The sequence below is a fragment of the Triticum urartu genome, chromosome 7, assembly GCF_003073215.2.
Source record: "Triticum urartu cultivar G1812 chromosome 7, Tu2.1, whole genome shotgun sequence".
Taxonomy (NCBI): domain Eukaryota; kingdom Viridiplantae; phylum Streptophyta; class Magnoliopsida; order Poales; family Poaceae; genus Triticum; species Triticum urartu.
The window spans coordinates 3,665,885-3,726,832 of NC_053028.1; the positions used below are offsets into that span (position 1 = coordinate 3,665,885).

Genomic DNA, 60,948 nt, shown 5'->3' on the forward strand with positions numbered 1-60,948 from the left:
GCCCATGAACCTATGCATAGGGGTTGGCACACGTTTTCGTCGTGATTCTCCGGTAGAAACATTGGCACTCTTTGAGGTTCTATGTGTTGGTTGAATAGATGAATCTAAGATTGTGTGATGCATATCGTATAATCATACCCACGGATACTTGAGGTGACATTGGAGTATCTAGGTGACATTAGGGTTTTGGTTGATTTGTGTCTTAATGTGTTATTCTAGTACGAACTCTAGGGCTGTTTGTGACACTTATAGGAATAGCCCAACGGATTGATTGGAAAGAATAACTTTGAGGTGGTTTCGTACCCTACCATAATCTCTTCGTTCGTTCTCCGCTATTAGTGACTTTGGAGTGACTCTTTGTTGCATGTTGAGGGATAGTTATGTGATCCAATTATGTTATTATTGTTGAGAGGACTTGCACTAGTGAAAGTATGAACCCTAGGCCTTGTTTCCTAGCATTGCAATACCGTTTACGCTCACTTTTATCATTCATTACCTTGCTGTTTTTATGTTTTCAGATTACAAAAACTATTATCTACCATCCATATACCACTTGTATCACCATCTCTTCACCGAACTAGTGCACCTATACAATTTACCATTGTATTGGGTGTGTTGGGGACACAAGAGACTCTTTGTTATTTGGTTGCACAGTTGTTTGAGAGAGACCATCTTCATCCTACGCCTCCTACGGATTGATAAACCTTAGGTCATCCACTTGAGGGAAATCTTCTGTTGTCCTACAAACCTCTGCACTTGGAGGCCCAACAACGTCTACAAGAAGAAGGTTGTGTAGTAGACATCAGACGGTGCTTCGGAGATGGAGATCACAAGCACAAGATGATGATGGCCATATCATATCACTTATATTGATCACATGTGACGTTTATCTTTTATGCATCTTATTTTGCTTAGATCGACGGTAGCATTATAAGATGATCTCTCACTAAATTTCAAGGTACAAGTGTTCTCCCTGAGTATGCACCCTTGTGAAAGTTCGTCGTGCCGAGACACAATGTGATGATCGGGTGTGATAAGCTCTACGTTCACATACAACGGTTGCAAGCCAGTTTGCACATGCATAATACTTGGGTTAAACTTGACGAGCCTAGCATATGCAGATATGGCCTCGGAACACTGGAGATCGAAAGGTCGAGCGTGAATCATATAGAAGATATGATCAACATAGTGATGTTCTCCATTGAAAACTACTCCATCTCACGTTTTGATCGGACATGGTTTAGTTGATATGGATCATGTGATCACTTAGATGATTAGAGGGATGTCTATCTAAGTGGGAGTTCTTTAATAATTTGATTAACTGAACTTTAATTTACCATGAACTTAGTACCTGATAGTATTTTGCGTGTTTATGTTATTGTAGATAGATGGCCCGTGTTGTTGGTCTGTTGAATTTTAATGCGTTTCTTGAGAAAGCAAAGTTAAAAGATGATGGTAGCAATTACACGGACTGGGTCCGTAACTTGAGGATTATCCTCATTGCTGCATAGAAGAATTACGTCCTGGAAGCACCGCTAGGTGCCAAACCTGCTGCAGGAGCAACACCAGATGTTATGAATGTCTGGCAGAGCAAAGCCGATGACTACTTGATAGTTCAGTGTGCCATGCTTTACGGCTTAGAACTGGGACTTCAACGACGTTTTGAACGTCATGGAGCATATGAGATGTTCCAGGAGTTGAAGTTAATATTTCAAGCAAATGCCCGGATTGAGAGATATGAAGTCTCCAATAAGTTCTACAGCTGCAAGATGGAGGAGAATAGTTTTGTCAGTGAACATATAGTCATATACTCAGAATGTCTGGGTACCATAACCACTTGACTCAACTAGGAGTTAGTCTTCCTGTTGATAGTGTCATTGACAGAGTTCTTCAATCACTTCCACCGAGCTACAAGAGCTTCGTGATGAACTATAACATGCAAGGGATGGATAAGACAATTCTCGAGCTCTTCGCAATGCTAGAGGCTGCGGAGGTAGAAATCAAGAAGGAGCATCAAGTGTTGATGGTTAACAAGACCACCAGTTTCAAGAAAAAAGGTAAAGGGAAGAAGAAAGGGAACTTCAAGAAGAACGACAAACAAGTTGCTGCTCAAGAGAAGAAACCCAAGTCTGGACATAAGCCTGAGACTAAGTTCTTCTACTGCAAACAGACTGGTTACTGGAAGCGGAACTGCCCCAAGTATTTGGCGGATAAGAAGGATGGCAAGGTGAACAAAGGTATATGTGATATACATGTTATTGATGTGTACCTTACTAATTCACGCAGTAGTGCCTGGGTATTTGATACTAGTTCTGTTGCTAATATTTGCAACTAGAAACAGGGACTACAGATTAAGCTAAGATTGGCAAAGGACAAGGTGACGATGCGCGTGGGAAATGGTTCCAAAGTCGATGTGATCGTAGTCGGCACGCTACCTCTACATCTACCTTCGAGATTAATATTAGACCTGAATAATTGTTATTTGGTGCCAGCGTTGATAATGAACATTATATCTGGATCTTGTTTGATGCGAGACGGTTATTCATTTAAATCAGAGAATAATGGTTATGCACCCTTAAAGAGTAGTCTATTCTTTTTGAATCTCGATAGTGGAGATACACATATTCATAGTATTGAAGCTAAAAGATGCAGAGTTGATAATGATAGTGCAACTTATTTGTGGCACTGCCGTTTAGGTCATATTGGTATAAAGCGCATGAAGAAACTCCATTCTGGTGGACTTCTGGAATCACTTGATCATGAATCACTTGGTACTTGCAAATCGTGCCTCATGGGCAAGATGACTAAAACGCCGTTCTCCGGAACTATGGAACGAGCAACAGAATTGTTGGAAATCATACAATATTACGGATGATTTGAGCAGATATGGGTATATCTACTTGATGAAACATAAGTCTGAAACATTTGAAAAGTTCAAAGAATTTCAGAGTGAAGTGGAAAATCATCGTAACAAGAAAATAAAGTTTCTACGATCTGATCGTGGAGGAGAATATTTGAGTTACAAGTTTAGTCTTCATTTGAAACAATGCGGAATAGTTTCGCAACTAACGCCACCCGGAACACCACAGCGTAATGGTGTGTCTGAATGTCGTAATCGTACTTTACTAGATATGGTGCGATCTATGATGTCTCTTACTGATTTACCGCTATCATTTTGGGGTTATGCTTTAGAGACGGTTGCATTCATGTTAAATAGGGCACCATCTAAATCCATTGAGACGACTCCTTATGAACTGTGGTTTGGCAAGAAACCAAAGTTGTCGTTTCTTAAAGTTTGGGGCTGCGACGCTTATGTGAAAAGGCTTCAACCCGATAAGCTCGAACCCAAATCGGAGAAATGTGTCTTCATAGGATACCCAAAAGAAACAGTTGGGTACACCTTCTATCTCAGATCCGAAGGCAAGACTTTTGTTGCTAAAAATGGATCCTTTCTAGAGGAGTTTCTCTCGAAAGAAGTGAGTGGGAGGAAAGTAGAACTTGATGAGGTAACGGTACCTGCTCCCTTATTGGAAAGTAGTTCATCACAGAAACCGGTTCCTGTGACACCTACACCAATTAGTGAGGAAGCTAATGATAATGATCATGAAACTTCAAATCGCAAACTGGATACGTGTTTATATTGAACGGTGGAGCTGTCAGTTGGAGCAGTTCTAAACAAAGCGTCGTGGCGGGATCTACGTGTGAAGCGGAGTACATTGCTGCTTCGGAAGCAGCAAATGAAGGAGTCTGGATGGAGTTCATATTCGATCTAGGTGTCATACCTAGTGCATTGGGTTCAATGAAAATCTTTTGTGAAAATACTGGTGCAATTGCTTTGGCAAAGGAATCCAGATTTCACAAGAGAACCAAGCACATCAAGAGACGCTTCAACTCCATCGTCCGGGATCAAGTCCAGGTGGGAGACATGAAGATTTGCAAGATACATACGGATCTGAATGTTGCAGACCCGTTAACTAAGCCTCTTCCACGAGCAAAACATGATCAGCACCAAGACTCCATGGGTGTTAGAATCATTACTGTGTAATCTAGATTATTGACTCTAGTGCAAGTGGGAGACTGAAGGGAATATGCCCTAGAGGCAATAATAAATTTATTATTTATTTCCTCATATCATGATAGATGTTTATTATTCATGCTAGAATTGTATTAACCGGAAACTTAGTACATGTGTGAATACATAGACAAATAGAGTGTCACTAGTATGCCTCTACTTGACTAGCTCGTTAATCAAAGATGGTTATGTTTCCTAACCATAGACATGAGTTGTCATTTGATTAATGGGATCACATCATTAGGAGAATGATGTGATTGACTTGACTCATTCCATTAGCTTAGCACTTGATCGTTTAGTTTTCTGCTATTGCTTTCTTCATGACTTATACATGTTCCTATGACTATGAGATTATGCAACTTCCGATTACCGGAGGAACACTTTGTGTGCTACCAAACGTCACAACATAATTGGGTGATTATAAAGGTGCTCTACAGGTGTCACTAGTAGAAAAAGGGCCATTTGTCCCGGTTCATAAGGCCCATCTGTCCTGGTTGGGGAACCAGGACTAAGGGGTCGTTACTAATGCCCTAGGCCTTTAGTCCCGGTTCTTATACCAACCGGGACAGATGGGCCTCCACGTGGCCGCTCCGGAAGCCCTGGCACGAGGGCCTTTGGTCCCGGTTGGTAGCACCAACCGGGACCAATAAGCTTCCACGCGTCAGCATTTCAGGGGCTAGTTTTTTTAAGGAGGTGGTTTATGGGTTTTGAGGGTTAAGTTAGGTTGGTATAGGTAGGTAATAGGATGTGTCCTCTCTTATCTCTGTTCTACTGCTACTGCTATGCCTAAACATGACTTAGATTGAAGTGATACAACATGTGGTGCATGTCGAAAGTAATACTAATCCTAACTTGATCAAGTTTGGATTGTACTACTTTTGACGTGCACCACATGCATGTTGCCTTCACTTCAATCCAATCCATGTTCATTTCACCCGCTGATATATAATAACTCTTCATGCTCGCATCATGCATCATCATATATAATAACAAGTCTACTAATCATCATCATACAACTTCTACTCGTTATTAATAACAAGTCATACGATCATCATCCTCATAGTCATCGAACCAACCCTGCTTAATTGTTCTTAGCACATGATCATCAGTATTAGGTAGGACCTAAATACCCTCTTTAAGGTAAAATGGCATAAAACAATATAGACCCTGACTCTCCATTATGGAGAATGGAGATCATCCTGTCTCCAATTCTTGTGCTTCGCTTCCTTTTGCTTCCAAGAACCTCCTTATGACTGTCCATACATTTTTTCCATCATTTGATTTGCATGTCTCCATTCCTTTTAGAAATCTGGTATGGACAGTTGAGATTCATAGGATGACCTGGCTGTATGTTCAAAACATGAAGGCTACCTTTCTGATACATCAAATGAGGCACACAATTCTCTGGGATTATCTGTTGAAAAACATAGTAATAACTTCATAGTTAGCAATGATGTACTAGTTTTACAAGTATGCAAAAGATGCACGGATGTCGTAATAGTAAAAAATCTTACCAGGATGTCTCCATGTTAGTTACCGTAGTTGAACACATGCACTAGTGGCACGTATTGACCATAATGTTGAGGAGTTTGATTGTAGATATTGTAATTCTCAATGTCATTACAAAATCTGACCAGATGATTTTTCTCCTTGTAAGTTAATTCGGAGCCATCGGTGTAGTGGCTTTTGTCTACCATCTCCCGCACATTCTTTGAAGAATGAAAATAAGCTGTCAATGGAAATAAGCTGTCAACTATTTTGAAATAAACAATATAAATTAGCTAATAATTATGTTTGAGAAACTAAACTCACATAGCGGTACAATTGGAGGCGTATCAACAAGGACCCAAATGTCCATATTGTCTTGCTTGATTTCAGGATCACCAAGATCCATGGTGACAAGCATACCCTCATCAAAATCATACATCTTGCAAAGTGCTTCCCATTTTTTTGCAACCAAAATGGGTTACGCTCTCAGAATTGTACAGCTTTACTTCAAAATCCACATCATGATGAGTCCTTAGGTGAATTTTCTTTGTTTCAAAACTTTCATGGTCTTCAAAACCCATCCTCTTCAAGACATAGCGCCTTGCATGGCATGGGATAAGCTACTCGAATTGCAAAAGATGAGAATTACACATTGAAATAGTTGTAGTCATGCTTAGTTACGAAAAAACACTTGTCGTCGTTGCGTACCGTTTCAACATCGAAGGTCTCCTCGAGCTTAATGCTGAAGCGCCGATCATCGTCCAGGTGAGGCATGTCGCACAGACCTCGATCGTCCTAGCACCAGCTACACTCCCCCGGGAGACTTTCGTCGTCTGATGACGACATTTCCTACGTTCATATATTCAAAGATTAAACTTGTACAATTAGATATATGTACTACAAAAACTAAATTAGATCATTATTATTCATCACGGGTTGACTATCGGTCTGTCGAGTCTTTTCTTGAAAACTCTCAGCTCACGTGGTGTATATATTCGACTCTCGGTGATGGTCTCTCCTCACTTTGTCCCCGAGTGCATTACACCAAGATGTCTAGCACACGGGAACGAAGGAGAAGCGACCCCCACGACAAGAGTCGGGATTCTTCGTCCTCTCATATATATATGGTGGAACTCTTCCTCACTGATTCCTCTCTGACATTTTCGACCGTCGGTGATGGTCGTTACTCCTTCTTCCCCTAGTGCATAACAAAGGTCTAGCACCCGGAGAAGAAGGAGAAACGACCCCCACGACAACAGTCGGGCTTCTTTGTCCTCTCATATATGGTGGAGACTCGACAGACTTAAAGTCAACCCGAAATATCGTTTAATTATCTTTCTCAAAAAGGATTTGGCTTGTCTCACCTTGAGGTCGGAGGGGGTCGGTGACGGGGACGATGGCGGGGATGATGGAGGGGGGCTCCTAGATTTCCTGAAAACAAAAACCCTATAAGCTATCAACTAATCATATGCATACGCCTTGCATAGTGCTCTCCAATTTTAGCATTCAAAGTAGGAGTGGTTGTCGGTGTCAAAACCGGCGGATCTCGGATAGGGGGTCCCGAACTGTGCGTGTAGGCCGGATGGTAACAGGAGGCAGGGAACACGATGTTTTACCCAGGTTCGGGCCCTCTTGATGGAGGTAAAACCCTACGTCCTGCTCGATTTATTCTTGATGATATGGGTATTACAAGAGTAGATCTACCATGAGATCAAGGAGGCTAAACCCTAGAAGCTAGCCTATGGTATGATTGTCTCCCTTTTCTATCGGCTAGCCTGGCCTCGGTTTATATAATGCACCAGAGGCCTAGGATAACAAGAGTCCTAGCCGAATACGCCGGTGGCGTGGAGTCCTTGTCTTGATCGCCAAGTCTTCTGGAATTTTCCTTGTATGCGGCAGCTGTCCGAACTGGCCCATGAGTATACGGCCACGGGGGTCCTCGGCCCAATCTAATAGATCGGGAGATGATGTGTTGAGTACCCCCTAGTCCATGACACCGTCAGTGGTTTTCCAATTTGAGCATTCAATAAGCAAAATCAAATCACAAAATCAAGTAGTATTAAAATTAGGATGCATTCAATTATAAGCAAAACTACATCATCTCTTGCATCCGTACATCGTCGAATATTATCACTAATACATCTCGAATACTATCATACATATAACATCGCTAGTACAGCTAGAACCGTAGCGCCCGACGGGTGTCGGCACGGGCGGTGGACACCCAAAGAGAAGGAACCATCACAGGATCGCTCCAGTGAGATCCCTGAAGAACCTGCCAGGTATTGTCGAACCTGCCCTCCAACGCAACCATGTAGCGACGGATGTGCTCGTCCTCCTCGCTGACACTGTGACGTACCACCTCCGCGGTGTCCGGAAGCCTCGACACCGTCACTGACCCACGCGACCGCCACCAAACAAGGATCGGGTCAACGACGGGCTGGCTCCTCACCAACCTACGCCCCCCGGAAGGTAGCACATCCCAAAACCATCCTGGCGGAGCCCAGTCCCGGACATGGCCCCTCTGATCAAGCCGGCCTCCTCCGCGGAGTCGACGACGAGGATGCGGGATAGGCATCGTCGACGTCGATGCGGGAATAATTGCTTTAACTAAAAAATAAACTAGTTCTATTAATTTTCTTGCTAAAAATAAACTACTTCTATATATAGTAAAATAAAGTAGTTTTCTTAAATAAACTAGTTCAACTACTACTAAGCACTTAATTACTATAAATAAAATAAAGTAGTACTTACTAAAAACAAACTATTTCTATATATAGTAAAATAAAGTAGTTTTATTAAATCAACTAGTTCAACTACTAATTAAGCACTTATTATAAATAAAATAAAGTAGTACTTACTAAAAATAAGAAGAGGAAGAAGAAGGAAAAGAAGAAAGAAAGAAAAAGAAGAAGAAGAAAAAATAGAAAATAGAATAATCTATTTTATTTTTTCTTCTTCTCCTCTATTCCTTCTTCTTCTCCTCTTTTTTTCCTTCTTTTTCCTCTTCTTTTTCCTCTTCATTTTCTTCTTCTTTTTCCTCTTCTTTTTCTTCTAAATATGAACATATATACATAAAAGACGTTGATCATACACAATTTTAATATGAGCTTTAACTTACTAAATTCTATGAACAAAAAAAAACTCCACAAACATCTCATCTCATCTCCACAAAACACATCTCATATCATATCATTTCATCCAAAAATAATTCTTTGAACATTCGTTGCATATGAACATACATACATTTACTTTTTTTTCTTAAATGTAATATATGAACATTTTCTTAAATGAGCATATGAACATACATATCACCAAAAAATAGACCTTTTTCTTTGCATATGTACATAAAAAAATCTATACACATCAATCCATCCATCCATATATATAAATACATCAATCCATCCATAACAATTAAAGAAAAAAAATCTATGAACCTAAAAAATTCTAGGAAACAGGGGCAAGGGTGGCGGCGGCAACGCGTAGGGGCAGGGGCGGTGGCGGCGGCAACTCGCAGGGCAGGGGCGGCGGCGGTGGTAGCACAGGGCAGGGGCGGCGGCAGTGGTAGCGCAGGGCAGGGGCGGCAGCGCGCAGCGGCGGCGCAGGGGGAAGGGGAGCGGAGCTCACTGGGGGCGGCGGCGGCAGCGCGCAGGGGCAGGGGCGGTGGCAGCGCAGGGTAGGGGCGGCGGCGTAGGGCAGGGGAGGAGGGGGCAGAGCTCACTGGGGGCGGCGGAGCTCACTGGGGGAGCGTGCAGGCTCGGGGAAGGGCGGCGCAACCTGGCGGCGTCGAGGAGGATCGGCGTCGTCGGGCGGCAACTGGCGATGAAATCTGAAAAAAAAATACTAAGTGCTGGCTTATATAGGAAAGGCTTTAGTCCCGGTTCGTGGCAACAACCAGGACCAAAGCCCCCCTTTTAGTCCTGGTTGGTGCCACCAACCGGGACCAAAGGCCTCTTTTCAGCAGCCCAAAGGGCGAGAAGCAGAGGCCTTTAGTCCCGGTTGGTGGCACCAACCGGGACTAAAGGGGGGCTTTGGTCCCGGTTCTACCAACCGGGACCAAAGGCCTGCGCCTGCCAAAGCCACGGTGCGGTGGGATGTTTAGTCCCACCTTGCTAGCCGAGGAGCGGCATGACCTGTTTATAAGCCCTGCCCCGCCATCTCTATTGAACTCTGAATTGCAGGCCTCTGGGCCTAAGGGCATCTCCAGCCGTTCGGCCCCCCAAGGCGCCTAAATAGAGCGGCCTGGGGGCGTGCTGGCACTAGTTCGGCCCCTGGGGGCGACCTAGCTCCCAGTCACGCCCCCAAGCGCCGGCCCCAGGATGCGGGAAATTTAAACTTGGTCGTTCCCGCTCTCAAAAGACGCCACAAATCCGGCGATCAGACATAGTCTGGCGTTACAAAAAACAGAGCGCCACACGCCGCAAGTTCACGTGCGCAATGATTCACTCGGCGGGGTCGGCTCCAGGCGTTGGTGGAGTCGGCGAGCGCGGGCTCGGCGGTGTCGGAGCTGCTTCATTGCTGGGCTGTGTCGGCGCGGCTTCGGCACTGCTGGGCGGCGATGTAGAGGCGTCGTTCGGGCTTGGCGTCCGTGTGGTCGTGGGCGCAGGAGCTTGCGTCGTCGGCGTTGCCGTCTGCATCTGGTTCAGGATGAGGCCGTGCTCCGCCATGTACCACGCCCTGAGCTGCTCGTCGTTGCTCTGGAGCATGTCCGCCCCGCCCATCAGAAAAGCCATGTCGGTGTTCCTCTTCTTCGCGGCGACGTTCATCTGGAGCAGGTCGAGCTCGATGGCGCTGTTCTTCATCAGTGATGACCACCGCGCCTCGGTCTTCTCTTCACGTAGGACGGCCCGGGCCTGGGCGTCGGTGAGGCAATGCTCGATGGACTCCTGCACTCGCGTGGTTGGCGCGCCGGCGTGTTTCCCCTTCTTTGCCAATTTGTGGCCGTCTGGCCGCCCCTCTGACGCGCCCGGAGTCATCGCGTCCGGCTTGTATGTCTCCTTGGCCTTGTCGAGGGCACGTCGGACTTCCGCCCACTTCTCGCACTTGTCAATGCGCTTGTAGACGTGGAGGTGCTTGAAGTCGGCGTCTTGGTTGTCGCGCCGATACATGGTGAACATACGCAGCAGCTGCGCGGAGGAAAAAACAGTTGGCGGGCGGCGGGTGTAGACGACGAAGAGATGCGGGCGAACAGCGTGCGTACCTGATCCTCAACGCTGGCGCCGCTCTCCGTGCGAGCCGCGACCTCCTCAACGATTCCATGCTATTTGTTGCACGCCAACTAGATACGCCCCCAATGGTTCGCCATCGCCTTGGAGCCACGCTGCATGTAGACGCCTTTGAAGTACGGGTCGACGAGCTTCCGCTCGTCGAACTCGGCCTTGATGCAGTCCCAGTACGTCTCCAAGCTCTGGTTCGCACCGGTGGTCGGGTCGAGGCAGACGACTTTCCATGCTTCGGCGCCCCTTCTCCTCTTTGGACGTCCACTTGATGCGCGGTTCGCCTGACCTAGCCGCCCGCTTCTTCTTCTTCTGGCGCCCCTTCGTCGGAACAGGAGCCGGCTCCTCCTCCCCCCCTCCTCCTCCTCGTCCTCCTCCTCCTTCTCGGGTTCCTGCACTTCGTGCGCGTCCTCGCCGTAGACGTAGCCGAGCTCAGCCTCCATGTCGCCGCTGAGGTCCACTACCTCGTCCTAGGTGGCGAACCCGGGTGACGCGGCGGCCGCGGTCGATCCTGTCGCGATGATGTCGTCCATGTCGGCTCCTGTGTCGTCGGTGTCACCGAGGTGCGAGAAGGGCAGCGGTCCACGGCGGAGATGGGGCGTCGGTGTGGACGCGTAGGCGGCGGGCGGCGAGTAGTTGTATGGAGGGTACTGCACGCCGACGAAGGCGGGCGAGGGTGTGCGCGTCGCGGGGTGGCCATGGGGGAAGGTCACATTTGTGTTGAATCCCCCGTGCGCGTCGCCGTCGGCGTAGCCGGGCGACGACGATCCCCATGGAGATCCGACGCCTTGCTGTCCCCAGGGCGCGTACTGGGCGTGGCTGACGACGGGTGGATTCATCATCCCCGCGTGGTCGGCCGATGAGGAAGACGCCGCCGCACGCGTCACGTTGTCGTGGGCCTTCTTGGCAATGGCCCTGTTCCGCCGGTCGGTGGTGACTGCGTCGCGTCGCTGAACTTCCACCCTCCACTCGGCGCTCGACATGCCCGGTGGCTTCGATGACGGCGCCCTCGGCTTCCTCTGCTTCGACTGGGCCACGGTTCCAGTCGTGGTTGCCACCGCGCGCGGCATGGCGTACTTCTTCAGTGGCATGGCGGCGACTGGAAGGCGAGCTGGAGGGGGTTTGGCGCGAGAAAGGGAGGGAATGGCGGGAGGAAGGCGAGCGAGCGGGAGATGCGAGGGAAAAGCGTCAAGAAGCGGCGGGAAAAGGCCCTCGGGTCGCCGCCAGGGCAGGCCCACGCGCCTTTTTCGCTTGTGCCGGCTCCCCAAGCGCCCCCCAGGGCGCCGGGTTCGGCCTGGGTCCGCCGGCACCAGTTTTCGCCCGAGCCGACGAAAAACAGGCTTCTGGGGGCGCGACTGGGCCGTTTTTTTGGCGCCGGTGCGGCAAAATCGCCTGGGGAGGGCCTGTCGGGGGCGCGGCTGGAGATGCCCTAATCTAGCACTGTTATGCCTGTGGGCCTGCTGGGCCTTTTGCAGGCCTGAATCCTGGCCCATGGATGGGTTTCTAGTCGTATTCAGTCTGTGGTGGCCCAGTAGGTGGCATTTTTTATTTTTCCCAGTTTATTTCTTTTCCTTTTTGCTTTATTTATTTTATTTTATTTCTACTTACAACAAAATACTTATTAATTTTATTTTGTTTCTAATTACTTATTTATTTTATTTTATGATAATTCTTTTTGCTATTAAAGTTTCTAACAAAAAAGTTCTTTATGAAAATTCTTTTTGCTTTTAATGATTTTGAACAAAAAACTTTGATAGTTTTACTTGCATCAATTTTATATAATTTTAGTTTCAATAATACTAGAGGTTGCTTATAATGTTTTGAACAGAAAATACGTTGATAATTTTAGTTTCATAAATTTTATATATGTTATTAAAGTTTATTTTATTTTATTTTATTTTATTCTACTTATATATTTTATTAAAGTTTTTTTATTCTGTTTCTAATTACTTATTTATTTTATTTTATGATATTTGTTATTTTACTGATTATTTTGAGCTATAAGACCCTGAAATTGAAAAGCACTACAAATGAACTCTGAAAAGGTTGAAAGTTGGCGTGGTATCATCATTTCACCCACATAGCATGTGCAAGAAAGTAGAGAGGGTTACGGCAAAAACTGGATGCACTTCGTGTACAAAACGGACAATCTCTTTCGAAGTATCAGGATTTCATACGGAAACTCATCTGTTACAACATGCATTTCAAATGAACTACGAAAAGGTTGAAAGTTGGCATGGTATCATCATAATAGTTGTGGAGAGAAAGTCTTCACTTTTTCCGCTTGTGTGCTTTGCTTATTGCGCTGTAACCATGGATAATCTTCATTGTTTATCAGGATGCTTGGGTCAGCCTTGACTTTGAAGGGAGGAATTTCATGAAACTTTTCATAATCTTCAGACATGTCTGTCTTGCCCTCCACTCCCACGATGTCCTTTTTTCCTGAAAGAACTATGTGGCGCTTTGGCTCATCGTATGATGTATTCGCTTCCTTATCTTTTCTTTTTCTCGGTTTGGTAGACATGTCCTTCACATAGATAACATGTGCCACATCATTGGCTAGGACGAACGGTTCGTCAGTGTACCCAAGATTGTTTAGATCCACTGTTGTCATTCTATACTATGGGTCTACCTGTACCCCGCCACCTGACAGATTGACCCATTTGCACTTAAACAAAGGGACCTTAAAATCATGTCTGTAGTCAAGTTCCCATATATATGTCCATTATGTAACCATAATATGTGTCCTTTCCCCTCTCGGTTGTTGCATCAAACCAGACACCGCTGTTTTGGTTGGTGCTCTTTTGATCTTGGGCGATCATGTAAAATGTATTCCCATTTATCTCGTATCCTTTGTAAGTCAATACAGTCGAAGATGGTCCCCTGGACAACGAGTACAGCTCATCACAAACAGTGTTGTCACCTCTGAGACGTGTTTCCAACCAACTGCTGAAAGTCATGATGTGTTCACATGTAATCCAGTCGTCAACACTGCTCCGGGTGTTTGGAGCGCAGACTGTTCTTGTGTTCATCGACATACGGGTCACCAAGGTAGAGTTCTGTAGAACTGTGTAGTGTGCTTGAGACCAAGAATGCCCGTCCCTGCATATTATTGAGTTTGCTCCGAGCGTGCCTTTTCCAGTCAGTCTTCCATCATACCGCGATTTAGGGAGACCTATCTTCTTAAGGCCAGGAATGAAGTCAACACAAAACCCAATGACATCCTCTGTTTGATGGCCCATGGAGATGCTTCCTTCTGGCCTAGCACGGTTACGGACATATTTCTTTAGGACTCCCATGAACCTCTCAAAGGGGAACATATTGTGTAGAAATACGGGACCCAGAATGACAATCTCGTCGACTGGATGAACTAGGACGTGCGTCATGATATTAAAGAAGGATGGTGGGAACACCAGCTTGAAACTGACAAGACATTGCGCCACATCACTCCTTAGCCTTAGTATGATTTCTGGATCGATCACCTTCTGAGAGATTGCATTGAGGAATGCACATAGCTTCACAATGGCTAATCGGGCGTTTTCCAGTAGAAGCCCCCTCAATGCAACCAGGAGCAGTTGTGTCATAATCATGTGGCAGTCATGAGACTTTAGGTTCTGGAACTTTTTCTCTGGAATATTTATTATTCCCTTTATATTCGACGAGAAGCCAGTCGGGACCTTCATACTGAGCAGGCATTCAAAAAAGATTTCCTTCTCTTCTTTGGTAAGAGCGTAGCTGGCAGGACCTTCATACTGCTTTGAAGGCATGCCGTCTTTTTCGTGCAAACGTTGCAGGTCCTCCCGTGCCTCAGGTGTATCTTTTGTCTTCCCATACACGCCCAAGAAGCCTAACAGGTTCACGCAAAGGTTCTTCGTCACGTGCATCACGTCGATTGAAGAGCGTACCTCTAGCTCTTTCCAGTAGGGTAGGTCCCAAAATATAGATTTCTTCTTCCACATGGGTGCGCGTCCCTCAGCGTCATTCGGAACAGCTAGTCCGCCGGGACCTTTTCCAAATATTACGTGTAAATGAGAGACCATAGCAAGTACGTGATCACCGGTACGCATGGCGGGCTTCTTTCGGTGATCTGCCTCGCCTTTGAAATGCTTGCCTTTCTTTCGACATTGATGGTTGGTCGGGAGAAATCGACGATGGCACAGGTACACATTCTTCCTGCATATGTCCAGGTATATACTTTGGTGTCAGCTAAAGAGTGCGTGCATGCGTGGTATCCCTTGTTTGTCTGTCCTGAAAGGTTACTGAGAGCGGGCCAATCATTGATGGTCATTAACAACAACGCCTTTAGGTCAAATTCTTCCCCCATGTGCTCATCCCACGCACGTACACCTGTTCCATTCCACAGCTGTAAGAGTTCTTCAACTAATGGCCTTAGGTACACATCAATGTCGTTGCCGGGTTGCTTAGGGCCTTGGATGAGAATTGACATCATAATGAACTTCCGCTTCATGCACATCCAAGGAGGAAGGTTATACATACATAGAGTCACAGGCCAAGTGCTGTGATTGCTCCTCTGCTCCCCGAAAGGATTAATGCCATCCGCACTTAAAGCAAACCATACGTTCCTTGGGTCACTTGCAAACTCAGCCCAGAACTTTCTCTCGATTTTTCTCCACTACGACCCGTCAGCGGGTGCTCTCAACTTCCCGTCTTTCTTACGGTCCTCACTGTGCCATCGCATCAACTTGGCATGCTCTTTGTTTCTGAACAGTCGTTTCAACCGTGGTATTATAGGAGCATACCACATCACCTTCGCAGGAACCCTCTTCCTGCGGGGCTCGCCCTCAACATCACTAGGGTCATCTCGTCTGATCTTATACCGCAATGCACCACATACCGGGCATGCGTTCAAATCCTTGTACGCACCGCGGTAGAGGATGCAGTCATTAGGGCATGCATGTATCTTCTCCACCTCCAATCCTAGAGGGCATACGACCTTCTTTGCTGCGTACGTACTGTCGGGCAATTCGTTGTCCTTTGGAAGCTTCTTCTTCAATATTTTTAGTAGCTTCTCAAATCCTTTGTCAGGCACAGCATTCTCTGCCTTCCACTGCAGCAATTCCAGTATGGTACCGAGCTTTCTGTTGCCATCTTCGCAATTGGGGTACAACCGTTTTTTGTGATCCTCTAACATGCGATCGAACTTCAGCTTCTCCTTTTCACTTTCGCACTTTTCACTTGCATCAACAATGACCCGGCGGATATCATCATTGGGCACATCGTCTGGTGATACGTCTCCAACGTATCTATAATTTTTGATTGCTCCATGCTATATTATCTACTGTTTTGGATGTTTATGGGCTTTATTATACACTTTTATATCATTTTTGGGACTAACCTATTAACCCAGAGCCCAGTGCCAGTTTCTGTTTTTACCTTATTTTAGGGTTTCGAAGAAAAGGAAAACCAAACGGAGTCCAATTGACCTGAAACTTCACGGAACCCTTTTTTGGAAGGAAAGAATCCCAGAAGACTTGAAGTGCACGTAAGGGAAGCTTCGAGGAGGCCACGAGGTAGGGGGCGCGCCCACCCCCCCTGGGCGCGCCCTCCACCCTCGTGGGCCCCTCGTGGCCCCCCTGACGTACTTCTTCCGCCTATATATCTCCATATACCCTAAAAACATCAGGGAGCACAATAGATCGGGAGTTCCGCCGCCAGAAGCCTCCGTAGCCACCGAAAGCCAATCTAGACCCATTCCGGCACCCTGCCGGAGGGGGAATCCTTCTCCGGTGGCCATCTTCATCATCCTGTTGCTCTCCATGACGAGGAGGGAGTAGTTCTCCCTCGGGGCTGAGGGTATGTACCAGTAGCTATGTGTTTGATCTCTCTCTCTCTCTCGTGTTCTTAAGGTGATACGATCTTGATGTATCGCGAGCTTTGCTATTATATTTGGATCCTATGATGTTTCTTCCCCCCTCTACTCTCTTGTAATGGATTGAGTTTCCCCTTTGAAGTTATCTTATCGGATTGAGTCTTTAAAGATTTGAGAACACTTGATGTATGTCTTGTCGTGTGTATCTGTGTTGACAATGGGATACCACGTGATTCACTTGATGTATGTTTTGGTGATCAACTTGCGGGTTCCGCCCATGAACCTATGCTTAGGGGTTGGCACATGTTTTCGTCGTGATTCTCCGGTAGAAATTTTGGGGCACTCTTTGAGGTCCTATGTGTTGGTTGAATAGATGAATCTGAGATTGTGTGACGTATATCGTATAATCATACCCACGGATACTTGAGGTGACATTGGATTATCTAGTTGACATTAGGGTTTTGGTTGATTTGTGTCTTAAGGTGTTATTCTAGTACGAACTCTAGGGCTGTTTGTGACACTTATAGGAATAGCCCAACGAATTGATTGGAAAGAATAACTTTGAGGTGGTTTCGTACCCTACCATAATCTCTTCGTTTGCTCTCCGCTATTAGTGACTTTGGAGTGACTCTTTGTTGCATGTTGAGGGATAGTTATGTGATCCAATTATGTTATTATTGTTGAGAGGACTTACACTAGTGAAAGGATGAACCCTAGGCCTTGTTTCAATACATTTCAATATCGTTTACGCCCATTTTTATCATTAGTTACCTTGCTGTTTTATAATTTCAGATTACAAAAACCTTTATCTACTATCCATATTGCACTTGTATCACCATCTCTTCGCAGAACTAGTGCACCTATACAATTTACCATTGTATTGGGTGTGTTGGGGACACAAGAGACTCTTTGTTATTTGGTTGCAGGGTTGCTTGAGAGAGACCATCTTCATCCTACGCCTCCTACGGATTGATAAACCTTAGGTCATCCACTTGAGGGAAATTTGCTACTATCCTACAAACCTCTGCACTTGAAGGCCCAACAACGTCTACAAGAAGAAGGTTTTGTAGTAGACATCATCTGGTTCCTCTTGATCTTCAGCTTCCCCCATTGCAGCATCACCATATTCAGGGGGCACATGGTTGTCGTCGTCCTCCTCTTCTTCGCTGTCTTCCATCATAACCCCTATTTCTCCGTGCTTCGTCCAAACATTATAGTGTGGCATGAAGCCCTTATAAAGCAGGTGGGTGTGAAGGATTTTTCTTGTTAGAGTAAGACCTTGTATTCCCACAATTAGGGCATGGACAACACATAAAACCATTCTGCTTGTTTGCCTCAGCCACTTCAAAAAAATTATGCACGCCCTTAATGTACTCAGAACTGTGTCTGTCACCGTACATCCATTGCCGGTTCATCTACATGCATTATATATAATTATGTGTGTCAAGAGTAAGAAAATTAGACAAGTATGTATCTAAAGAAAGATTTTTTTTCAGAAAGAAGATAATAACAAGAGGCTCACCACGGTGGTGCCGGCGACGAGATCAGCGCGGGCGATCGACGGCGGTGAAGACGAGGACGGGGCGTGACAGACCGCTAAACCTAGAGAAATCTCGGAAAAAATGGAGCTCGGGGGTCGAGCTTCGAGAGGAGAAAGCTTAACTAATGTGGCTCAGGCATTTCATCGAACACCTCATGTGCATAGGAGGTGAGCTAGAGCACCCAATGCCCTCCCCCTCGCCGGCCAGCAAAAAACAAAGCACCGTGGAGTGCTGTGCTCGCCGGCGATGGGGTATATATAGGCAACTCATTGGTCCCGGTTCGTGGCTAGAACCAGGACTAAAGGCCATCCTTCTATCCCGGTTCCTGCCACGAACCGGGACCAATGGTTGTGGGCCAGGAGCGAGGCCCATTGGTCGCGGTTCGTGCCAAGAACTGGGACAAATGGGCCCAGACAAACCGGGACCAATGCCCACGAGGCCCCGGCCGGCCCCCTGGGCTCACGAACCGGGACAAATGCCTCCATTGGTCCCGGTTCGTGGCAGAACCGGGACTAATGGGCTGGTCAGGCCCGAACGAAAGCCCCTTTTTCTACTAGTGTGTCTCCGTTGGTACTTGTTGAGTTGGCATAAATCAAGATTAGGATTTGTCACTCCGGTTGTCGGAAAGGTATCTCTGGGCCCACTCGGTAATGCACATCACTATAAGCCTTGCAAGCATTGTAACTAATGAGTTAGTTGCGGGATCATGTATTACAGAACGAGTAAAGAGACTTTCCAGTAACGAGATTGAACTAGGTATTGAGATACCGACGATCGAATCTCGGGCAAGTAACATACCGATGACAAAGGGACCAACGTATGTTGTTATGCGGTTTGACCGATAAAGATCTTCGTAGAATATGTGGGAGCCAATATGAACATCCAGGTTCTGCTATTGGTTATTGACCGGAGATGTGTCTCGGTCATGTCTACATAGTTCTCGAACCCATAGGGTCCGCACGCTTAAAGTTTGGTGACGATTGTTATTATGAGTTTTTGTGTTTTGATGTACCGAAGGTAGTTCGGAGTCCCGGATATGATCACGGACATGACGAGGAGTCTCGAAATGGTCGAGATGTAAAGATCGATATATTGGACGACTATATTCGAACACCGGAAGTGTTTCAGGTGGTTTCGGAGAAAACCGGGGTGCCGGAGGGTTACCGGAACCCCCCGGGAGAAATAGTGGGCCTTATGGGCCTTAGTGGAGAGAGAGAGAGGGCTGGCCTAGGGCAGGCCGCGCGCCCCTCCCCCTCTGGTCCGAATTGGACTAGGAGAAGGGGGGCGGCGCCCCCCTTTCCTTCTCCCTCTCCCCTTCCTTTCCCCCTCCTAGTAGGAGTAGGAAAGAGGGGAATCCTACTCCTACTAGGAGGAGGATTCCTCCTCCTAGCGCGTCCTCTAGGGTCGGCCGGCCTCCCCCCTTGCTCCTTTATATACGGGGGTAGGGGGCACCTCTAGACACACAAGTTGATCTATTCTAGCTGTGTGTGGTGCCCCCCTCCACCATAATCCACCTCGATTATATCGTAGCGGTGCTTAGGCGAAGCCCTGTGTCGGTAGCATCATCATCGTCGTCATCACGCCGTCGTGCTGAAGAAACTCTCCCGTGAAGCTCTGCTGGATCGGAGTTCGTGGGACGTCATCGAGCTGAATGTGTGCTGAACTCGGAGGTGCCGTGCGTTCGGTACTTGGATCGTCGGATCATGAAGACGTACGACTACATCAACCGTGTTGTGCTAACGCTTCCGCTTTCACTCTACGAGGGTACGTGGACACACTCTCCCCTCTTGTTGCTATGCATCACCATGATCATGTGTGTGCGTAGGAAATTTTTTGAAATTACTACGTTTCGCAACAATGATGACGGTGATGATGAAGTTACCGACACAGGGCTTCGCCTAAGCACTACAACGATATGATCGAGGTGGAAATCTGTGGAGGGGGACACCGCACACGGCTAAGAGATCACACAAAGCATAACACTCATGATCTTTAATTTTAATTTTTATTGTAGGTTCCCACTCATCATAAAGTTTTCTAGGGATAGAAACTTCCAACTCAAGGTTTTCTTCATAAGATTGCATCAAAGCATCAACGATATGTTTAGTAAAAGCTTTATTTTGACTATAAGCATGAGGAGAATTTAGCATGGATTGCAACAAGGAAATCCAATCTATCAAAGAGCAATTATCATAATTAAATTCCTTGAAATCCAAGATAGTGGGTTCATTGCTATTTAAAGTTTTAACCTCTTCAATCCCACTTTTAACAATTTTTGCATCAAGATCTAAAAACTCCGAATTTTTGGCATGCCTTCTAACTAAAGTTGACTCATCTTCAGTCCCTTCATTATCAAGATCCATATTGCAAAACAAAGATTTAATAGGGGACACATCAATAACTTTTAGATCTTCATCCTTATTATCATGAAAACTAGAAGAACACGCTTTCACAAAGCAATCTTTCTTAGCACGCATCCTAGCGGTTCTTTCTTTGCACTCATCAATGGAAATTCTCATGGCTTTGAGAGACTCATTGATATCAGGCTTAGGTGGAATAGATCTAAGTTTCAAAGAATCAACATCAAGAGAAATTCTATCCACGTTCCTAGCCAACTCATCAATCTTAAGCAATTTTTCTTCAATCAAAGCATTGAAACTCTTTTGCGAAGTAATAAATTCTTGAATACTAGATTCAAAATCAAAGGGCATCTTATTATAATTTCCATAAGAATTGTTATAGGAATTACCATAATTATTAGAGGAATTACTAGGAAACGGCTTAGGATTAAAATTACCTCTATACGCGTTATTACCAAAATTGTTCCTACCAACAAAATTCACATCCATAGATTCATTATTATTCTCAATCAAAGTAGACAAAGGCATATCATTAGGATCAGTAGGAGCACTCTTATTAGCAAACAATTTCATAAGTTCATCCATCTTTCCACTCAAAACATTAATCTCTTCAATTGCATGCACTTTTTTACTAGTAGATCTTTCAGTGTGCCATTGAGAATAATTAACCATAATATTATCTAGGAGTTTGGTAGCTTCTCCTAAAGTGATTTCCATAAAAGTGCCTCCCGCGGCCGAATCTAAAAGATTTCTAGAAGCAAAATTCAATATCATCCATAAATTCAAACCATGTGTAGGGCAATTACGTATCATTAATTTCATCCTCTCCCAAGATTGTGCAACATGTTCATGATCAAGTTGCTTAAAATTCATAATATCGTTTCTAAGAGAGATGATCTTAGAGGGAGGAAAATACTTAGATATAAAAGCATCTTTGCACTTATTCCATGAATCGATACTATTTTTAGGCAAAGACGAAAACCAAGCTTTAGCACGATCTCTAAGCGAAAATAGAAATAGCTTAAGTTTAACAATATCATTATCCACATCTTTCTTTTTTTTCATATCACACAAATCAACAAAGTTGTTTAGATGGGTAGCGGCATCTTCACTAGGAAGGCCAGAGAACGGATCTTTCATGACAAGATTCAGCAAAGCAGTATTAATTTCACAAGATTCAGCATCGGTAAGAGGAGTAATCGGAGTGGTAATAAAATCATTATTGTTGGTATTGGAAAAGTCACATGATTTAGTATTATCTTGAGCCATCATGACAAACAAACAATCCAACACACAAGCAAACAAGAAACAGACAAAAAGGCAAATAGAAAAAGAGAAGGGGAACGGAAAAAGAGGGTGAATAAAATGGCAAGGGTGTAGATCTCCCCGGCAACGGCGCCAGAAATCCTTCTTTCTACCTCTTGAGCACTGTGTTGGTTTTCGCTTGAAGAGGAAAGGGTGATGTAGTAAAGCAGCGTAAGTATTTCCCTCAGTTTTTGAGAACCAAGGTATCAATCCAGTAGGAGACCACGCGCGAGTCATCTCGTACCTACACAAACAAATAAGAACCTCGCAACCAACGCGATAAAGGGGTTGTCAATCCCTTCACGGCCACTTGCAAGAGTGAGATCTGATAGAGATAATAATAATAAGATAAATATTTTTGGTATTTTTATGATATAGATTGAAAGTAAAGATTGCAAAATAAAATAGATTGGAAACTTGTATAATGGAAAATAGACCCGGGGGCCATAGGTTTCACTAGTGGCTTCTCTCAAGATAGCATAAGTATTACGGTGGGTGAACAAATTATTGTCGAGCAATTGATAGAAAAGCGAATACTTATGAGAATATCTAGGCATGATCATGTATATAGGCATCACGTCCGTGACAAGTAGACCGACTCCTGCCTTCATCTACTACTATTACTCCACACATCGACCGCTATCCAGCATGCATCTAGAGTATTAAGTTCATAAGAACAGAGTAACGCCTTAAGCAAGATGACATGATGTAGAGGGATAAACTCATGCAATATGATATAAACCCCATCTTTTTATCCTCGATGGCAACAATACAATATGTGTCATTTCCCCTACTGCCATTGGGATCGAGCACCGCAAGATTGAACCCAAAGCTAAGCACTTCTCCCATTGCAAGAAAGATCAATCTAGTAGGCCAAACCAAACTGATAATTCGAAGAGACTTGCAAAGATAAACCAATCATACATAAAAGAATTCAGAGAAGAATCAAATATTGTTCATAGATAATCTGGATCATAAACCCACAATTCATCGGATCACGACAAACACACCGCAAAAGAAGATTACATCGAATAGATCTCCAAGAGAATTAAGGAGAACTTTGTATTGAGATCCAAAGAGAGAGAAGAAGCCATCTAGCTACTAGCTATGGACCCGAAGGTCTGAAGTAAACTACTCACACATCACCGGAGAGGCCATGGAGTTGATGTAGAGGCCCTCCGTGATCAATGCCCCCTCCGGCGGAGCTCCGGAAAAGGCCCCAAGATGGGATCTCTTGGGTACTGAAGGTTGCGGCGGTGGAATTAGGTTTTCATGGTGCTCCTGGATGTTTGCCGGGTACGTGGACTTATATAGGAGGAAGAAGTAGGTCGGTGGAGCAACGAGGGGCCCACGAGGGTGGAGGGCGCGCCCAGGGGGTAGGCGTGCCCCCTGCCTCGTGGCCTCCTTGATTGTTTTCTTGACGCCCACTCCAAGTCTCCTGGATCATGTTTGTTGAGAAAATCGCGTTCCCGAAGGTTTCATTCCGTTTGGACTTCGTTTGATATTCCTTTTCTGTGAAACACTGAAATAGGCAAAAAACAGCAATTTGGGCTGGGCCTCCGGTTAATAGGTTAGTCCCAAAAATGATATAAAAGTGTAAAATAAAGCCCATTAACATCCAAAACAGATAATATAATAGCATGGAGCAATCAAAAATTATAGATATGTTGGAGACGTATCACTTTCCCCCTCTCACACTTTCCTCGTCTCTCCCTCATACTCCAGCGGTGGCCACCGCTGGTACACTCTGCTTTCTTCCCCCCTCCCTCTCCGAGATCCCTTCGGTGGGCGGTCGCCGGAGCTCCTCGCCACCGCCAAGATGCGAAAGCGCGACCTCGGCATCCTCCTCCTCACGGCCTTCACCGTCTTCTTCTCGCCCAGGTCAGCCCTCCTCCTCCCCCCTCTCCGATTCGATCCGGAACCCTAGCTGACCCATCCCCCTCCTCCTCCGACAACACGAGGGTGACTTCTCGTTTCGGGAGGCATGGTACCACCTGTCGGACGACGGGTTCCCGATCAAGCACGACGTGGACCGCCTCCTGCCACCGCTCGTCGCCGACCTCAACGGCGACGGCCGCCGCGAGGTGCTGCTCCCCACGCATGATGCCAAGATCCAGGTCCTCTAGCTCCTGGCCCACGCTGGGCTGGCCTCCGCAGCCGCCCTCGACGGCTTCCACGAGGCGCGCATCATGGCCGAGATCTCCCTGCTCCAGGCCAACGTGCGCGTCGCCGCCGGCCGCCGCCCCGTCGCCGCCGTCGACCGCTCCTACAAGCACGCCGAGGTCCGCAAGCAGGTGCTCATCCACACCTCCGGCGACCCTTGTCATCGCTGGATCGAACCATTGACACCATTGACAACACGCATGGGGTCGATATTTTTTTGTGGGGTTTTTCAAATTAATAGTAGTAGCGCGAGTCATAGACACGCGCTACAGATAGTTAGTAGTAGCGTGTGTCGAACCCGCGCTACTACTAATACACGTACTAGTAGCGCGGGATGCACCGCGCTACTACTAGTAGTTAGCTGTAGCGTCGTAGTAGTAGCGCAGGCACCCGCACTACTACTAGCTTTTAACCCGCGCTACTATTAGGCTTTTTCCTAGTAGTGTAACAACATACGTTGTTTCCTTTGTCATTGGTATGTTACTTGCCGAGATTCGATCATTGGTATCTCAATACCTAGTTCAATCTCGTTGCCAGCAAGTCTCTTTACTCGTTCCGTAATGCAACATCCCGTAACTAACTCATTAGTCACATTGCTTGCAAGGCTTATAGTGATGTGCATTACCGAGAGGGCCTAGAGATACCTCTCCGTGACAAATCCTAATCTTGATCTATGCCAACTCAACAAACACCATCGGGGACACCTGTAGAGCATCTTTATAATCACCCAGTTACGTTGTGACGTTTAATAGCACATTAAGTATCCCTCCAGTATTCGGGAGTTGCATAATCTCATAGTCATAGAAACATGTATAAGTTATGGAGAAAGCAATAGCAGTAAACTAAAAGATCATCGTGCTAATCTAACGGATGGGTCAAGTCAATCACATCATTCTCTAATGATGTGATCCCGCTTCATCAAATGACAACTCTTTGTCCATGGCTAGGAAACTTAGCCATCTTTGATCAACGAGCTAGTCAAGTGGAGGCATACTAGTGACACTATGTTTGTCTATGTATTCACACATGTACTGAGTTTTCCGGTTAATATAATTCTAGTATGAATAATAAACATTTATCATGATATAAGGAAATATAAATAACAACTTTATTATTGCCTCTAGGGCATATTTCCTTCACTAACAACAAGCAGTCAATCACCAATCAAGCATTTGTCGTTCAAGATTGAACAACAGCACAAGCATAAGCATTGATTCAACTATTCAAGCGAGCAGCGGCAGCACAAGCATTCAAAGAGAAACACAACATGGGTAGCAAACAACAACATCAACACAAGCATTCAAAGGGCAGCAGACCAACAAACAACATCTAGCAGTTTAATGGAAGAAAATCAGAAGAATAAAAGAGGAAGGAGTTGAGGAATGAGGAGAGTTTGTTGGGTTACCTGCGACTACAAGGAGAGGCTGCTGGTGCTAGGGGTAGCGGTCGTCGGTCAAGAGTAGGCATCGCCGGCGATGGCTTCGATCCAGGAGACGGTGGCGCATTCACTATTGTCGTGGAGGCGGTGGCGCGTTCCTTATGTCAGAGAGCGTGTTGTGGGACCATGTAAAATAGGGTTAGGTATTGGTTTGAGGCTGTTTTTGTGGGACCATGTAAAATAGGGTTAGGTATTGGTTTGAGGCTGTTTTTGGGTCAGGCAGTGTCTCAAACATGTCACATACATGTCCTGATGCATCATTATAATTTTCTTAAATAAAAAAATCAAACGATATTGTTGAATTCGAGTATCCCGGCATATCTGTTGTATCAGGATGCCAAATCGGCAGTTTTCTGGTGTGTCCGTGCTTTTTAGGTGTTATAATGCTATATATTGTGCTATCAACCTCACTCGAGACAAAGGGCTCCAGAAGGCCATATTTCGTGATGATTGTCTACCAATTGTTCACAGGGCAAAATCTTCAACTTTGGACCACATATCAGTAGGCACGGTGATTGCGAATATAAGATCAGGGTGAAGAGTTTCTCTTCTATATGTTTCGTTTGTTGAATACCGTGGCTCGTATTCTATTGTGATTGCCAATATTAACCGAAGGCTCATGTCTGCGAGATCGCATCCAGGAGATACTATATGTAACGATAATTCCTAATCAATAAGTCACGATATTCTCTCAATACAATCCCAAACCAATCTATATCTATATCTATACCTATACCTAATAATAAAGGGGGTATTTCTTTTAGCGTGCAAAATATTACCCACCAATGTGCCTGGCCCGACCCATGCAGTATGGACCTCCTATACCGCACTCAGCGTGCTGGTTAAAGACACAGCGCGCCTGTTTGCGCGGCCAATGTCGGGCGGCCTGTTTTTTAAATTTTGTCTTTCCTTTTTTTCTTTTTCTGTTGCTTTTTGTTTTTCCTACTTTAACTAATTTTAGACTTTAAAAAGTTCCAAAAAATTTAGAAAATGATAATTTCGAAATATTTTTTTAATAAATCATAAAATGTTTGTGGATTCAAAAAATGTTCACGGTTTTATAAAAAATGTTTGAACTTTTGAAAACAAATATTTGGAAATTAAAAAAATCATGTTTTTTTAAATTTGGTGTATTAAAAAATGTTAATGAAATTTAACAAAATCTCACCAATTAAAAAAATGTTCATGAATGGAAAAATGTCCTAAAATTTAAAAACTATTCGTGACTTACAAAATAGTTTATTCATTCATAAAATGCTTGCTGATTCAAAAATTGATCATGCATTTAAAGTAATGTTTGTTAAATAAATAAAATGTGCATGAAGTTCTAAAATTGTTCAACTAATTCTAAAAAAATGTTCGCCGATTCAAGAAAAATGTTTAAAAATGTTCACAGTTTTTTAAAAAATATTTTCCAATAGTATAAATTGTTCATGAATGCAGAAAATGGTCAAAAATTTGTAAAATTGTTCACATTATTTGAAAAATGTTCACAGTTTGAAATATGTTTACAAGTTTAAAAAATGTTAATGATTTCAAAAAAAATCCATGATTTTACGAAATTGAGTGATGCAACAAAATGTGGTCATGGCCATTGGAGATTATGAAAAAAAAAATCCCGTTGCAACGCACGGGCCTATGTTGTCTCAACATAGCCGGTCCCAAGCCCGGGTAAAGGAGGAGGGTTGTGATAGGCTTGGTGAGCCAACGTAAAAACTCAGCCACTCTTATGGAGATGAAACCCAAAAGATTTTCGTTGGGGCGTAACCCTCTCAGCGACGCGCTACATCGGAACCCGGGTGTGGTGGAAAATGGGCAAGGGTCGGGCCGTCACCCCCAAGGTGGCGCGCTGTATCTTGATCCGGATACGGTGGCAAGTGAGCGAGGATCGGGTCGTCGCATCCTTAGTGGCGCGCTACATCGGCGCCCGGATGTAGTGGAAAATGGGCAAGGGTCTTCGCATTTGACTCGACGAGTGCGAAGGGTAAGGAAGCTAGCCGAGCCTAGGAGGATTCGCTTAGGTAGCTGGAACGTAGGGTCTCTGACAGGGAAGCTTCGGGAGCTAGTTGATGCAGCGGTGAGGAGAGGTGTTGATATCCTTTGCATCCAAGAAACCAAATGAAGACGACAGAAGGCGAAGGAGGTGGAGGATACCGGCTTCAAGCTATGGTACACAGGGACGGCTGCAAACAGAAATGGCGTAGGCATCTTGATCAACAAGAGCCTCAAGTATGGAGTGGTAGACGTCAAGAGACGTGGGGACCGGATTATCGTGGTCAAGCTGGTAGTTGAGGACTTGGTTCTCAATGTTATCAGCGCGTATGCCCCGCAAGTAGGCCACAATGAGAACACCAAGAGGGAGTTCTGGGAAGGCCTGGAAGACATGGTTAGGAGTGTACCGATTGGTGAGAAGCTCTTCATAGGAGGAGACCTCAATGGCCACGTGGGTACATCTAACACAGGTTTTGAAGGGGCGCACGGGGGCTTTGGCTATGGCATCAGGAATCAAGAAGGAGAAGATGTCTTAAGCTTTGCTCTAGCCTACAACATGATTGTAGCTAACACCCTCTTTAGAAAGAGAGAATCACATCTGGTGACTTTTAGTAGTGGCCAACACTCTAGCCAGATTGATTTCATCCTCTCGAGAAGAGAAGATAGGCGTGCGTGCCTAGACTGTAAGGTGATACCTGGAGAGAGTGTTGTACCCCAGCATAAGTTGGTGGTTGCTGACTTCTGCTTTCGGATTCGTGTCCAGCGGGATAAGCGTGCCAAAGTCGCTAGAACGAAGTGGTGGAAGCTCAAGGGGGAGGTAGCTCTAGCGTTCAAGGAGAGGGTCATTAACGAGGGCCCTTGGGAGGAAGGAGGAGATGCGAACAATGTGTGGACGAAGATGGCGACTTGCATTCGTAAGGTGGCCTCGGAGGAGCTTGGAGTGTCCAGGGGAAGGAGAAGCGAAGATAAGGATACCTGGTGGTGGAATGATGATGTCCAGAAGGCGATTAAAGAGAAGAAAGATTGCTTCAAACGCCTATACCTGGATAGGAGTGCAGACAACATACAGAAGTACAAGATGGCGAAGAAGGCCGCAAAGCGAGCTGTTGGTGAAGCAAGGGGTCGGGCATATGAGGACCTCTACCAACGGTTAGACACGAAGGAAGGTGAAAGGGACATCTATAAGATGGCCAAGATCCGAGAGAGGAAGACGAGGGATATTGGCCAAGTCAAATGCATCAAGGACGGAGCAGGCCAACTCTTGGTGAAGGACGAGGAGATTAAGCATAGATGGCGGGAGTACTTCGACAAGCTGTTCAATGGGGAGAATGAGAGTTCTACCATTGAACTGGACGACTCCTTTGATGAGACCAGCATGCGTTTTGTGCGGCGAATCCAGGAGTCTGAGGTCAAGGAGGCTTTAAAAAGGATGAAAGGAGGCAAGGCGATGGGCCCTGATTGTATCCCATTGAGGTGTGGAAAGGTCTCGGGGACATAGCGATAGTATAGCTAACCAAGTTTTTCAACCTCATTTTTTGGGCAAACAAGATGCCAGAAGAATGGAGACGGAGTATATTAGTACCAATCTTCAAGAACAAGGGGGATGTTCAGAATTGTACTAATTACCGTGGAATTAAGCTGATGAGCCATACAATGAAGCTATGGGAGAGAGTCATTGAGCACCGCTTAAGAAGAATGACAAGCGTGACCAAAAATCAGTTTGGTTTCATGCCTGGGAGGTCGACCATGGAAGCCATTTTCTTGGTACGACAACTTATGGAGAGATATAGGGAGCAAAAGAAGGACTTGCATATGGTGTTCATTGACTTGGAGAAGGCCTATGATAAGATACCGCGGAATGTCATGTGGTGGGCCTTGGAGAAACACAAAGTCCCAGCAAAGTACATTACCCTCATCAAGGACATGTACGATAATGTTGTGAGAAGTGTTCGAACAAGTGATGTCGACACTGATGACTTCCCGATTAAGATAGGACTGCATCAGGGGTCAGCTTTGAGCCCTTATCTTTTTGCATTGGTGATGGATGAGGTCACAAGGGATATACAAGGAGATATCCCATGGTGTATGCTCTTTGCGGATGATGTGGTGCTAGTTGACGATAGTCGGATGGGGGTAAATAGGAAGTTAGAGTTAAGGAGACAAACCTTGGAATCGAAAGGGTTTAGGCTTAGTAGAACTAAGACCGAGTACATGATGTGCGGTTTCAGTACTACTAGGTGTGAGGAGGAGGTTAGCCTTGATGGCCAGGTGGTACCTCAGAAGGACACCTTTCGGTATTTGGGGCCAATGCTGCAGGAGGATGGGGGTATTGATGAAGATGTGAACCATCGAATCAAAGCCGGATGGATGAAGTGGCGCCAAGCTTCTGGCATTCTCTGTGACAAGAGAGTGCCACAAAAGCTAAAAGGCAAGTTCTACAGGACGGCGGTTCGACCCGCAATGTTGTATGGCGCTGAGTGTTGGCCGACTAAAAGGCGACATGTTCAACAGTTAGGTGTGGCGGAGATGCGTATGTTGAGATGGATGTGTGGCCACACGAGGAAGGATCGAGTCCGGAATGATGATATACGAGATAGAATTGGGGTAGCACCAATTGAAGAGAAGCTTGTCCAACATCGTCTGAGATGGTTTGGGCATATTCAGCGCAGGCCTCCAAAAGCTCCGGTGCATAGTGGACGGCTAAAGCGTGCAAAGAATGTCAAGAGAGGGCGGGGTAGACCGAATTTGACATGGAAGGAGTCCGTTAAGAGAGACCTGAAGGATTGGAGTATCACCAAAGAGCTAGCTATGGACAGGGGTGCGTGAAAGCTTGCTATCCATGTGCCAGAGCCATGAGTTGGTTGCGAGATCTTATGGGTTTCACCTCTAGCCTACCCCAACTTGTTTGGGACTAAAGGCTTTGTTGTTGTTGTTGTTGTTGTTGTAACGCACGGGCCCTTTTGCTTGTAAAATTTTAAAATACAAATCTTACAACATAAATCTCAATTTCATGCCACATTTTTTGCTACCTAACAAGGTAAACTGTTGGTTAAAGTCATGCATCCGCAGAAACCAAAATATAGACGACATTTTGAAATTGCTTTCTATAGGATGTGGGGCAAAGCAAAACACACCACTTTGATGCTACGACCACACACATGTAATAATGCACACAAGGAAGCTAAAGCCAACACATGAGTCAAAAGGTAAAAACTCTCAAGGTAAGGTACAAACAACCAACCAATTTATCCAACCCCCACATCTCTCCTCATTTCTCATCAAAATTCGACAACCACACCGACGAAACCAACTCTTTCTTACAAACGCGCCACCCCACCAATTAGGAGATCAAAATTTCAACCGCCGCAACCCAACAGACAACATCGCCTCAAAATTCCGCAGTTCCTGAGACGGCCAGGCATTTACATCGAAAGACAGCAACGCTTGCTTCCCGGCATGGCGGCTCAGCTCAACGCGCTACTAAAAGTACAAAACGAAAACAAAAGCTGGCAGAGAACCACTGATTTCCCCTGTTCCAGCATCTCCACATCTATCTTCACCACAGGATCAAACATTTCTGGTATCTTCTATGCTCCCCTCTTTTAGATTTGCAGTAACTATCATCATCTTTTCGCCATGCTTCATCATCTTATTATGTACAGTTACCAGCAGAGCCTCAAATGACAAACATGTCTGATGAGCATATCTCCATTAAGCAGCAAAGGGCGGCTTTCGACATCCATGCTAAGATTCAGGCAATGGAACGGCCTTGTACAGGTTCAAGGTTCCATGGAATACGGTGAGGTGTCCCCCGTTAAGATAAGCTTCCATCTGCACAACCAGTCAGTTCGATTAGATTTACTCTCTCCATCATCTCAACACAACAAAATAGCAGACAGCAAAACAAACCTGATCCTGAGGGATTTTAGAGAAACCAAACTTCTTCATCCAGATGGCTTCAGCTTCATGTGCGGCTGGAAGCATGAAGTGCTTCACCTTCAGTGAAACTAGCAGCCTTTCGATGCATGAGAACAACACTTGGAAGTAGCCCTGTTTTTATCAGCACAAAAAATTAATCATTTTAGAAAATAAAAATCAGTATGGAATCAATACGCCATAACACACAGGTCAGACTCTTTATAGAACTACATTTTTCGACTGCATGCATGGATGATATAATGCTAAGCAGCAACTGTAAACTCACCAGTCCTTGAAGATCCATACTTGTAGCAACCAGTGGCAGTTCGGCCACGTCACCTCCCATGACACGCAAGAGTGCTGCCGACACGACAGTAGAACTGCGATAGGCAAGCAGAATTCAGTAACACTGGATGCAAAAGTATGGCCAATTTTTTGTTTCAAATGATAAAAAATTTCTTACCCTACAGTTAAGACCGCACAGTACATTCCACTGTAATCTTGGCCTGGCATTCCTTCTTTAGGTCTCCTCCTGGTAGAAAAGAGAAATCCCATTTAACACAGTTCTACTCTAGGCACTGAACAAAATATTGGGAAACAGTTGTCTTCTCTTACCCGTGGACCATCTCAGGAATTAGATCCCTACCAGTATGGGCTTCGATGATTGGATCAAAAGATTGCTGCAAGGAGAAAACAACCAGACAAGTGAACCAGTCAGTATAAAATAGTGAGGTAAGAGGCGGAACAAAATGCAGCATACAAGATTAAAAAAATGCAGCGCATACATGAATAACTGGGACAGCAGAAGAAAGCAATGAGTTGCCATCTTCAGTGGCACTTCTACCAGCAACCAATTGCCATCTGATCTCTGTATCGGTGTCCATGATCAAACCTTTTGACTCGTGTTTCTTTCTTATGATATCAAGGTCTGACTCCGACAAAGGCTGAGCTCCTTCAGAAATCATCTTGTCCAAAGAGGAGCGTATCTCAGAGCAACTATCACAACAGAACCACTCCCCTTCTGGTAATTCCTGCAGAGCATAAACAAGCTAACTGTGTTATCTTCCACCAAAGATGTCAGCACTGTCTGTTTCATGTGAATATATCATGCACATAAAAACTTAAATGTGGAGATGAAGTTTTTAAGTGCTAACCTTCAGGTCAACCTGCCATTCACTCCTCAAACATCCTACATGGTATTCTTTCTCGCACTGAACAGCACAGAAAAAAGATGGAAGAAAAATGTGTCTTAATATCAGGATCATAAGTTGAATTTAAGCAGTAACGATCAAGATGCAATTTCTAGAAATGCAGAAGGCATACTTGATCGCAGAGTATCACAGTGCGCTCATCAAATACTGAATTGTTAAAATCCTTTTTCCTGCACCAAGAAGATTTGCCGGAAAGATTATTACAAGAATACAAAGTAGTCAAAAAATAAGGAAAGAAAGTGACAGCATAGCTAGCAACATTTTAGGACAAATAGTACTCACTTGCATAAGGCGCATCCACCAAGGTCATCACAGATTGGGACGATTCTAATAGCCCTCTTCAAAATCTGCTCAATAGAATCGACTCCGGCCTGCCTCCCAGCAGCCTTGGCATTCTTATTTGCTGCTAAAGCCTTTTCTTTCTGAACGAGGATGGTGCAGTTATCACAAAACCACTCCTCCGAGGGAAATCCAGGCAGCCCAACGCAAGCTACAGATTGTAAGTAAGCAGATCCATATTAGATTGGTTGAGGTGATCATTTACGAGAGAATAACTGAAAAATACCACTCTTAGCGCATTATTGACCGTTACTTTTAGGAAGATGGAAGGCTCTACCTGGGTGAAATGACCTTGGACACATTTTGCAAGGGAAAATATCCCCTCCTAGACCACATTCTCTGCACAGATCATCAGTTTCACGTTCCGACAATTGCATGTCTTTTGATATTCTCATCGACAGCTCATGCAGGGATACCCCATTTGACGTATAGATGTTGTCATACCTGATAGCAATGTGATAAATAAGAGCAAGCAGACAAGTGCAGGTTGTTATAAGCTAAAAAGAGGATGCAGCCGACTTACGGTTTGCGTCTTGATCCCTCGCCCGCATGAGCTTCGAACGCCGAGGGGCTGACCTGGATATTCCTCATAAAAGGTCAATTCACAGGGGAAAAAATGGATACGCAGTAAAAAATAGCTTTGACGAGAAAGGGGCCGCACCACTTTGTTGCAATGGTTACAGTAGATTCTTTGATCCTTGATGTATCCATCGATTATTTTCTACACAGTGCAAGTGCAAATTATCAACAACAAAAAAAAACACAGGGTGTGGTTAAATAAGGAAATAATAGATCTTGCTCCAAACCTGCCCATCAACATAGTAGGTTACTTCAGTACCGTCAAGCAAAACCTTGAATACCAGTTTGTGTAGCCCCGTATCCCTGAAAATATGCCAAGCAGGGACCAGTGAGTTAAGTGCTCAATAGTGAGAAACTAAAAGGGAGAACTAACAGAACTAGAAGTACCGACTTTGTTGTTACTTTTCCAGTACTCGCGCCTTTGCTTGCCGACATCCTCTTCAACAAAGATTCCTTGGAACTTGGAGTCAGACTATTGGCACCCCAAAACAGAACATGGAAAGGAATGTCATTTGTAAATAAAACATAAGTTCCAAACTAGAAGTCAACAGTATTGTCAGATAGCGATACAGACAACTTATTTTCTTATAACAAAAGGGTGTAAAGTAATAGCTCTTGAACAAATTTTGCAGCCATTAAATTTTATTTCCTTATGATAGAACAGTGTAAATAATAGCTCTTGGCCTCTAGTTAATTAGACATAAGAGCACATCTAGCACATTATTATGCTTATTAAATTGCACACCTGGAACTGCTCTTGCTGTATGCCAACGGGGAAGTAGGATCTTGAGGTTGGTTCGACTCTGGGCAACACTGATGGCACAGAAACTGTTCTTCCGTTTGTGAAGGTAGCTCACCTGCAACATTAGGAGACATAAGCAAAGGCACCAAAGGAAACTACTACAACTCCCTGAATTACATAAGCATGAAAGTCTCACCGTTGCAGTTCAGACAATTCGTGCGGGTCCTTGTAAGCATGGGATCAATGCAGGACTGGATTGTTTTATCTAGAGAATCCAAAGGAGAACTTTCACAGGCACGCAGCACATCCCGCAAACTATTACCATTTGCTAAGTAGATGTACTCTGCAGGGTGTTTTTTGCTGCTTCCAGCATGTAGTTCAAAGAAATATGTAGTAATAGCCTGTAAAATTCAGAAGGAGAGCAACATTACGTAAACATTTTTGTGTCCTGCAACGGCTTACAGATACGGTAGTTAGCACTAACCTATTTTTCCTTTTGAAGGGAAGGAGTACTAACCTTGGAGCCATCACACCTAACACAAAAGCAACGTATATTGCAACCTGCAATCACACCTTTCAGCACAGGCTTCTGCAACTTGCAAACAACATTGATATTAATTGTACTGCATTAAAATTTCATGCTCTAAAAAAGAGAGATAATATTTATATATTACACAAGGCATCTTGAGCAGCAAGATGTGGGGTTCATTGCTACTTCATCACAATATAACATGGCATAGCTACAAGTGTTGCATTGAAAACTGAGGCAAATAGGATGAGACTGTTGGTCCCCAACAAGTTATCACACATTTGATTGTAACTAGTACCTGGAAGTTCTCAAATAACAGAAAGTGTCATCAAAGCTACTGGCATTCCGTCACAGATGGATTCACTATTGTCAAGGTTTAGCAAACTTAACACGGCAAAAGCAAACACATGTATGTATTAACTGAACAGAAAAACTCCCTGAATACTGATTACACGGCTAACCTAATATATCATTAAGCTTAACAAAATACTGGTGCGGTGATAGGCTCGTGCAATCCTCAAATGGAGTAAAGTGGTGCTGACAGACAAGAAACTGTTGATAAAACTTATGACTGATTGTCCCATACCTTGCTATTAGGGATGATGTACATAACCGGCATTCCCTCGAGCAGTCCTGTGCTGAGCAAATCTCTGGTGTTGCCTGGGTGCTTTGAGAGGCAGGCAACTTTCTTGGACATCTTCATCTCCATCTTGGTCACCGATGGAGGGGTCTCTGGTGTGCTTTCAACGGGCTCTTCAGGCACAACCGGGCTGCTGGCAGGAGGCGCCTCCACCTTTGACTTGAGCAGTGACCTTGTGAACCTCCTCCCTGGTGTTGCAGACAAATCAAGCGAGGCATCTCCTATAATTTCACTGGCTGCGGTCTCTCTGTCCAGTCCAAGCAGCGACCGTGTGAAGCGTCTTTTAGGCTTGATGGTCTTGGCACTGGAAACTGGTGTGGCGGCATCCTCAGCATCCATGGCAGTGGAAGCAGGCATGGTGGCATCCTCGGCGGCCATAGGAGTATCAGCCAACACACTGTCCAGTACACTGTGTCCACTTGATCCAGCAGTGAACTCAAGCAAAGCCAAAGGTGCGTCCAATTCCATGCTAGCACCCTCTTCAGCGTCTGGCATTGCATGTGCGGCAGCAGTGCTGGGCTCGACTCCCGTGTCCTGTGTTGCCGCCTCGCCGGCAGATTCAGCCTCTGTTACAGGAGCAGGATGCGCATCCATTTGGTGCTGAGGGGGGACGGCAGCATTGGACCCATCCCCCTCCTCTTCCTTCTTCTTCTTCTCCATGGGCGCCGGGAATGCGCAGGGGCCCATGAGGTCTGCGTCGCCTTGAGCATTGAGCTGCGCCTCGGCGTCCACCATGACGATGTCGTCAGAGTGGCTGGCCTTTGGTGACGCCTCGGCGGCAGCATCTTGGTTGGCCACCGGCTGTGCCTCAGCAGCCAAGGACGGCGCCTCAGCAGCATTGTGGCTGACCTCGGGCATCATCTCGGCAGCTAAGGACAGCACCTCGGGAGCGTTGTGGCTGACCTCGGGCAGCACCTCGGGAGCGCTGTGGCTGACCTCGGGCAGCACCTCAGCAGCCAAGGACGACGCCTCTGTAGTGTTGTGGCTGACATCGGGCAGCATCTCAGCAGCGTTGTGGCTGACCTTGGGCAGCGGCTCTGCATCCAAGGGCGGCGCCAGGGGAGCATCTTGGCTGGCTGCCTCGCGCGGCGCGGGGGCAGCATCTTGGCTGGCTACCTCGGCCGGCACGAGGGCGGCGTCCAGGGGCAGTAGCTCTGCATCCAAGGGCGGCACCTCGGGCAGCAGCTCCGCATCCAAGGCGGCAGCGTCATAGGTAGCTACCTCGGGCGCATGGAGGGGCAGCCCATCGGCGGCGTGGTGGGGGGCGGGCTTGGGCGCCTCGGCGTCGAGGGGCGGGGTGGGCGGGGAGACCAGATCCAGGGGCGGCGGCTCGGATCTGGCGGTGGCCTTCCTCCGCTTGGCGGGCGAGGAGGGGAGGGCGGGGGAGGCGAGGAGGGAGCGGCCGGAGCGGGTGCGGCCGGGGGAAGCGGTGATCTCTGAGAGGGACTGCAGCGCGAAGGCCAGCTCGCGCTTCATGGCCCGCGGCGCCGCCGGGGACGACGCGCCCCCGCCACCACCTCCGCCGTCGCCGCCGCCCGTGGAGGCGGCGGTCATGGGGGTGCCGATCGGCGGCGGGATCGGGCGGCCGGGGATGGATGGATCGGCTAGGGTTTGGATGGATGGATCGAGATGGAGGAGACGGAGCGAGGGAGGAAGGAGAGGAGACGTTTGTTTATTCTTTTTCCTCTGCTCTTTCCAAATGACCAAAATGCCCCTCCCCTCCTTCCTTCCTTCCTTCCTTCATCCCCAAGGTCTCCATCTTTATCCTAATCTTCCCATCAATGCCATGCAATTTTTCCTTTGTGTTTCCTACCACAATTGCTCCTCGCCTTTTCAAAAGGATACACATGACCTAGTTTTTGTGCTATGTTATATGGTTAATATGGCATTGTCCTTATTCTTTGTTTTTTCGGTCTGTATCTGGCCGAGAACACGGCCGGGTGGGAGAAAACGTGTGCGTGACCCTTTTCAGCGTCGGTGGGGCGCGTGGGTCGTAAATGCGCCAACTCGGCTCAGAGGTGCCGCCGCTGTCGTGTCTATCTTGCTTCCGTCTCCGCGCGGTCTGTGTCGTGTCTGCCAGCTCAATGGAACTTTGTCTCTACGCGGTATCTATCGTGCCTACCAGCTCAGTGGGACTTTGTCTCTGCACGGCCCGTGACATCTCGGGTTCGACTTCTGGATCTTTTTATTTTTGTGTTTTGCACTTTTGTATTCTGAAAAAAAATACAAAGTTGAAAGAACAAACACTCGGACTAGAGACCTCTCTCGAAAAATCGAGAAGGTGATTAGGTTGCTACCAACATGCTAGAACCAACTCCCGTGAAATTACTTAGATCCTGCCGACTTTACTCGATCTGGGCCCGATCGGCGGCTAGATCGGGCAGGCCCAATCCAGCCGTCGATCAAGTGTTTAAAAAAATCAAAAAAACTGACATTTTTTGCTCGGTATGGAGATTTATCGGGTGGGCACTAAAATACTTGGTAACCACGGGAAATCTTGAAATTTCGTTTGATGACCAAAACCTTGGGGGGGGAGGGTATTTCTTCGTCTTGGCGAAAAGGAAAGACCAATGGGTTGGTCTAGGGTCTCTTTGGCCGAGAACACAATCATGGTGAAACGTGTTTGTGGTTTTTGATATTTTTTATTCGAGCAATATTGGTGTCTCGTAAATGCAACTAGCTCAGAGAGATCAACGGTACAATGTATCCCTTGTTTCTTCCTTTTTCAATGGTTCTAGAATAGGCATATCAGACAGAACCAACTAAGGTGGCAATAGATGCGGGGTTCGGACTCTTTGTATATAGCCGAAAACCCAGTCACAGTGAAAACGCGTGTGTGGTCTCTTGTGGTTTCGGCATCGGTGGGACTCGGGGTCGTAAATGCGGCCAGCTCAAAGACATCGTTGGTGCCATGTTTATCGTGTTTCTTTCTTTTGTGTTGGTTCTGGGAAAGGTAATTTTCAGAGGTCCTTCTAAGACTGTAAAAGGAAGACCAATGAGTTTCGCTAAGGTCTCTTTGACCAAGAACACAATCATAGTTTAGTGAAAATGTATGTATGGTTTTTTATATTTTCTATTTGGGCAATGTTGGTGAACCGTGAATGCAGCCAACTGAGAGAGATTGACAGTACAATGTATCCCTTGTTTCTCTTCTTTTTTGATGGTTCTAAAATAGGCATATTGGACGAAACCAGCTAAGGCGGCAATAGATGCAGGGTTTGAACTCTCTTGCGCCTATTGTGACTAGGGTCGATGTTGTTTCAGAGAGCGGGTCAAGAACGCGGAACATGGGATTCCCTCCCTCCCAAGAGAGTCATGTCTCTATCTCCACCGCCCCACTAGCCATGTAAGCAATGACGCAACGGTGGACGCCCCCTGGCCCTCTACCACTACTAGTGGGGCATTTTTGGCCGGCTTTTGCGCAGTAATCATCGGTATGTGCCTCGTTGGCACCCTTGTTCCGTCGCTGGAAACGCCACCGCCAGTAGACCATCCTTTGGTCGTGTTCGGCGCATTAAGCGTCTGTATGAGCCTCGTTGCCACCCTGGTTCCATCGCTGGAAACGCCACTGCCAGTAGACCATCCTTTGGTCGTGTTCGGCGCATTAAGCATCTGTATGAGCCTCGTTGCCACCCTGGTTCCATTGCTGGAAACGCCACTGCCAGTATACCATCCTTTGGTCGTGTTCGGCGCATTAAGCATCTGTATGAGCCTTGTTGCCACCCTGGTTCCATCGCTGGAAACGCCACTGCCAGTAGACCATCCTTTGGTCGTGTTCAGCGCATTAATCATCCGTATGAGCCTCATTGCCACCCTGGTTCCATTGCTGGAAATGCCACTGCCAGTATGACATCCTTGGTCGCATTCGGCGCATTAATAGGATGACGATCCCCGTCGAACAGCTGCCCAAAAAAGCGATGTGTCGACACTCTTAGCCAGGCCACACCTGGTGCGAAACGGAATGGCAACTCGCGTCGGTGTATGTAGAGGGTGGGCTGGTGATCCATGGACCACACTGGAATTTTCCAATGGCCCATATATCATATAAAAGGAAAATTGCCCGGCCTGGCTCGGAACTCACAAAGAAACTACACTGATGTCTCGGACCTGGCCCAGAAATGCTGGATACGCCACATGCGCTAGGGCGTTCTTGGTCGGGTTAGCTCCCATGTAAAGGGGTGCGACGACTTTGGTTGAACCGTTGATTGAAAGCAGCCACATGGACGGTCTTGATCAGTTGAGATCGTTCGATGCGAAACGAAACAATGACTCTGGACCCCGGAGAGGGGGTGGGTGATGTTTTGGGCAGATTGTAGAAAGAACTAGTGTGGCAGTCGGGATTTAGCTCGATTGGGAGGGGGAGCTAAACACTGGTGGCCAAAATAGTAAAACTAATTTCCAAATGGCACACAGTTGGTGTCAGTTGTAGGGGACGGAGGAAGGGACATCGTGGTTAGGGCTGTTCGGAAGTCCGTTGGCCTCCCAAAGTGGCCAGCTTCTCGAGGAGCCCAAGAAGCAAGCATGAAGCCCATTTGGGTGGTTTAGAGAGGACGTGTCGAGGAGAGAAACAAATCGAGCGAACCGGTACGCTGCCCCGAAGTCACTTGGCGGTGGCATATCGGGTAATTATGTCCAACTCCGTCTCCTTCGGTTTTTGAAGCGGGCTTCGACCCGCTTCTTGCTTTTGCACTGCAAGGGTAGTTTTCTTCGTGAAGCTGGCTTCTCGGAGCTGCGGCGTGCGGGACAGCTCCACACGCTGAGCCAAAGAAGCTAGGAGCAGAAGAGGATTCGAACGGGGCCTTAGCAGTACTCCATGTATGAAGAAATATAAGAGAGTTTAGATCATTAAGTAGTGATCTAAACGCTTTTATATTTGTTTACGGAGGAAGTATTGTTTTACTTACGGACTCGGGGAGTTGACATCAGAGTTGATATGGGTGGAGTGGAGGGAGGGGCAATATGGGGAGAGTGAGTATGTTTGTGTTGCAGGAGGGGGATCAAAATAGGCAGGTGCACGTCATCACGTATAACTTCCTCCCTAACGGTCTCTCGCACTGCTTCCCGCGCGCGCGCATATATCCACATGACATGCATGCACGCACGTACTGTACGTACGTAGCTCCCACGCGCACTCCACTCTGCGCTACGTACTCCCGGTCGGTCGGAGCGAGTGAGGATTTAGTGCAAGATTTGGCCGCACGCACGCCACATGCATGCTCTGCTCGATTCAAACGGTGCCTACACAAGTTGCCAACGACAACGAGCAGTCTTCTCCTTCTTCTTCTCGTCTCTGCTACTCCCTCCGTTCCTATATATATACAAGTCCTTTTAAAAGTTTCAATATGACCCACATATGAAGCAAAATTAGTGAATATACACTCTAAACTGTGTCTATATATATCCGTATATACTTCATTTATTGAAATCTCTAGGAAGGCTTATATTTAGGAACGCAGGGAGGGAGTATTTTTTTATTGCCAAAGGAACTCATCACATAGTATTACACACGATCGAGAGGTTTTTTTTTTTACTTCTTTGCATTATATCATGTGTTTTAGTTTGGATTTGGTGGGTTTTATCGGGCTCGACCACACTGGGCATCCATGCCATGAGAAGCCGGCACCAGGGCGAGCTCGTGCGTCTTCGATCTTCCAAATGAGTAATGCTGCCGGTACGCGAAATCGATGCCCGTAAAAAAATCAATGGACAGAACCGACAACCTGTTTCCCATCATCTTTGTTTTATTTCCCTTTTTGTCTTACACATAATGGGTTGCCCGTGTAGGATTTTTCGATGACCGCCCCCGTAAGGGGAATAACGGGGTACGAAACAGTGAGTGAAAAAGTGGGAACGGGGTTCAAATCACTACATATCTATGGATAAACCCATGTCCAAACCCCTAGAGGTCGGCAAGCCAAAACATTGGTTGAAAACCAAATCAACAAACACAACATTGCCTGACTCTAGTGGCTCTCGCGTATGTGAGAGGCTCTAAGCAACTATCGCCGCCATGGCCCTCAAGAGGGCTATAAGTCACCCCGGAATCCATCACGCCAATCTTTTATGGCATCACAAATGCCTCACATACCGAAAGGCCCGACAGTGGTTCAAGGGGGTTCACACATGAAACCCGGTGTCAAAAGGGGGTTTGATCACCTTCCGACTGAAAGTGCTCACTATAATGACACTTCCAAACGCCCCCAAACGGTCATAAGGCTCGCTGAATAAGAACCATCCACATCCTTTTTCAAACAATTATGGACCCGAAGAAAAAAACATTGCCAAATAGATGCGGAGTCAAACCATTTCTCCTTCTCCCTAGCATGCTTGACAAAGAAACTCATCACATAGTATCACACTGGATCAAGAGCTTTTTTTACTTCTTTACTTCTTTACTTTTAATGGAAAAAACCTACAACCTGGTTTCCATTATCTCTGTTTATTTCCTTTTTTCACAAACTGGGTTGCCCATGTAGGATTTTTTGATGACCGCCGCCGCGAGGGGAACATCAAGGCACGAAACAATGAGTGAAAAAGTGGGAACGGGGTTCAACTCACCGGATATGGATAAACTCATATCCAAACCCGTAGAGGTTGGCAAGACACAACCTTGGTAGAAAACCAAATCAACAAACACAACATTGCCCGACTCTAGTGGCTCCCGCGTACGTGAGAGGCTCTAAGCAACTATCACCGCCATCAGCCTCAAGAGGGCTCTAAGTCACCCCCATAATTCATCGCGCCAACCTTTTATGGGATCACAAATGCCTCGCATATCGAAAGACCCGACAGTGGTTCAAGGGGGTCACACACGAAACACGGTTTCCAAAGGGGGTTTATGTTGGGGAACGTTGCAGAAAACAAAAAAATTCCTACTCGTTTCACCAAGATCATCTAGGAGTTCATCTAGCAACGAGTCATTGGATGCATCTACATACCTTTGTAGATCGCGCACGGAAGCGTTCAAAGAACGGTGATGATGTAGTCGAACACGACGTGATCCAAATCACCGATGACCAAGCGCCGAACGGACGGCACCTCCGTGTTCAACACACGTACGGGACGGGAGACGTCTCCTCCTTCTTGATCCAGCAAGGGGAAGGAGAGGTTGATGAAGATCCAGCAGCACGACGGCGTGGTGGTGGATGCATGGCGTCACAGTAGCAGGGCTTCGCCTATACTACGAGAGAGAGACGTAACGGGGAGAGAGGGAGGCGCCAGGGGCTGGTATATCAAGTCCCTCCTCTCCCTCACTATATATAGGAGGGCCAAGGGGGGGTGGTGCGCAGCCTAGGAGATCCAATCTCCTAGGTGCGGCTGCCAAGGGGAGGTTTCCCTCCCCCCCAAGGCACCTCGAGGTGCCTTCCACCACTTGGACTCCTCCTTTGTGGAAACCCTAGGCGCATGGGCCTATAGGGGCTGGTGCCCTTGGCCCATATAGGCCAAGGCGCACCCCCTATAGCCCATGTGGCCCCCGGGGCAGGTGGCCCCACCCTGTGGGCCCCCCCGGGACCCCTCCGGTGGTCCCGGTACAATACCGATAACCCCGAAACTTGTCCCGATGGCCGAAACAGCACTTCCTATATATAATTCTTTACCTCCGGACCATTCCGGAACTCCTCGTGACGTCCGGGGTCTCATCCGGGACTCCGAACAACATTCGGGTTACTGCATATACATATCTTCACAGCCCTAGCGTCACCGAACCTTAAGTGTGTAGACCCTACGGGTTCGGGAGACAAGCAGACATGACCGAGACGACTCTCCGGTCAATAACCAATAGCGGGATCTAGATACCCATGTTGGCTCCCACATGCTCCACGATGATCTCATCGGATGAACCACGATGTCGAGGATTCAATCAACCCCGTATGCAATTCTCTTTGTCAATCGATATGTTACTTGCCCGAGATTCGATCGTCGGTATCCCAATACCTCGTTCAATCTCGTTACCGGCAAGTCACTTTACTCGTACCGTAATGCATGATCCCGTGACCAGACACTTGGTCACTTTGAGCTCATTATGATGATGCATTACCGAGTGGGCCCAGTGATACCTCTCCGTCATACGGAGTGACAAATCCCAGTCTTGATCCATGTCAACCCAACAGACACTTTCGGAGATACCCGTAGTCTACCTTTATAGTCACCCAGTTACGTTGTGACGTTTGGTATACCCAAAGCACTCCTACGATACCCGGGAGTTACACGATCTCATGGTCTAAGGAAAAGATACTTTGACATTGGAAAACTCTAGCAAACGAACTATACGATCTTGTGCTATGTTTAGGATTGGGTCTTGTCCATCACATCATTCTCCTAATGATGTGATCTCGTTATCAATGACATCCAGTGTCCATAGTCAGGAAACCATGACTATCTGTTGATCAACGAGCTAGTCAACTAGAGGCTTACTAGGGACATGTTGGTGTCTGTTATCCACACATGTATTACGATTTCCGGATAACACAAATATAGCATGAATAAAGACAATTATCATGAACAAGGAAATATAATAATAATGCTTTTATTATTGCCTCTAGGGCATATTTCCAACAGTTTAATCACCATTCGACTGAGATTAACCACATGGCTCACAGAAACTAGGCTCATGTCTTGGACCTGGCCCAAAAATGCTGGATACGCCACCTGCGGTAGTGCGTTCTTGGTCGGGTTAGCTCCGGTGTGGGCCTCCGAGAGGGGGAAAGAACTAGGACAGCCATCAGGATTTGGCTCGATTGGGAGGCGGAGCTAAACACGAGTGGCCACACTAGTAAAACTAATTTCGAAATGTGTTGAAAAAAACTAATTTCGAAATGGGACACAACTGGTGTTAATTAGCTAGAGGGGACGAAGGAGCATGGTTAGTACGGGTATTGTTTTGTTTACGGGGAGTTGACATGAGGGGGGAGCGTACGAGGGAGGTAGGGAGTTGACAATATGGGGTTAGCGTCGGGATCAAAATTATTAAGAGGCAGGTGCACGTCACCAAGCTCGTATAACTTCCTCCCTAACTAACGGTCTCCCACTCTTCCCGCGCGCGCGCGCATATATCCACATGCATGCACACACGTAGGTGAACTCCCACGCCACTCCACTCGATCCATGCAAGGTTCACCCATGTGGTCGGTCGGAACTTAGTGGAATGAGGTGAGCTAACCACATGCATGGTGTTACACCCGGTCAAGAGGTTCCTAGCTACTCCCTTGCATTACACTATCACGTGTGTTTAGTTTTGGTGATGGGTTTTACCCGGCTCGACCACACCCGCGCCTAGAGAAGCCGGCACCGGAGTCAGCTCGTGTGTCTTCCATCTCCGGACGAGCAATGCTGCCGGTACGCGAAATCAATTTCCGTAAAAAAAAACAATCCTGTTTCCCATCGCTTTTGTTTATTTCCCTTTTTTTTCACAAACTAGGTTGCCCATGCAGGATTTTTCGATGACCGCCCCCGCAAGGGGAACAATGAGGTAAGAAACAGTGAGTGAAAAAGTGCGAACATGGTTCAACTCACTACATATGGATAAACCCATGCATGTCCAAAACCCTAGAGGTCGGTAGGCCACAACCTTCATAGAAAACCAAATCAACAAACACAACATTGCCCGACTATAGTGGCTCTCGCGTGCGTGAGAGGCTCTAAGCAACTATCGCCGCCATCGCCCTCAAGAGGGCTATAAGTCAGCACATAATTCATCGCACCAACCTTTTATGGCATCACAAATGCCTTGCATACCAAGAGACCCGACAGTGGTTCAAGGGGGGGTCACACATGAAACACGGTATCCAAAAGGGGGCTTAATCACCTTCCGACTCAAAGTGCTCACTATAATGACACTTCCAGAACCTTTCAGAAACCACAAAAGCAATTAATGTTGGTTGGGATTTCTGCTCTGTTTTGGTTCATTTGGAAATGTAGAAATGATATTGTATTTAGATCTAAGAATTTTCATGATCCCATGATCATTGTCCGAACTTTATGCAACTGGATTATTGATTGGGCTGTTTTGCAAAGAAAAAACCCAGAGCAAAAGCCGTTGATGCTGGAAGCAAGACTAATAGAGTGGGTGGCAAGTGAGTTTTATCAAGCGTTGCAAGGATGGAGACCGGGCTGCTGATTGATGGGACTTCTCTATTCCTACTTCACCAGTGGCGTCTCATATCGCTTGCTGCTTTCCTATTGTGAACACGTGGTCTTGATTTGCTGGGTAAACCTTGATGTAATAGGGCCCAGTAGTCGTCTGCCTCTTATTTTGCGTTTTAATGTTTTTAGTTGATAGCCTAACTAGCAGTGCTGAAACGACTTTGTCATGCCTCGTTTGGTTTCGTTAATGGAATGGGAGGGAGCCCCCCTCTTTTAATAAAAAAAATCCCGTGGCCACGCTAGTAAAACCAGTTTCCAAATGGTGGGACACAAATCGTCGTTGTTTATTAGAGGGGAGGAAGGAAGGAACATGTGTTACTCTTTTTTTTTGCATGGTAATACGTGTCTCATTCATATGATAAAGATCAAAGTACAAGTCACGTAAAGACCGACATGATAAAACTGAAAAGAGAGCAGAACATCTCTGAGTTTGACATCAACGTCCATCACCTGCCTCCGGTACCACCACAATAGCCATAGAAGAATAGAATGACGGATCACCTCCTCACCCGAGTTCGACGCGGCTCCATCGCTGATATGCAGCTTTGTGGACCTCCAAGGTGGCTCGCCAAAAGTGAAGCCATTGCCGTTGAACGAATCAGACCCGGGGCAACACCCCGGACACGTCATCGAACTCCAGATCTGACACCCCACCATGACTAAGACGTCGAAGGAGGAAACCATGCCTGCCATCCATCAACAACGAACCCAGCACACATTCCGTCTTTCAGATGTCCACAATCTGCATTCGCTCCTGGACTACCTCCCAAGCTTCACGCCGACGCTGGAGCAGACGTTGTCGCAACGGCAGAGTCCGAGGACACATATCCACCACGAGGATGCCGCCGCAGCCACATAATCCTTACTTGAATAGACTGGATTTCAAATCCATCCCCAACGATAGGACCAATTGTCTCATCGAAGTAGTATATGAAGAAATTTTCTTCAGCGCCGCCATCGCCGTCGCCGAAGTCAAGACGATGAACAACCTAAAAATCTAAGCTACTTTGGCCTAAAACTATCCACATGCGTGGATCCGACGACCGAGGTCATCGATGGAGGGGAGCCACCGGAGAAAGGCGGGCGGCGGAGCGTGAGTCCCTGGCGACGGAAAGCTAGCTCGCTTTTCCTGTCTTGGGGAGGAAGATAGAAACATGGTTTACTCTTTGTTTGTTGATGTGCACGGGGAGTTGACATGGGGTAGTGTATCTTGTACGGGTGGAGCCGTGGAGGGAGGGAGGGAGGGAGGGGCAATATGGGGAGAGTGGGTGATGTTTGTGTTGCACGAGGGGGTTACGGTCGGGATGAGGGGATCAAACAAAATAGGCAAGGTGCACGTCATCACGTACAAAATGGGCATGCATGCACGCATGCACGCTTATATCCACATGACATGCATGCACGCACGTACGTAGGTGAGCTCCCACTCCACTGCACATGCATGAGTGAGTGAGGATATTTAGTGTGAGATTTGGCCGTACGCACGCACGATCCGATCCGATCCGATCCTCACGCCACATGCGTGCGTGCGTGCTCGATTCAAACGGTGCCTACGTGCGCGCGCGCGCCAAATCGCCGGGAGCCATGCACGCCCGCAAGCACGCACGCAAGAGAGAAGCCGGCACCGGGGCAAGCTAGCTCGTGTGTCTTCGGTCTTCGGACGAGCAATGCTGCCGATACGCGGAATCGATGTCCGTAAAAAAAAATCAATGGACAAAACCGACAACCTGTTTTCCGTCGTATGCACCAACATTTTATGGCATCACAAATGCCCTGCATACCCAAAGACCCGATAGTGCAAGGGGGTCACACATGAAACACCGTATCCAAAGGGGGTTTAATCACCTTACAACTGAAAGTGCTCACTCTCATGACACTTCAAAGCGCGTCCCAAACTGTCATAAGGCTCGCTGAATAAAAATCATCCACATCCTTTTTCAAACAATTATGCATCCGAAGCAAAAATATTGTCAAATAGACGCGGGATCAAATAGGTACCCCCTAAACTGCACTATCAATGTATCACCCAGGAAACAAATGAGATGGAGACTCATCCTCATGGCAAAATAAACATTTTTCTTTCCCCATCCATTGACGCTTTTATCATATTATGTGTTAGGCATGGCACTAAAACAACAACCACATATAAAATTTGTATCTTCTCAGACATCTTACCTTTTTGTTGTCATTTTGTCAAAAATAAGAATATTGTACAACTTATTATGGGATGGTCTATGCTTCTTCGTCTTTAATGTAGCATGCATGTCACTTCATTTTTTAAAGTAAAAGATGGATGCTTCTTACATTTATGAATAAAGTGATGAAACGATAGATGATTATGAATGAAGGGTATCTACTTATATTTGATGTACCGGGGGCTTTATTAATATAGTTGGATCATATGGTGTTTTCCCCTCTCTATCTTGTTGCGATGAATTGAGTTTTTCCTTTGAGATTTCGTTTTATCAGATTGAATACTTGGTTCATAGGATAGGATTATCATAGGAATAGGAATCTTGTAGGAAATGAGATGACATGTATCTCAAATCCTATGAGTAGGAATAGGAAACAAGATGTCATTTGATTGACACCAAAGGAATTTTTTCATTGAGTCTAGGCTCTTTTTTCTTTTCCTATGAAATGTGAAGGATAGGAACCAATCCTATGTAGGAATAGGAATCCATTCCTATGAACCAAAGGGCTCTAAAGGAAAAAAAAATCCTATAAGAATCCTATCCTCTGGAGTTCCTATGAAATTCCTCTAAACCAAAGGAGGCCCGTTTTGAGAGCACTTGATATATGGCTTGCATATGAATACCCGTGGTGACAATGGGGTATTATTTTAATCCACTTGATATATGTTTTGGCACTCAACTCGCGGATTCCTAAGGTGACATTGAGGTAATCTACGCATAGGGGTTGATGCACGTTCTTGTGTTTGTTTCTTTGGTAGAAATCTTGAGGCACTCTTTGAAATTCTTTGTGTTGGATTGAGTATTATGAATCTGAAATTATTTGGTGTTATTTTAGCACGAACTCTTTATCGGAGTAAATGACCACAGGTAGCCTAGCCAGCTCCCCCTGGCCCTTCTGAAAAAATTACGAGCCGATCCGGCCCTCAAGAATCCAAGACGTGGGGCCGCCTTCCCCTTGCCGGCTGTCTCCCAGGTCGACTATCGGAAGGCGGCCCGGCTTTAGCCCTCATGAAGAAAGCCGCGGGAGGGCCGGCTCCAAGAAGCCGGCCGCAAGAAGGCCGACTCCAAGAGGCCGGCTCCCACAAAGCGGTCAAGATCGTACCCTCGAAGTCTGCATCCACATAACGGCGATGTGGCGGGGCATGGCTACAGTAAAGCCTGCCACCCCCGAATCCCGGAGCACGCCTGGCACAGTGCGCCGTACGGGGTGGCCATGACCCGTCCGGCGCGGCACTGTTGCCATGTTGACCCTGATGCCACCCACGATGGGCTGTCAGCGCGGCCCACGGGTGGTGGGCCCCTTCAGGTAGAGAGACACCCGAAGGCGGCCAGGCCTCCCCCAGTCGGCCCAAGACAGGGCCGGCTCCCCACAGCCGGCTCGCCTCCTCCCTCGAAGGAGATGCCCCATTAAGGAGACAAGACGTGGTGAGGCTACAGCGATCGCCCGCCGGGCGGCAGCACTGTAGCCACGCCCACCTCGACGAAGCCCTCGTCACCAGGTTTGAGGCAACAGTAACCAGCCACCGACACGGCCCCTGATAGTGGGGCCTGCCTGTCGACCCAGGAGCCGGCAGCCGGCAGGACCCACCAGCCGGCGGGCCCCAGCAGCCGGCACAGAGGCCGGCGTGCGTAGACACAGACGGCTAGGGCCCACGCCCAGCCGGATTATCATTGTACCCCCGGGGGGTGGGCCTATATAAACCCCTCGGGGCACCCATGCAAAGGGTTGATCTGAGCTAGTTTTAGACATCGCATAGAGAGGAGAGGAGAGCTAGCCGTGCCCTTCTTCTTCTTCTCGCCAAACAGCTCAAGGAGCATCTTGTAGCCACTCGCTCATCTAGTGATCATGCGGAGACCCCGCAGAGCAGCAGTAGGGGTGTTATCTCCACGGAGAGCCCTGAAGCTGGGTAAGATTCGCCGACGTGCATGTCTTCGCCTCATCCCGTTTCCAGGCACCAGCGACGTCTTACTGGCTCCCATAATGATAAGCCACCCGTTGGCATATGTCGCACCTACCACCCGACATTTGGCGCCCACCGTGGGGCCAGGTGCACCGTCGTCCGGAGACCTGTTCTGGACGGGAACCCTCTTCCTCCCCAGCGAGCGTAGCCAGCCCGGCACGCCCGATGGCGCTTGCCACGACGCGCTGCAAGGCGTCACCAACGTCTGCACAGCGAGCGGCCTCGCCGATCTCCTTGACGAAACCCTCATCTCCGACGAGCTCGCCTCTGACGCGGGCACCGACTACCTCGTCAACCTCCTCGTCCAGCTTCACGTCTGCGGTGAGCCTGCTGTGGACTTGGAGTCTGTTGGCTCCACCGATCCGATGCCTGTCGACTCCGACACGGCCTCGCTCGACACTTTCCCCACCGATGTCGCGATCTACAACGACCCGCTTCCCCGGGCCGATGGCTGCGACGGTGCCACCGCCGAGGTGATGGTCATCGGCCATGGCGGCGCTTCTGGCGAGGACGCCCTCGACGCCCGCATGCGGCGGTCCACGACTTGTCCACCCCCCTCCCGGCCAATGTCGACGCCGAAGCACTGGAGGCTCGCTGCCTTGCCCTCCTCGCGGAGGGCCGGAAGTTGGCTTCCATGAGACGCCTCACTGAGGCCCACCAGCGCGAAGCCGACCGCGCCGCCTTTGGCACGCCGCCCCCAGGCGGGCCAAGCCGAGCCGGCGTTGTCAGACAGCGCGACGCTGCCCTCGCCGACATGCTAGGAGTCGACCGCCCAGTCTACGCCACTCCACTCGAGAACCTGCGCGACGCCCAGGCGGCCATAGACGAGCTAGACGGACTGGGGGCCGAAGAACTCCCCCACATGACCAGACGCATCCAGCAACTAATCGATGCAGCCGCACAGCGGCACGAAGCCGACGCCCGCGCGGAAAGCCCTCCCCCGCACCAAGAGCACAGTGCGACGAGCCGGACGCCGACTGCGGGTAAAACCTGCGCGCGACACGAGAAAGAGCCGGCTGCCAGCCGAAGCCGAACCCGGATCTCCATCGAGCGAGACGCAGAAGGCCGTCCCTGGGCCGTGGAGCGGCGGGGCAACCCACCTCCGCCTCCGCCTCGTGGGGAGAGATATCCCACCCCACCGCCTGTCACACATCCGACTCTCAGCGGCCGACTAGGTCGCCGCGAGGGAGTCGGCGAGAACGACGCCCGCCATCGGATCGACCGCTTAGCGCAATCCCTGGTGCTAGAAGAAGAAGATGATGTCGGCCCGCCTTGCTTCAGCCCCCGCATCCGCGACGAGCCTTTCCCCAAAGGGTTCTCGCTCCCAAGAGACACGCCCAAGTACAACGGCTCCGTGAAGCCGGAAGATTGGTTGATCGACTACTCCACAGCGGTTCGCATAGCAAACGGCAACAGGCGCGTTGCCGTGAAGTACGTGCCCCTCATGCTGCAAGGCACAACGCGGACCTGGCTCAACAGCCTCAGGCCATACAGCATCAACAGCTGGCTAGACTTCACAGAAGCCTTCGTCCGCAACTTCACCAGCACCTACAAGCGGGCTCCCAAGCCCAGACATCTCTCCTTGTGCGTACAAGGCCCCGCCGAATCCACTCGCGACTACCTCACGCGTTGGGCCGAGCTCCGCAACTCTTGCGAAGGGGTGCACGGGGTGCAAGCCATAGAATACTTCACTGCCGGGTGCCGAGAAGGCACCCTCCTCAAGCACAAGCTCCTCTGCGACGAGCCGACTACCCTCAACGAGCTTTTGGTCATAGCGGACAAGTACGCCACCGCCGACTCCTCGATGAAGACTGAACTCCGGGTAGACGCGTCCGGGAAGGTACTCAACCCAGCGCCCAAGACGCCGGCTGGGGACTTCAGCCGACGCTCGCACCAGAACGACCACAAGCGCAAGGGCCCTGTGCCGCCCTCCACCAGTTGGCAGGTGGCCACGGTCGAAGACGAGCAGCCCGAAGGGCGGCCCGCACCCAAGAAGCAGAGGGGTGGCAGGCCGGCTTGGCAGCCGGCCTTCTCCTACGAGCAAACTCTCGACGCCCCGTGCAAGTTCCACAGCGGCGCAAAGCCGTCCAACCACACAACCCGGAAGTGCCACTGGCTCACCCGAATCTCCAAAGGCGAAGGGCTCGCACCGCCTCCGCCTGCTGGTCCGCCGCCTCCGGCTCCGCAGTTGCCAACCGCTCGGCCAGCAGTCGGAGCCGTGCACGATGAGTTCCCCGACGAGCATGCCGCCTATGTCGTCTTTACAAGCCAGCCCGAAGGCTGGCGCAGCAGACGCCGAGAGCACCAGGAAGTCAACATGGTCGCTACCAACCCCGCCGAGCACATGCACTGGTCAGAAAAGCCTATCAGCTGGAGCCGGACCGACCACCCAGAGGTGATGCCATCTCCCGGCTCTTATGCGTTGGTTTTGGATGCCACCCTTGCAACGGACAGACGCGCCACCCGTTTCTCCCGCGTGCTGATAGACGGCGGGAGCAGCATCAACATCCTGTACCGTGACACCCTGGAGAAGCTGAACGTCAAGACGAAGCAACTCATGCCTACTCGAACTGTGTTCCATGGCATTGTACCTGGCCTGTCCTGCGCCCCCATTGGCAAGATCAAGATTGATGTTCTCTTTGGGGACAAGGATCATTTCCGCCGGGAAGCGATCTGGTTTGAAGTAGTGGACCTGGAGAGCCCCTACCATGCATTGCTTGGCCGTCCTGCCTTGGCCAGGTTCATGGCTGTGCCCCACTATGCTTACCTCAAGATGAAGATGCCGAGCGCCAAGGGCATCATCACCATAGCCGACGATTACAAGAAATCTTCCGAGTGCGCAGCAGCCAGCAGCCGGCTGGCCGAGTCCCTTGTGATTGCCGAAGAAAAGAAGATGTTGGACCGAGTCGTGGCCATGGCCAGCAAACAGCCGGCCCTGTCCCCCGATCCCAAGGAGTGTGATGCCCAAGGATCTTTCCAGCCGGCCAAGGAGACGAAGAAGATACCTCTTGACCCCGAGCACCCAGAAAGGTTTGCCGTCATCGGGGCAAACCTAAACAGCAAATAGGAAGGCGAGCTCGCCGATTTCCTCCGTGAGAATTGGGACATCTTTGCATGGTCCCCTAAGGACATGCCGGGTGTTCCGAAGGAATTCGCTGAGCACAAGCTACACGTCCGAGATGGCGCAAGACCAGTCAAACAACCCCTCCGCCGACTGTCGGAGGAGAAAAGAAGGATTGTAGGAGAAGAGATAGCCCGGCTTCTGGCAGCCGGCTTTATTATGGAGGTTTTCTTTCCAGAGTGGCTCGCCAACCCGGTCCTCGTGCTAAAGAAGAACAACAAGTGGCGCATGTGCATAGACTGCACGAGCCTCAACAAGGCCTGCCCCAAAGATCCCTTTGCCCTACTAAGGATTGATCAAGTGATAGACTCCACGGCCGGATGCGAGCTGTTGAGTTTCTTGGATGCTTACTCAGGATACCACCAGATAAAGCTAGACCCGGCTGACCGCCTGAAGACCGCCTTCATCACGCCATTCGGAGCTTTCTGCTACCTGACTATGACATTCGGCTTAAGAAATGCCGGTGCCACTTTTCAGCGTTGCATGCAGAAGTGCCTCCTCAAGTAGCTCGGCAGAAATGCCCACGTCTACGTGGACGACATTGTGGTGAAGACGGAGAAGCGCAGCACCTTGCTGGAAGACCTCAAGGAAACATTTGAGAACCTGCGCCGGTTACAGATCAAGCTCAACCCCGAGAAATGCGTGTTCGGAGTGCCAGCCGGCCAGCTCCTAGGCTTCTTGGTTTCCGAACGCGGCATCGAATGCAACCCAGTAAAGATCAAGGCCATTGAGAGAATGGCGATTCCCACCAAACTTCGAGACGTCCAGAAGTTCACCGGGTGCTTGGCCTGTAGGGGAACGTTGCAGAAAACAAAAATTTTCCTACGGTTTCACCAAGATCCATCTATGAGTTCATCTAGCAACGAGTGATCGGATGCATCTACATACCTTGTAGATCGCGAGCGGAAGCGTTCAAAGAACGGGGATGAGGGAGTCGTACTCGACGTGATCCAAATCACCGGAGATCCTAGCGCCGAACGGACGGCACCTCCGCGTTCAACACACGTACGGTCAGCGTGACGTCTCCTCCTTCTTGATCCAGCAAGGGGGAAGGAGAGGTTGAGGAAGATGGCTCCAGCAGCAGCACGACGGCGTGGTGTTGGTGGAGAAGCAGTACTCCGACAGGGCTTCGCCGAGCTCTACGGAGGAGGAGGAGGAGGTGTTGGAGGGGAGAGGGAGGCGCCAGGGGCATGGGTGTGGCTGCCCTCCCTTCCCCCCTCTATATATAGGGTCCCAAAGGGGGGGCGCTGGCCCTGGAGATCCAATCTCCCAAGGGGGCGGCGGCCAAGGGGGGTGGAGTGCCCCCCAAGGCAAGTGGGGCGCCCCCACCCTAGGGTTCCCAACCCTAGGCACAGGGGGAAGGCCCAAGGGGGGCGCACCAGCCCACTAGGGGCTGGTTCCCCTCCCACTTCAGCCCATGGGGCCCTCCGGGATAGGTGGCCCCACCCGGTGGACCCCCGGGACCCTTCCGGTGGTCCCGGTACAATATCGGTGACCCCGAAACTTGTCCCGATGGCCGAAATAGCACTTCCTATATATAATTCTTTACCTCCGGACCATTCCGGAACTCCTCGTGACGTCCGGGATCTCATCCGGGACTCCAAACAACTTTTGGGTTACTGCATATTCATATCCCTACAACCCTAGCGTCACCGAACCTTAAGTGTGTAGACCCTACGGGTTCGGGAGACATGTAGACATAACCGAGATGGCTCTCCGGTCAATAACCAACAGCGGGATCTGGATACCCATGTTGGCTCCCACATGTTCCTCGATGATCTCATCGTATGAACCACGATGTCGAGGATTCAAGCAACCCCGTATACAATTCCCTTTGTCAATCGGTACGTTACTTCCCCGAGATTCGATCGTCGGTATCCCAATACCTCGTTCAATCTCGTTACCGGTAAGTCACTTTACTCGTACCGTAATGCATGATCCCGTGACCAGACACTTGGTCACTTTGAGCTCATTGTGATGATGCATTACCGAGTGGGCCCAGAGATACCTCTCCGTCATACGGAGTGACAAATCCCAGTCTTGATCCGTGTCAACCCAACAAACACTTTCGGAGATACCCGTAGTATACCTTTATAGTCACCCAGTTACGTTGTGACGTTTGGTACACCCAAAGCACTCCTACGGTATCCGGGAGTTACACGATCTCATGGTCTAAGGAAAAGATACTTGACATTGGAAAAACTCTAGCAAACGAACTATACGATCTTGTGCTATGTTTAGGATTGGGTCTTGTCCATCACATCATTCTCCTAATGATGTGATCTCATTATCAATGACATCCAATGTCCATAGTCAGGAAACCATGACTATCTGTTGATCAATGAGCTAGTCAACTAGAGGCTTACTAGGGACATGTTGGTGTCTATTTATTCACACATGTATTACGATTTCCGGATAACACAATTATAGCATGAATAAAAGACAATTATCATGAACAAGGAAATATAATAATAATGCTTTTATTATTGCCTCTAGGGCATATCTCCAACAGTCTCGCACTTGCACTAGAGTCAATAATCTAGTTACATTGTGATGAATCGAACACCCATGGAATTCTGGTGTTGATCATGTTTTGCACTAGGGAGAGGTTTAGTCAACGGATCTGCTACATTCAGGTCCGTATGTACTTCACAAATATCTATGTCTCCATCTTGAACATTTTCACGAATGGAGTTGAAGCGACGCTTGATGTGCCTGGTCTTCTTGTGAAACCTGGGCTCCTTGGCAAGTGCAATAGCTCTAGTGTTGTCACAGAAGAGTTTGATTGGCCCCGACGCATTGGGTATGACTCCTAGGTCGGTGATGAACTCCTTCACCCAAATTGCTTCATGCGCTGCCTCCGAGGCTGCCATGTACTCCACTTCACATGTAGATCCCGCCACGACGCTCTGCTTGCAACTGCACCAGCTTACTGCCCCACCATTCAAAATATACACGTATCCGGTTTGTGACTTAGAGTCATCCAGATCTGTGTCGAAGCTAGCATCGACGTAACCCTTTACGACGAGCTCTTCGTCACCTCCATAAACGAGAAACATTTCCTTAGTCCTTTTCAGGTACTTCAGGATATTCTTGACCACTGTCCAGTGTTCCTTGCCGGGATTACCTTGGTACCTACCTACCAAACTTATGGCAAGGTTTACATCAGGTCTGGTACACAGCATGACATACATAATAGAACCTAAGGCTGAGGCATAGGGGATGACACTCATCTCTTCTATATCTTCTGCCGTGGTCGGACATTGAGCTGAGCTCAATTTCACACCTTGCAACACAGGCAAGAACCCCTTCTTAGACTGATCCATATTGAACTTCTTCAATATCTTATCAAGGTATGTGCTTTGTGAAAGACCTATGAGGCGTCTTGATCTATCTCTATAGATCTTGATGCCTAATATATATGCAGCTTCTCCAAGGTCCTTCATTGAAAAACTCTTATTCAAGTAGGCCTTAATGCTTTCCAAGAGTTCTATATCATTTCCCATCAAAAGTATGTCATCTACATATAATATGAGAAATGCTACAGAGCTCCCACTCACTTTCTTGTAAACGCAGGCTTCTCCATAAGTCTGCGTAAACCCAAACGCTTTGATCATCTCATGAAAGCGAATGTTCCAACTCCGAGATGCTTGCACCAGCCCATAAATCGAGTGTTGGAGCTTGCACACCTTGTCAGCATTCTTAGGATCGACAAAACCTTCCGTCTGCATCATATACAATTCTTCCTTAAGGAAACCATTAAGGAATGCCGTTTTGACGTCCATTTGCCATATCTCATAATCATAGAATGCGGCAATTGCTAACATGATTCGGACGGACTTTAGCTTCGCTACCAGTGAGAAAGTCTCTTCGTAGTCAACCACTTGAACTTGTCGATAACCCTTAGCGACAAGCCGAGCCTTATAGATGGTCACATTACCATCCGCGTCTGTCTTCTTCTTAAAGATCCATTTATTTTCTATGGCTCGCCGCTCAACGGGCAAGTCAGTCAAAGTCCATACTTCGTTTTCATACATGGATCCTATCTCGGATTTCATGGCTTCTAGCCACTTGTCGGAATCCGGGCCCGCCATCGCTTCTTCATAGTTCGAAGGTTCACCGTTGTCTAACAACATGATTTCCAAGACAGGGTTGCCGTACCACTCTTTTGCGGAACGTGTCCTTGTGGACCTACGAAGTTCAGTAGCAACTTGATCTGAAGTTTCATGATCATCATCATTAATTTCCTCTCTAATCGATGCAGGCACCTCAGGAACATTTTCTTGAGTTGCACCATTTTCCGGTTCAAGAGGTAATACTTCATCAAGTTCTACTTTCCTCCCACTTACTTCTTTCAAGAGAAACTCTTTCTCTAGAAAGGATCCATTCTTGGCAACAAAGATCTTGCCTTTGGATCTGAGGTAGAAGGTATACCCAATAGTTTCTTTAGGGTATCCTATGAAGACGCATTTTTCCGACTTGGGTTCGAGCTTTTCAGGTTGAAGTTTCTTGACATAAGCATCGCATCCCCGAACTTTTAGAAATGACAGCTTAGGTTTCTTCCCAAACCATAATTCATACGGTGTCGTCTCAACGGATTTCGACGAAGCCCTATTTAAAGTTAATGCGGCAGTATCTAAAGCATAGCCCCAAAATGATAGCGGTAAATCGGTAAGAGACATCATGGATCGCACCATATCTAATAGAGTGCGATTACGACGTTCGGACACACCATTACGCTGAGGTGTTCCAGGCGGCGTCAGTTGTGAAACTATTCCACATTTTCTTAAATGTGTGCCAAATTTGTGACTCAAGTATTCTCCTCCACGATCTGATCGCAAGAACTTGATTTTCCTGTCACGTTGATTCTCAACCTCACTCTGAAATTCCTTGAACTTTTCAAAGGTCTCAGACTTGTGTTCCATTAAATAGACATACCCATATCTACTCAAGTCATCAGTGAGGGTGAGAACATAACGATAGCCACCGCGAGCCTCAACACTCATTGGACTGCACACATCAGTATGTATGATTTCCAATAAGTTGGTTGCTCGCTCCATTGTTCCTGAGAACGGAGTCTTGGTCATTTTACCCATGAGGCATGGTTCGCACGTGTCAAATGATTCGTAATCAAGAGACTCTAAAAGTCCATCCGTATGGAGCTTCTTCATGCGTTTGACACCTATGTGACCAAGGCGGCAGTGCCACAAGTATGTGGGACTATCATTATCAATCTTACATCTTTTGGTGTTCACACTATGAATATGTGTAGCATTACGCTCGAGATTCATTAAGAATAAACCATTCACCACCGGAGCATGACCATAAAACATATCTCTCATATAAATAAAACAACCATTATTCTCGGATTTAAATGAGTAGCCATCTCGTATTAAACGAGATCCTGATACAATGTTCATGCTCAAACTTGGCACTAAATAACAATTATTGAGGTTCAAAACTAATCCTGTAGGTAAATGTAGAGGTAGCGTGCCGACGGTGATCACATCGACCTTGGAACCATTCCCGACGCGCATCGTCACCTCGTCCTTCGCCAGTCTCCGCTTATTCCGCAGCTCCTGCTTGGAGTTACAAATGTGAGCAACTGCACCGGTATCAAATACCCAAGAGCTACTACGAGTACTGGTAAGGTACACATCAATTACATGTATATCACATATACCTTTCGTGATGCCGGCCTTCTTGTTCGCTAAGTATTTGGGGCAGTTCCGCTTCCAGTGACCACTTCCCTTGCAATAAAAACACTCAGTCTCGGGCTTGGGTCCATTCTTTGGCTTCTTTCCGGCAGCTTTCTTGCCAGGCGCGGCAACTCCCTTGCCGTCCTTCTTGAAGTTTTTCTTACCCTTGCCTTTCTTGAACTTAGTGGTTTTATTGACCATCAACACTTGATGTTCCTTTTTGACTTCTACCTCTGCTGATTTCAGCATTGCAAATACTTCAGGAATGGTCTTTTCCATCCCCTGCATATTGAAGTTCATCACAAAGCTCTTGTAGCTCGGTGGAAGCGACTGGAGGATTCTGTCAATGACCGCGTCATCCGGGAGATTAACTCCCAACTGAGTCAAGCGGTTTATGTAACCCAGACATAGTGAGTATGTGCTCACTAACAGAACTATTTTCCTCCATCTTACAGTTGAAGAACTTGTCGGAGACTTCATATCTCTCGACCCGGGCATGAGCTTGAAAAACCATTTTCAGCTCTTCGAACATCTCATATGCTCCGTGTCTCTCAAAACGCTTTTGGAGGCCCGGCTCTAAGCTGTAAAGCATGCCGCACTGAACGAGGGAGTAATCATCGGAACGTGTCTGCCAAGCGTTCATAACGTCTTGTTCTACAGGGAGAACAGGTGCTTCACCTAGCGGTGCTTGTAGGACATAATCTTTCTTGGCAGCTATCAGGATGATCCTCAGGTTCCAGACCCAGTCCGTATAGTTGCTGCCATCGTCTTTTAGCTTGGTTTTCTCTAGGAATGCGTTGAAGTTGAGGACAACGTTGGCCATTTGATCTACAAGACATATTGTAAATATTTTAGACTAAGTTCATGATAATTAAGTTCATCTAATCAAATTATTCAATGAACTCCCACTTAGATAGACATCCCTCCAGTCATCTAAGTATAACATGATCCGAGTTAACTAGGCCGTGTCCGATCATCATGTGAGACGGACTAGTTAACATCGGTGAACATCTTCATGTTGATCGTATCTTCTATACGACTCATGCTCGACCTTTCGGTCTTCTATGTTCCGAGGCCATGTCTGTACATGCTTGGCTCGTCAAGTCAACCTAATTGTTTGCATGTGTAAATCTGTCTTACACCCGTTGTATGTGAACGTTGGAATCTATCACACCCGATCATCACGTGGTGCTTCGAAACAACGAACTGTCGCAACGGTGCACAGTTAGGGGGAACACTTTCTTGAAATTATTATGAGGGATCATCTTATTTACTACCATCGTTCTAAGTAAACAATATGCAAAAACATGATAAACATCACATGCAATCAAATAATAATAGTGACATGATATGGCCAATATCACATAGCTCCTTTGATCTCCATCTTGGGGCTCCATGATCATCTTGTCACCGGCATGACACCATGATCTCCATCATCATGATCTCCATCATCGTGTCTCCATGAAGTTGCTCGCCAACTATTACTTCTACTACTATGGCTAACACGTTTAGCAATAAAGTAAAGTAATTTACATGGCATTTCTCAATGACACGCAGGTCATACAAAAATAAAGACAACTCCTATGGCTCCTGCCGGTTGTCATACTCATCAACATGCAAGTCGTGATTCCTATTACAATAGCATGAACATCTCATACATCACATATATATCATTCATCATTCATCACAACTTTGGCCATATCACATCACAAAACACTTGCTGCAAAAACAAGTTAGACGTCCTCTAATTGTTGTTGCAAGTTTTACGTGGCTGCAATAGGGTTCTGGCAAGAACGTTTTCTTACCTACGTGAAAGCCACAACGTGATTTGTCAACTTCTATTTACCCTTCATAAGGACCCTTTTCATCGAATCCGCTCCAACTAAAGTGGGAGAGACAGACACCCGCCAGCCACCTTATGCAACTAGTGCATGTTAGTCGGTGGAACCGGTCTCACGTAAGCGTACGTGTAAGGTTGGTCCGGGCCGCTTCATCCCACAATACCGCTGAAGCAAAATAAGACTAGTAGCGGCAAGAAAGTTGACAACATCTACGCCCACAACAAATTGTGTTCTACTCGTGCAAAGAGAACTACGCATAGACCTAGCTCATGATGCCACTGTTGGGGAACGTTGCAGAAAACAAAAAATTTCCTATGGTTTCACCAAGATCCATCTATGAGTTCATCTAGCAACGAGTGATCGGATGCATCTACATACCTTGTAGATCGCGAGCGGAAGCGTTCAAAGAACGGGGATGAGGGAGTCGTACTCGACGTGATCCAAATCACCGGAGATCCTAGCGCCGAACGGACGGCACCTCCGCGTTCAACACACGTACGGTCAGCGTGACGTCTCCTCCTTCTTGATCCAGCAAGGGGGAAGGACAACGGCACCGGAGAGGTTGAGGAAGATGGCTCCAGCAGCAGCACGACGGCGTGGTGTTGGTGGAGAAGCAGTACTCCGA

At 47.5% G+C, this 60,948-nt stretch overlaps 1 protein-coding gene across 1 annotated transcript; it reads right to left on the bottom strand.

Moving 5' to 3' along the window:
* Positions 1 to 30,587: 30,587 nt before the first annotated feature.
* On the bottom strand, positions 30,588 to 37,054 carry LOC125524430. Its single transcript, XM_048689485.1, has 18 exons — positions 35,310 to 37,054; positions 34,712 to 34,783; positions 34,391 to 34,595; positions 34,198 to 34,309; positions 33,844 to 33,924; positions 33,680 to 33,755; positions 33,535 to 33,594; positions 33,397 to 33,449; positions 33,151 to 33,317; positions 32,817 to 33,024; positions 32,647 to 32,704; positions 32,478 to 32,534; positions 32,109 to 32,354; positions 31,939 to 32,003; positions 31,787 to 31,855; positions 31,610 to 31,703; positions 31,315 to 31,455; positions 30,588 to 31,236 (listed from the first exon to the last, which is right to left on the bottom strand). Exons 1-18 carry the CDS (start codon positions 36,915 to 36,917, stop codon positions 31,150 to 31,152), a joined length of 3,459 nt encoding a protein of 1,152 aa, XP_048545442.1. The 5' UTR covers positions 36,918 to 37,054; the 3' UTR covers positions 30,588 to 31,149.
* Positions 37,055 to 60,948: the final 23,894 nt, after the last annotated feature.

Bases quoted from the DNA above. Each gene is read 5' to 3' on its own strand.
- LOC125524430 (XM_048689485.1), bottom strand. From the start codon at position 36,917: ATGACCGCCGCCTCCACGGGCGGCGGCGACGGCGGAGGTGGTGGCGGG. The intron at 34,784-35,309 runs GTATGGGACAAT...TGCAAGTTGCAG, and splicing joins ACATCATCCCTAATAGCAAG to AAGCCTGTGCTGAAAGGTGT. The intron at 33,595-33,679 runs GTTTGGAGCAAG...TGCACTGTGTAG, and splicing joins CCTACTATGTTGATGGGCAG to AAAATAATCGATGGATACAT.